Source organism: Dendropsophus ebraccatus, chromosome 10 (genome assembly GCF_027789765.1).
Source record: "Dendropsophus ebraccatus isolate aDenEbr1 chromosome 10, aDenEbr1.pat, whole genome shotgun sequence".
NCBI classification, from domain to species: Eukaryota; Metazoa; Chordata; class Amphibia; order Anura; family Hylidae; genus Dendropsophus; species Dendropsophus ebraccatus.
In genome coordinates, this window is record NC_091463.1 from 57,459,846 (window position 1) to 57,531,934 (window position 72,089).

Below are 72,089 nucleotides of genomic sequence, written 5' to 3' on the forward strand. Positions count from 1 at the left end.
ATAATTCAGCTGTGTTAGCTGCAGTAAGTGGTTGACACCTTTTTATAGTTAGTATAGCTGTTTGTAAACAGCTGATCCGGGACGGTTCTTACTGGGAGTAGTCAAAGTGTTGGGTGGGTGACTACTCCCCATGTTCCAGGCCACAGTTTGTCCAGCCTATATAGAGCCAGCTAGTCAGCTGAATGGGGGGGTGTGGCTGCTACACAAGGAAAAGTGTTTGTCTGCTGAGCTGCACACAGAAGGTACTTGTGTCTCCTGCAAAGTTTTGTGTTTGTTTGCTATAGTGCTAGTAAGGGAACTAACACTGTTTAGGTAGTGCTCAGACGAGCAGGTTTTTATTTGACTGTTTATGTTATTTTGTACCTGTTTCCATTGCACCTCCACTGCTGGCAATAAAACTACGGAGGTTATAGCATTTAGATTGCAAACTTGTCTGTGTCTCTTCATGAACGGACTTTGCCCCAGATCCCAGGACTGAAAACTTTACATATGGTGGAGGATGCAGGGCACTTCTTAAAGAGGCAGTACTCTTAAAGAGACAATACCTAAAACAGACAAAGAGAAGTTGCAACTATGGAGGAACTAATAAAGCAGCTTGTGCAAGCCAATATCAGCCTCCAGCATGCCCATACCTCACAGCGAGAAGCTAATGCCTTACAGCGACAGGTGCACGAGGAGACTGTAAAAGCCCAGGCTGAGACAAATCGCCTATTGATGGAAGCTCACCAAGCCACGGTGAAGGAACAGCACCGGGTGAATCATTCTCTACAGCAGCAGCTTCAGGCTTTGGCAGATAGGCCAGAGGGGGCGCTAGGTGGGCAGTCTACGCCCCGGCAGCTGGTGCAAAATGCATTAAGGAAAATGTCCAAAGAGGACGACGTGGAGGCATATCTGGGCACCTTTGAGAGGATTGCAGAGAGAGAGAGACTTCCTGTGGACCAGTGGGCCGATATTCTGGCACCCTTCCTAACCGGAGAACCTCAGAAGGCCTACTTCGATCTAAGGGTTCAAGATGCTAAGGAATACTCAAAGCTAAAGTGTGAAATCCTAGCCCGGCTGGGGGTTACCATAGCGGTGCGAGCCCAAAGAGTCTACAACTGGGAGTTTGATCCTACCAAGCCAGCTAGGTCGCAGATGTACGACCTTTTTCATCTCACTAATAAATGGTTGCAGCCAGAGGATCTCACACCAGCCCAAGTCGTGGAAAGAGTCGTCTGTGACCGCTTCATCCGCTCTTTACCCATTGGGCTCCAGCGCTGTGTGGGGTATACGGACCCCAAAAATGTGGACGAGCTGGTGTCCGTTGTGGAGCGATACAGCGCAACCGAGGAATTCCTACAGGTGTTGCATCCCCGTGAGAACAAACCGAAACCGACACTTGGTAAGACTGTTCCATTTATAAAAGGGGAGAGACTGTATCCTGAGGGGAGGAGGGCCCGATTTGATGACAGGGGTGAACGGTTACCCAGACCAAAAGGGGACTCTTTAAGGAGAGCCCAGAGCCCCATAGTCTGTTGGCGCTGTCAAGGTCTTGGACATGTGGCGGCACAATGTCCGATGGCAGGGGAGCCAATGGAGTGTGGCCTGGGAAGACGTTCATCATTGTTTGCCAAACCTTCCTACTCTGCTCAGGCAGACTCTGGGAGAGACAGACGTGAGTGTTCCGTCAAGGTTGGGGAAAACTCTGTGCAGGCCTTATTGGACTCAGGGAGTATGGTGACCCTGGTAAAAGCCAGTCTCGTGGACCCAGACAAACTCCAGACACACCGAATGGGTGTTGTCTGTATTCATGGTGACACTAAAGACTATCCCACCGCCATACTTACAGTAGAGACTCCTTGTGGCTCAGTGCAACATGAAGTGGCCATTGTTGCGGGCTTGCCACACAGTGTCATCCTTGGCTGTGATTTTCCTCTGTTTTGGGATATGTGGGGGAATAAACAAAGTACCATGTATGATGATGTACAGGTTGTAAATGATGGGTCTGAAAATACTGAGGCTGTAGCTCTGGTGGAAGGGGAGTCAGATATATTTCCTTTAGCAGTCCTGGTTGGGGATCCAGAAGAAACGCCCCCTGAACTAGAGCTCTCTTCTTTGCCCGTGTCAAAAGGAAACTTTGGTACAGAGCAAATAAGGGACCCTAACTTGGTTAATGCTTGGAAGAGTGTAAAGGTTATTAATGGTAGACCCCAAGAGCCAGGAACAGCATTAGTCTATCCTCATTTTGCTGTAAATAATGATTTATTGTACCGGGTGAAAAAAACATCAACAGAGGTGGTTGAGCAGCTGGTTGTACCCCGGTCCCATGTACGCCTGGTTTTAGAATTGGCTCATTCGCATGTGCTGGGTGGGCACTTAGGTGTCGACAAAACCAAAGAGCGAGTAGAGCGGAACTTTTTCTGGCCGGGTATTTATAAAGCGGTAGAAGAATTTTGCCAATCCTGTCCAGAGTGCCAAATTAGTGCCCCAAAACCTCATTTCCGGAGCCCTCTAATACCCCTACCGATAATCGAAGTTCCGTTTGAACGGATCGGTATGGATTTGGTTGGGCCCCTTCCTAAATCAGCCAGAGGTCACCAGCATATTTTAGTGGTCGTGGACTATGCTACCCGCTACCCAGAGACAATTCCTCTTAGGAATACCTCATCTAAAGTGATAGCAAAAGAGCTGTTTTACATGTTTACCAGAACAGGGATCCCAAAAGAGATCCTAACTGACCAGGGCACACCGTTCATGTCCAAAGTGACCAAAGAGCTATGTTGTCTTCTAAAAATTAAACATTTGCGAACCTCTGTGTACCATCCCCAGACAGATGGACTTGTAGAACGATTCAATAAAACCTTGAAGTCCATGCTTAAAAAGGTGGTGGATAAGGATGGGAAGGACTGGGACCGCCTATTACCTTACCTGATGTTCTCAATACGGGAAGTTCCACAGGCATCCACTGGCTTCTCCCCATTCGAGCTTCTATATGGCCGACATCCCAGAGGTCTACTGGACATAGCAAAAGAGACCTGGGAGCAAGAAAATACACCATACCGAAGTGTAATCGAACACATAGCCGAGATGCAAGATAGAATGGCGGCAGTCATGCCAATCGTCAGGGAGAACCTGCAGCAAGCCCAGGAAACAGGGGCGGGCTGGGCCGGGGGGCAGGAGGGCATGTGCCCCCCGGGCCGGTCTTCCCCACCAATGAGTGGGCCGCGACCCGCGGCCGACTCTCTGCAGTAGTTGAGACTGAAAGAATAGCGCGGCCGGCCGCCGCGCTATTCCCTCAGTCTCTTCCGGGCCGCCTGATCCCCCCCAGTAGCCGCAGACGTGCCGCGCGCAGGCACGTCTGCAGGCACCTACATCAGGTCCCCAGCGGTGACGTCACTTCCCTGACGCGCCGCTGAGGACCTGAGAGCGGAGAGAGGAGCCGCCGCGCTGCAGCAGCAGGGAGAAGCTGCTGCAGACTGAAGATCCGGGCCGAGGAGAGGTGAGTTGTTTTTCTTTTTTTTTAAACCCATTAACATGTGGCCACACCGGGGGGGGGTCTAATCTATGAGGGGGGGTGCACAAGGGGGCTATTCTATGAGGGGGGATGCACAGGGGGGCTATTCTATGAAGGGGGATGCACAGGGGGCTATTCTATGAGGAGGGTGCACAGGGGGCTATTCTATGAAGGGGGATGCTCAGGGGGGCTATTCTATGAGGGGGGATGCACAGGGGGGCTATTCTATATTGGGGGGATGCACAGGGGGGCTATTCTATGAAGGGGGATGCGCAGGGGGGCTATTCTATGAGGGGGGATGCACAGGGGGGCTATTCTATGAGGGGGGATGCACAGGGGGGCTATTCTACATTGGGGGGATGCACAGGGGGGCTATTCTATGAAGGGGGATGCACAGGGGGCTATTCTATGAGGGGGGATGCACAGGGGGGCTATTCTATGAGGGGGGATGCACAGGGGGGCTATTCCATGAGGGGGGATGCACAGGGGGGCTATTCTATATTGGGGGGATGCACAGGGGGGCTATTCTATGAGGGGGGATGCACAGGGGGGCTATTCTATGAAGGGGGATGCACAGGGGGCTATTCTATGAGGGGGGATGCACAGGGGGCTATTCTATGAGGGGGGATGCACAGGGGGCTATTCTATGAGGGGGGATGCACAGGGGGGCTATTCTATGAAGGGGGATGCACAGGGGGCTATTCTATGAGGGGGGATGCACAGGGGGCTATTCTATGAGGGGGGATGCACAGGGGGGCTATTCTATGTAGGGGGATGCACAGGGGGCTATTCTATGAGGGGGGATGTACAGGGGGCTATTCTATGAAGGGGGATGCGCAGGGCGGCTATTCTATGAGGGGGGATGCACAGGGGGGCTATTCTATGAGGGGGGATGCACAGGGGGGCTATTCTATATGGGGGGGTGCATGGGGGCTATTCTATATGGGGGGGTGCATGGGGGCTATTCTATATGGGAGGATCCACAGGGGGGCTATTCTATGAAGGGGGATGCACAGGGGGCTATTCTATGAGGGGGGATGCACAGGGGGCTATTCTATGAGGGGGGATGCACAGGGGGGCTATTCTATGAAGGGGGATGCACAGGGGGGCTATTCTATGAGGGGGGATGCACAGGGGGCTATTCTATGAAGGGGGATGCGCAGGGCGGCTATTCTATGAGGGGGGATGCACAGGGGGGCTATTCTATATTGGGGGGATGCACAGGGGGGCTATTCTATGAAGGGGAATGCGCAGGGGGGCTATTCTATGAGGGGGGATGCACAGGGGGGCTATTCTATGAAGGGGGATGCACAGGGGGGCTATTCTATGAGGGGGGATGCACAGGGGGCTATTCTATGAAGGGGGATGCGCAGGGCGGCTATTCTATGAGGGGGGATGCACAGGGGGGCTATTCTATATTGGGGGGATGCACAGGGGGCTATTTTATGAAGGGGGGTGCGCAGGGGGGCTATTCTATGAGGGGGGATGCACAGGGGGGCTATTCTATGAAGGGGGATGCACAGGGGGGCTATTCTATGAGGGGGGATGCACAGGGGGCTATTCTATGAAGGGGGATGCGCAGGGCGGCTATTCTATGAGGGGGGATGCACAGGGGGGCTATTCTATATTGGGGGATGCACAGGGGGGCTATTTTATGAAGGGGGATGCGCATGGGGGGCTATTCTATGAGGGGGGATGCACAGGGGGGCTATTCTATGAAGGGGGATGCACAGGGGGGCTATTCTATGAGGGGGGATGCACAGGGGGCTATTCTATGAAGGGGGATGCGCAGGGCGGCTATTCTATGAGGGGGGATGCACAGGGGGGCTATTCTATATTGGGGGGATGCACAGGGGGGCTATTCTATGAAGGGGGATGCGCAGGGGGGCTATTCTATGAAGGGGGATGCACAGGGGGCTATTCTATGAGGGGGGGTGCACAAGGGGGCTATTCTATGTGGGGGGATGCACAGGGGGGCTATTCTATGAAGGGGGATGCACAGGGGGCTATTCTATGAGGGGGGATGCACAGGGGGCTATTCTATGAAGGGGGATGCGCAGGGGGGCTATTCTATGAGGGGGGATGCACAGGGGGGCTATTCTATATTGGGGGGATGCACAGGGGGGCTATTCTATGAAGGGGGATGCGCAGGGGGGCTATTCTATGAGGGGGGATGCACAGGGGGGCTATTCTATATTGGGGGGATGCACAGGGGGGCTATTCTATGAAGGGGGATGCACAGGGGGCTATTCTATGAGGGGGGATGCACAGGGGGGCTATTCTATGAGGGGGGATGCACAGGGGGGCTATTCTATGAGGGGGGGATGCACAGGGGGAGCTATTCTATGAGGGGGGATGCACAGGGGGAGCTATTCTATAAGGGGGGATGCACAGGGGGGCTATTCTATAAAGGAGAATGCACAGGGGGGCTATTCTATGAAGGGGGATGCACAGGGGGCTATTCTATATGGGGGGGTGCATGGGGGCTATTCTATATGGGGGGTGCATGGGGGCTATTCTATATGGGAGGATGCACAGGGGGGTTATTCTATATTGGGGGAATGCACAGGGGGAGCTATTCTATAAGGGGGGGATGCACAGGGGGAGCTATTCTATGAGGGGGGATGCACAGGGGGAGCTATTCTATAAGGGGGGATGCACATGGGGAGCTATTCTATAAGGGAGAATGCACAGGGGGGCTATTTTATATGGGGGGATACACAGGGGGAGCTATTCTATATTGGGGGGATGCACAGGGGGGCTATTCTATGAAGGGGGATGCACAGGGGGGCTATTCTATGAAGGGGGATGCACAGGGGGGCTATTCTATATTGGGGGGATGCACAGGGGGGCTATTCTATGAAGGGGGGTGCACAGGGGGCTATTCTATGAGGGGGGATGCTCAGGAGGCTATTCTATGAGGGGGGATGGACAAGGAGGCTATTCTATATGGGGGGGGGTGCATGGGGGGCTATTCTATGAGGGGGGATGCACAGGGGGCTATTCTATGAGGGGGGATGCACAGGGGGATATTCTATTAGGGGGATGCACAGGGGAGCTATTCTATAAAGGAGAATGCACAGGGGGGGTATTCTATTAGGGGGGGATGCACAGGGGGCTATTCTATGAGGGGGGGATGCACAGGGGGAGCTATTCTATAAGGGGGGGTGCACAGTGGGGCTATTCTATGAGGGGGGGATGCACAGGGGGGCTATTCTAGGAAGGGGGATGCACAGGGGGCTATTCTATGAGGGGGGGATGCACAGGGGGAGCTATTCTATAAGGGAGAATGCACAGGGGGGCTATTCTATATGGGGGGATGCACAGGGGGAGCTATTCTATATTGGGGGGATGCACGGGGGGGCTATTCTATAAGGGGGGATGCACAGGGGGGCTATTCTATAAGGGAGAATGCACAGGGGGGCTATTCTATATGGGGGGATGCACAGGGGGAGCTATTCTATGAAGGGGGATGCACAGGGGGGCTATTCTATGAGGGGGGATGCACAGGGGGCTATTCTATGAAGGGGAATGCACAGGGGGCTATTCTATGAGGGGGGATGCACAGGGGGAGCTATTCTATATGGGGGGATGCACAGGGGGGCTATTCTATGAGGGGGGGGATGCACAGGGGGAGCTATTCTATGAGGGGGGATGCACAGGGGGAGCTATTCTATGAGGGGGATGCACAGGGGGCTATTCTATGAGGGGGTGCACAGGGGGCTATTCTATATGGGAGGATGCACAGGGGGGCTATTCTATATTGGGGGGGATGCACAGGGGGGCTATTCTATGAGGGGGGATGCACAGGGGGAGCTATTCTATAAGGGGGATGCACAGGGGGAGCTATTCTATAAAGGAGAACGCACAGGGGGGCTATTCTATGAAGGGGGATGCACAGGGGGCTATTCTATGAGGGGGGATGCACAGGGGGCTATTCTACGAGGGGGGTTGCACAAGGGGGCTATTCTAAATGGGGAGGATGCACAGGGGGGCTATTCTATATGGGGAGATGCACAGGGGGGGGGCTATTCTAAATGGGGGGATGCACAGGGGGGGGCTATCCTATATGGGGGATGCACAGGTGGGCTTTTCTTTATGGAGAGATGTGCAGCGGGGGGGGGGGGGGCTATTCTATATGGAGAGATGTGCAGCGGGGGGCTATTCTATATGGAGGGATGTATTGATGAGGATGTTGCTGGAGCAAGAAGCCTAAAATGTCTGTCTGACAGATCCCGTGGAGAGGAGTCATGGCCAGAGAAGCCTTCATGATGGCCGGAGCCGGATGGAGAAGAAAAGGAAAAGTGGACGTCTCTTCATGCAGAGAAGACGCCTACTGTGAGTCACTGAATGTAACTGCACTATAATAACTTATAAGGTCTTATAACTTATCAGGGGTGTCAAACTATGTCCCTCCAGATGTTGCAAAACTACAATTCCCGTCATGGTTTATCTGTCCAGTCATGATGGGATTTGTAGTGTTGTAACAACTGGAGGGACGGAGTTTGACAACTGTGTTCTATTGTCAGTGTTCTTATACCTGAGATAGATAGGAGATAGATAGGAGATAGATAGGCGATAGATAGATAGATAGATAGATAGATAGATAGATAGATAGGAGATAGATAGATAGATAGATAGATAGATGATAGGAGATAGATAGATAGATAGGAGATAGATAGGAGATAGATAGGAGATAGATAGATAGATAGATAGATAGATAGGAGATAGATAGATAGATAGATAGGAGATAGATAGATAGATAGATAATGGATAGATAGATAGATAGATAGAAAACTTGTATATAGGAGCAGCACTACCAGATGTCCCGAAGTGGGTGCCAGCGGGTGGCCGAGACCAAGGCTTCAACTTGAATATATGTAGAAATCCCCACAGCACTCCGGATTGGCAAAAACAAACGTGGTTTATTGCATGGTGAAACAGCACAAAATAGTCAGAAGCGACGTTTCGACGACCTCCGTCGTCTTTTTCAAGCGTGACTCTATACAAAACAGCAGATCCTTTATACAGGTGTGTAAATTAGTGCAACACAGTGATAGGTGCAAAAAGTGCACGTGACTCAGGTTTGACAAGCAAACAAATAAAGTTTTAAAATACAATATAAGTGAAAAAAAATTACATAAGATTGTATACAAGTGCTCAAGTGTAATAAAAAAACCGCTTGAACAAGGCGGTGAGGTATCACAAAAGCTAATAGTTAAAAATATTGTTCATGTAGTATCTTTGTAGCGGCTTCGGCTCACCACCGGTAGAGAGAAGAATCTGAACCTTGGCACTTCTGCGCATGCGTGCGCTAACTGCTTAATAGATAAAACCCATCATGACAGATACTCCGATGGAGATAGAAGTTGCGAAGGTAGGAATGGATAACGGTACTATAAACAGCCTACTGCATAACAGTGACATCACCCCGGACCGTCACGGCACCCGGTACCGCCACCACTGCATTCCTGGCTGATGGTTCCCGCATTTCTCATTACCGACCTGTAATGTGAACAGTCATCACACTTCTACATACAAGACGATCCTACCGGTACTAGGGACGGTAATAGGAGAGCTGCATCACCCCGGACTGTTTACTTTGTCCGGTACCGCGTCCTCCTTACGTCCTGTGGCCCCTCCGGGCCCCTTTCCCTTAGATCGCTTGTTGTTCGTAGAGTTCGTGATGTAAGAACTGGGTGTGAATAGTGACTGAAGATCATCCATCCAGGTTAATGCTGATGTTAGTTGCTGCCTCGGTTCATCCTTCCTCGGTTGGTGGTGAGTCTGTCCGCTACCTTCCAATATATTATGATCTGTAAAACAGAAAAAATGAATAAATAGAGAATCCACTGTAAACAGTTATCACCTTGAAAAATGTAATAAGGAACACAGTGGGAGAAAGAAGAAGACGACACCCCCTACTTTAACATATGCCGTGCGGTCTTATATTCTACATTAAGTCCCGATGGGCTTAAAGCATTAGTTTTAAATATCCATTCTAATTCACGTCTATGTAAAGCCAGCTGTCTATCGCCTCCTCTCACAGGTAAATGAACCTTGTCCACAACCATACACTTTAAATCAATTTCCTGGTGTCCCATCTCCGTGAAATGTTTGGACACAGGAAGGTCCATTTTTTGTTTCCTAATACTATACCTGTGTTGGGTAAATCTGACTCTAAATTCACCCGTGGTCTCACCCACATAAATCTTGTTACACGGGCACCATAGGATATAAATGACATGGTCAGATCTACAGGATAAGTAATGTTTGATTTTGTATTCTCTTTTAGTTATAGGGTGAACGAAGCTGGATCCCTTCTCCATATGTCTGCACGTTACACATCCCAGACATGGGAAGCATCCCACGTTCCGTGTCCCTAGGTAAGTTTGTGTGTCTGTCTTTCTTTGTGTTACATCTGTAATGACCAGTTTGTCACGTAAATTCGCTCCCCGCCTGTATGATAGTAGAGGGGGAGTCTGGAACTCCAAAATTTCAGGAAAACTATCTTTGATGATAGGCCAATGTTTATTAATTATATGTGCTATCCTTGGAGAAAAATGAGTGTAGGTCGACACAAATGGCATACGTGTAAGTGTATTATTCTTACCCCTACTTCTCAACAAGTCATCTCGATCCATGGATTTTACACTAGTGACACATTCATCAAGTATTCGTTTAGGGTAACCCCTTGCTCTAAACTGTTTATCCATCTGATCTAGTGCCTGATCTAAGTCATCTGTGTTGTCCACTATTCTCCTAGCTCTGATCATTTGGCTCCTAGGGAGCGATCGAATCATTCTCCCTGGATGACAGCTGTTATACTGTAAAATAGTGTTGCAATCAGTGGGTTTGACAAATATATTAGATGTAAGCCTGTTGTCATGCAATGTCACTTGGACATCCAAAAAATTCATGGTATGTTCATCTCTGTGACATGTGAACTTGATGGTCTCGTCAATGTCATTCAGGACAGAGGTGAACTCATCCAGCTCCCTGTGGTCACCTGTCCAGATGACAAATATGTCGTCTATGTAGCGCCACCAGACCAGCACATGCTGGAACTGGTGGGCTACATAGATCTTGTTCTCTTCCAGAGATGACATGACCAAATTGGCGAAAGTGGGGGCTACATTAGCCCCCATCGCTACGCCACGTCTCTGTAGGTAGATTTTACCATCGAAGCAAAAATAGTTGTTAGTGAGGCTCAATTCTAACAATCTCATAATGAAATCCTGTTCTTTAGGCGTCAGTTCAAGATTTATCAGTGCTTTCCTGATGATCTCAAGACCCATGTCTATTCTAATAGAGGTGTATAAGCTAACCACATCATAAGATACCAAAATTGCCCCATTAGGTACATACAAGTCTTTAATGTGATTCAGAAAATGTGTAGAATCTCTCAAATAGGATTTAGAGTCTTCTACCAACGGTCTAAGGATCCGGTCCAAATATATTGAAATGTGGCTCAGTATGGAGTCCCTGCCGGAGACAATTGGTCTTCCCGGCGGGTTCTCCATACTTTTATGGATTTTTGGCAATAAATATAGTATGGGTAACCTAGGATGTGAGACTGTAAGATACTCATATGTTTTTTCATCAATAATATCTTGTACCAGGGCTTCCTGTAGTACTTTTTCTATGGAGGCTGCTATTTTGAATTTAGGATCACCAGATAATTCAGTATACACAGCTGTGTCTTGTAACTGGCGTTGTGCCTCCTGAACATAGTTATCCCTGTTCATGACCACAATCGCTCCGCCTTTGTCGGCCGGCTTGATGACGATATTGTGGTCATGAACAAGGGATTTAAGAGCTTCGATGTCCGACTGGGTCATGTTAGGATATAACACATCTCCTGTCTCAACACTGCTTTGTAACCTCTTAACATCCCTTTTAACTAGATCGCAAAATGTGACAATGCCGGCTGGAGTGTCAGGTGGAGAAAAGTTACTGTCAGTACGTAAGTTTAATTTTTTTATACTCAATGTTTTCATTGTAGATGTATTATCATTCGTGACACTATTACATTTAAACCAAGTTCTTAATGATAGTTTACGAGTAAATTGTGTAATATCTAGATCTAGACCGAACCAGTCCACTGGCTGGCTCGGACAGAAACTCAGTCCTTTACTTAAAATGTCTATCTGTGAGGCAGTAAGAATAGTGTCAGAAATATTCACCACACTCACTTGTCTCTTTGTTTGTTGGTCATCCTGGTTGTGGTTGTCCGACTCCCCTTCCGTGTCTTTTTTACGTGATCTGTGTCTCCTCCTACCTCCTCGTCGGGTTTTTTTGCAGGAGTATTGGTTCTTCCTAAAAAAACTTCATTTTCGGAATCTTGTCCTGGTGTCTGTACAGATTTCACAATGTCTTTCTTTTTTATTTTCCTCAGACTGTATCCGTTGTCTTCTCCTGTGTTCCATGTGTAGATTTTTCCATCGGCATAGTCTTGCATGTCCCGGAACCATTTATGTTTTTTTTGTTCCTGTAGTTCTTTTTTATGTTTGTCAAGAAAAACGCATTGTTTGTTCAGAAAGCGTTCACATTCATCATTTGGTAGACAGTCTTTTAGTGCTTGTTCAGTTGTTTGTATCTTGTCTTGTATAGTTTTTAATTGTTTCTGCATACTTTTAATCTGTAATAAAATGAGATCAAGTGCATATTTATTGGACAAAAGTTCATAAGTTTGTCTGGATTCTGTATCCTCCAGAGGCATATTCGGTTTAAGGCGTGCACGCATGCCTCGCGGTATGCGTTGATTAGTGTGGTATTTACCGAGTGCACCAATGTGCAGTTGTAGATTCAGTCTTTTCTTAGTTAGAAACTCAAAGTTCCTCTGCAGGTCCAACACGGATGGTGTATCCAAATAGGTGGTATCCTCCTCTATCTCCCCTATGATCTTCACCGCATCTCCAAGTGTAAAAACCGGTGCATATGCTGCATTGCGGTCAATGGTTGACGTAGATTCAGAAAAAACTTCCATTTCAAAAAAATAAATAATGTGTGCCAGCTCACCGGTCAAACATAGAAAACTTGTATATAGGAGCAGCACTACCAGATGTCCCGAAGTGGGTGCCAGCGGGTGGCCGAGACCAAGGCTTCAACTTGAATATATGTAGAAATCCCCACAGCACTCCGGATTGGCAAAAACAAACGTGGTTTATTGCATGGTGAAACAGCACAAAATAGTCAGAAGCGACGTTTCGACGACCTCCGTCGTCTTTTTCAAGCGTGACTCTATACAAAACAGCAGATCCTTTATACAGGTGTGTAAATTAGTGCAACACAGTGATAGGTGCAAAAAGTGCACGTGACTCAGGTTTGACAAGCAAACAAATAAAGTTTTAAAATACAATATAAGTGAAAAAAAATTACATAAGATTGTATACAAGTGCTCAAGTGTAATAAAAAAAACCGCTTGAACAAGGCGGTGAGGTATCACAAAAGCTAATAGTTAAAAATATTGTTCATGTAGTATCTTTGTAGCGGCTTCGGCTCACCACCGGTAGAGAGAAGAATCTGAACCTTGGCACTTCTGCGCATGCGTGCGCTAACTGCTTAATAGATAAAACCCATCATGACAGATACTCCGATGGAGATAGAAGTTGCGAAGGTAGGAATGGATAACGGTACTATAAACAGCCTACTGCATAACAGTGACATCACCCCGGACCGTCACGGCACCCGGTACCGCCACCACTGCATTCCTGGCTGATGGTTCCCGCATTTCTCATTACCGACCTGTAATGTGAACAGTCATCACACTTCTACATACAAGACGATCCTACCGGTACTAGGGACGGTAATAGGAGAGCTGCATCACCCCGGACTGTTTACTTTGTCCGGTACCGCGTCCTCCTTACGTCCTGTGGCCCCTCCGGGCCCCTTTCCCTTAGATCGCTTGTTGTTCGTAGAGTTCGTGATGTAAGAACTGGGTGTGAATAGTGACTGAAGATCATCCATCCAGGTTAATGCTGATGTTAGTTGCTGCCTCGGTTCATCCTTCCTCGGTTGGTGGTGAGTCTGTCCGCTACCTTCCAATATATTATGATCTGTAAAACAGAAAAAATGAATAAATAGAGAATCCACTGTAAACAGTTATCACCTTGAAAAATGTAATAAGGAACACAGTGGGAGAAAGAAGAAGACGACACCCCCTACTTTAACATATGCCGTGCGGTCTTATATTCTACATTAAGTCCCGATGGGCTTTACAGATCATAATATATTGGAAGGTAGCGGACAGACTCACCACCAACCGAGGAAGGATGAACCGAGGCAGCAACTAACATCAGCATTAACCTGGATGGATGATCTTCAGTCACTATTCACACCCAGTTCTTACATCACGAACTCTACGAACAACAAGCGATCTAAGGGAAAGGGGCCCGGAGGGGCCACAGGACGTAAGGAGGACGCGGTACCGGACAAAGTAAACAGTCCGGGGTGATGCAGCTCTCCTATTACCGTCCCTAGTACCGGTAGGATCGTCTTGTATGTAGAAGTGTGATGACTGTTCACATTACAGGTCGGTAATGAGAAATGCGGGAACCATCAGCCAGGAATGCAGTGGTGGCGGTACCGGGTGCCGTGACGGTCCGGGGTGATGTCACTGTTATGCAGTAGGCTGTTTATAGTACCGTTATCCATTCCTACCTTCGCAACTTCTATCTCCATCGGAGTATCTGTCATGATGGGTTTTATCTATTAAGCAGTTAGCGCACGCATGCGCAGAAGTGCCAAGGTTCAGATTCTTCTCTCTACCGGTGGTGAGCCGAAGCCGCTACAAAGATACTACATGAACAATATTTTTAACTATTAGCTTTTGTGATACCTCACCGCCTTGTTCAAGCGGTTTTTTTATTACACTTGAGCACTTGTATACAATCTTATGTAATTTTTTTTCACTTATATTGTATTTTAAAACTTTATTTGTTTGCTTGTCAAACCTGAGTCACGTGCACTTTTTGCACCTATCACTGTGTTGCACTAATTTACACACCTGTATAAAGGATCTGCTGTTTTGTATAGAGTCACGCTTGAAAAAGACGACGGAGGTCGTCGAAACGTCGCTTCTGACTATTTTGTGCTGTTTCACCATGCAATAAACCACGTTTGTTTTTGCCAATCCGGAGTGCTGTGGGGATTTCTACATATATTCAAGTTGAAGCCTTGGTCTCGGCCACCCGCTGGCACCCACTTCGGGACATCTGGTAGTGCTGCTCCTATATACAAGTTTTCTATGTTTGACCGGTGAGCTGGCACACATTATTTATTTTTTTGAAATGGAAGTTTTTTCTGAATCTACGTCAACCATTGACCGCAATGCAGCATATGCACCGGTTTTTACACTTGGAGATGCGGTGAAGATCATAGGGGAGATAGAGGAGGATACCACCTATTTGGATACACCATCCGTGTTGGACCTGCAGAGGAACTTTGAGTTTCTAACTAAGAAAAGACTGAATCTACAACTGCACATTGGTGCACTCGGTAAATACCACACTAATCAACGCATACCGCGAGGCATGCGTGCACGCCTTAAACCGAATATGCCTCTGGAGGATACAGAATCCAGACAAACTTATGAACTTTTGTCCAATAAATATGCACTTGATCTCATTTTATTACAGATTAAAAGTATGCAGAAACAATTAAAAACTATACAAGACAAGATACAAACAACTGAACAAGCACTAAAAGACTGTCTACCAAATGATGAATGTGAACGCTTTCTGAACAAACAATGCGTTTTTCTTGACAAACATAAAAAAGAACTACAGGAACAAAAAAAACATAAATGGTTCCGGGACATGCAAGACTATGCCGATGGAAAAATCTACACATGGAACACAGGAGAAGACAACGGATACAGTCTGAGGAAAATAAAAAAGAAAGACATTGTGAAATCTGTACAGACACCAGGACAAGATTCCGAAAATGAAGTTTTTTTAGGAAGAACCAATACTCCTGCAAAAAAACCCGACGAGGAGGTAGGAGGAGACACAGATCACGTAAAAAAGACACGGAAGGGGAGTCGGACAACCACAACCAGGATGACCAACAAACAAAGAGACAAGTGAGTGTGGTGAATATTTCTGACACTATTCTTACTGCCTCACAGATAGACATTTTAAGTAAAGGACTGAGTTTCTGTCCGAGCCAGCCAGTGGACTGGTTCGGTCTAGATCTAGATATTACACAATTTACTCGTAAACTATCATTAAGAACTTGGTTTAAATGTAATAGTGTCACGAATGATAATACATCTACAATGAAAACATTGAGTATAAAAAAATTAAACTTACGTACTGACAGTAACTTTTCTCCACCTGACACTCCAGCCGGCATTGTCACATTTTGCGATCTAGTTAAAAGGGATGTTAAGAGGTTACAAAGCAGTGTTGAGACAGGAGATGTGTTATATCCTAACATGACCCAGTCGGACATCGAAGCTCTTAAATCCCTTGTTCATGACCACAATATCGTCATCAAGCCGGCCGACAAAGGCGGAGCGATTGTGGTCATGAACAGGGATAACTATGTTCAGGAGGCACAACGCCAGTTACAAGACACAGCTGTGTATACTGAATTATCTGGTGATCCTAAATTCAAAATAGCAGCCTCCATAGAAAAAGTACTACAGGAAGCCCTGGTACAAGATATTATTGATGAAAAAACATATGAGTATCTTACAGTCTCACATCCTAGGTTACCCATACTATATTTATTGCCAAAAATCCATAAAAGTATGGAGAACCCGCCGGGAAGACCAATTGTCTCCGGCAGGGACTCCATACTGAGCCACATTTCAATATATTTGGACCGGATCCTTAGACCGTTGGTAGAAGACTCTAAATCCTATTTGAGAGATTCTACACATTTTCTGAATCACATTAAAGACTTGTATGTACCTAATGGGGCAATTTTGGTATCTTATGATGTGGTTAGCTTATACACCTCTATTAGAATAGACATGGGTCTTGAGATCATCAGGAAAGCACTGATAAATCTTGAACTGACGCCTAAAGAACAGGATTTCATTATGAGATTGTTAGAATTGAGCCTCACTAACAACTATTTTTGCTTCGATGGTAAAATCTACCTACAGAGACGTGGCGTAGCGATGGGGGCTAATGTAGCCCCCACTTTCGCCAATTTGGTCATGTCATCTCTGGAAGAGAACAAGATCTATGTAGCCCACCAGTTCCAGCATGTGCTGGTCTGGTGGCGCTACATAGACGACATATTTGTCATCTGGACAGGTGACCACAGGGAGCTGGATGAGTTCACCTCTGTCCTGAATGACATTGACGAGACCATCAAGTTCACATGTCACAGAGATGAACATACCATGAATTTTTTGGATGTCCAAGTGACATTGCATGACAACAGGCTTACATCTAATATATTTGTCAAACCCACTGATTGCAACACTATTTTACAGTATAACAGCTGTCATCCAGGGAGAATGATTCGATCGCTCCCTAGGAGCCAAATGATCAGAGCTAGGAGAATAGTGGACAATACAGATGACTTAGATCAGGCACTAGATCAGATGGATAAACAGTTTAGAGCAAGGGGTTACCCTAAACGAATACTTGATGAATGTGTCACTAGTGTAAAATCCATGGATCGAGATGACTTGTTGAGAAGTAGGGGTAAGAATAATACACTTACACGTATGCCATTTGTGTCGACCTACACTCATTTTTCTCCAAGGATAGCACATATAATTAATAAACATTGGCCTATCATCAAAGATAGTTTTCCTGAAATTTTGGAGTTCCAGACTCCCCCTCTACTATCATACAGGCGGGGAGCGAATTTACGTGACAAACTGGTCATTACAGATGTAACACAAAGAAAGACAGACACACAAACTTACCTAGGGACACGGAACGTGGGATGCTTCCCATGTCTGGGATGTGTAACGTGCAGACATATGGAGAAGGGATCCAGCTTCGTTCACCCTATAACTAAAAGAGAATACAAAATCAAACATTACTTATCCTGTAGATCTGACCATGTCATTTATATCCTATGGTGCCCGTGTAACAAGATTTATGTGGGTGAGACCACGGGTGAATTTAGAGTCAGATTTACCCAACACAGGTATAGTATTAGGAAACAAAAAATGGACCTTCCTGTGTCCAAACATTTCACGGAGATGGGACACCAGGAAATTGATTTAAAGTGTATGGTTGTGGACAAGGTTCATTTACCTGTGAGAGGAGGCGATAGACAGCTGGCTTTACATAGACGTGAATTAGAATGGATATTTAAAACTAATGCTTTAAGCCCATCGGGACTTAATGTAGAATATAAGACCGCACGGCATATGTTAAAGTAGGGGGTGTCGTCTTCTTCTTTCTCCCACTGTGTTCCTTATTACATTTTTCAAGGTGATAACTGTTTACAGTGGATTCTCTATTTATTCATTTTTTCTGTTTTACAGATCATAATATATTGGAAGGTAGCGGACAGACTCACCACCAACCGAGGAAGGATGAACCGAGGCAGCAACTAACATCAGCATTAACCTGGATGGATGATCTTCAGTCACTATTCACACCCAGTTCTTACATCACGAACTCTACGAACAACAAGCGATCTAAGGGAAAGGGGCCCGGAGGGGCCACAGGACGTAAGGAGGACGCGGTACCGGACAAAGTAAACAGTCCGGGGTGATGCAGCTCTCCTATTACCGTCCCTAGTACCGGTAGGATCGTCTTGTATGTAGAAGTGTGATGACTGTTCACATTACAGGTCGGTAATGAGAAATGCGGGAACCATCAGCCAGGAATGCAGTGGTGGCGGTACCGGGTGCCGTGACGGTCCGGGGTGATGTCACTGTTATGCAGTAGGCTGTTTATAGTACCGTTATCCATTCCTACCTTCGCAACTTCTATCTCCATCGGAGTATCTGTCATGATGGGTTTTATCTATTAAGCAGTTAGCGCACGCATGCGCAGAAGTGCCAAGGTTCAGATTCTTCTCTCTACCGGTGGTGAGCCGAAGCCGCTACAAAGATACTACATGAACAATATTTTTAACTATTAGCTTTTGTGATACCTCACCGCCTTGTTCAAGCGGTTTTTTTATTACACTTGAGCACTTGTATACAATCTTATGTAATTTTTTTTTCACTTATATTGTATTTTAAAACTTTATTTGTTTGCTTGTCAAACCTGAGTCACGTGCACTTTTTGCACCTATCACTGTGTTGCACTAATTTACACACCTGTATAAAGGATCTGCTGTTTTGTATAGAGTCACGCTTGAAAAAGACGACGGAGGTCGTCGAAACGTCGCTTCTGACTATTTTGTGCTGTTTCACCATGCAATAAACCACGTTTGTTTTTGCCAATCCGGAGTGCTGTGGGGATTTCTACATAGATAGATAGATAGATAGATAGATAGATAGATAGATAGATATCCAGTAGGAAATAGCTATCTAGCAGTTCATTATGTATCTTTGATTACACATGAGATCACAACCAGCCGACACATTTTAATAATGAGAACCTTCTATGGGGATGATCCTGGTATTTGTACAGTGGATGTTAGTTAGTAATGGCGGTGGTGGTGAAGGGGTTGTGATATTTGTTTCTTTTATACTGGTATTATTGGTCTTGTTATACTGGATCTCAGTTATGGTGTGGTGGTATTAGTTAGTATGGGGTGGTAATGGTTGTGGTCACAGTGACAATATATGTTTCTTATATACTGGTGTATTGGAATTGGTCAGTAACGGTATATTTCTTCTATCCCCTATTAGTTCTGTTCTGGGGTCACATCCACACACTGATCCCCCACAGAACTCTGTATACTGATCTCTCACAAAGCCTCCAGTATACAATACACCAGGAATCCTCCAAGTACAACAGCTGCAAACACTACAACTCCCAGCATTTACTTACAGTCTGCAGCCCTCAGGATATGCTGGGAGTTGTAGTACATCCTCTGATAACAGCTGGTGCTGCAGAGATTCAGGGCTGATGGTTTTAACATGATAAGAGAACCAAAAGGGCATTACAGCACTGATAACAGGGTCACCGGGTACACAGCATGGTACCTTAAGGGTGCATTCACACAGACAGATTTAGCTGACAGATTTTTGAAGCCAAAGCCAGGAATGGAGTTGAAAAGAGGAGAAATCTCAGTTTTTCCTTTATTACCTGTTCTCTGCTTATAGTCTGTTCCTGGCTTTGGCTTCAAACATCGGTCAGATAAATCTCTCTGTTTAAAGGCATCCTAAGGTACTATGCTGTGCACCTGGAGCTAGGTTCCCTTTAATCCAATAGATGTATATCACAAGGGCTATTCGTGGCTGGGAACACTGGCCACAATACTATAATCCTGTGGCGCATGTGTAATCTTCCTTTCCCGCACTTATTTGGGGAGGGTAATACCAGGTAAGGGCCAGGGTGGTGGATGGGCCGCTAGCCTGCCAGTCAAGGGCCAGTGCCGTGTGCTTGCCCCCCAGGCTAAAATCTGCCAGCCAGCCCCTGCCAGGAAATACAGGCCAGGGTTTATAATAGGTCAGCAAGGGTCAGAACCTTTCAGCCAGGTGACCGGGTGTTGGTGCTAGTACCAACAATAGAGAGTAAATTTCTGGCAAAATGGCAAGGTCCCTATGAAATCCGAGAGAGGGTGGGCGAGGTAAACTACAAGGTATACCAGCCAGGAAAAAGAAAACCTTACCAAATCTATCATGTTAACCTAATCAAACCCTGGAAAGATCGAGAAAGTCTTATGGCCATAAGTAAGCCTACAGGCCTATCAAGCTCAGAGCCACCGGCTGTTCGTGTCTCAGAATCCTTGTCTGATATCCAGAAGAAAGAGGTTAGGCAGTTCTTACAAAAGAACAGACGAATCTTCTCTGAAATGCCGGGCCGAACTTCGGTCATAAAACACGACATAATTACGGAACCAGGTCAGAAAGTAAGGATGAAACCGTATCGAGTGCCAGAAGCCCAAAGACAAGCGATTTCAGAAGAGGTGAGAAATATGTTAGCTTTAGGGGTAATTGAGAGGTCGCAAAGTGGTTGGTCCAGCCCCATAGTGATCATCCCCAAACCGGATGGCAGCTTACGCTTCTGTAATGATTTTCGCAAATTAAATGAAATCTCAAAATTTGATGCCTATCCTATGCCCCGGGTCGATTAACTTATTGAGAGATTAGGGCCTGCCAGATATATAACCACACTGGATCTTACCAAGGGCTACTGGCAAGTGCCACTCACAGACGAGGCCAAGGAGAAAACAGCATTTTCAACGCCAGAAGGACACTTTCATTATGTTGTTCTTCCTTTTGGTCTACATGGCGCGCCAGCGACCTTCCAGAGATTGATGGACCTCATACTAAGGCCCCATAAGGAATATTCAGCCGCCTATCTGGACGATGTGGTCATCTATAGTTCAGACTGGGAGACTCATCTAGCAAAAGTGCAAGCTGTCTTGGACTCGATATGGGAGGCGGGCTTAACAGCAAATCCCAAGAAATGTGCGATAGGGCTAGAGGAGGCTCGCTACCTTGGATATGATATTGGAAGAGGTGTCATCAAACCACAAATTGATAAGATAGAGGCCATTAAGAACTGGCCTCAACCAGTCTCCAAAAAGCAAGTCAGAGCCTTCTTGGGAATAGCTGGATACTACAGGAGGTTTGTTCCAGGTTTTGCCACAATAGCCGCCCCTCTCACTGACCTCACAAAAGGGACAAAATCTACTATGGTAAAGTGGAGCCAAGAAGCAGAACAAGCCTTCCAGAAACTGAAGGAAGTACTCTGTAAGAGACCAATCTTAGCTGCTCCTAACTTCAGGAAAGAATTTGTGGTTCAGGCTGATGCCTCTGAAGTGGGCATAGGAGCTGTCCTGTCCCAGCTGAGTAATGGGGAAGAACATCCCATAGTGTATCTTAGCAGGAAGTTGTCGGCAGCTGAAAAAAACTATTCCATAGTGGAAAGAGAATGCCTGGCGCTAAAGTGGGCCATTGAGTCACTCCGTTACTACTTAGTAGGGAGACAGTTCAGGGTAGTGACAGACCATTCCCCTCTAAAATGGATGGCCCAAAATAAAGGGAAAAATGCGAGAGTAACCAGATGGTTTCTGGCATTGCAAGACTTTAAATTTTGTGTTGAACATCGCCCCGGTTCCCAACAAGCCAATGCAGACGCACTGTCGCGGGTCCACTGCCTCAGGGCACTAGGTGCTCCTCCCCACAGGTCTGAGCAGAGGGGGAGGATATGTAAGACAGCAGCTGGGAAGGTATATAATGGGATATATATTCCAGCTAGGTTCTCTACATACATATTACCGAGGTATCGGGCCTTGGTAAAGTAAGAACCGATAATTCAGCTGTGTTAGCTGCAGTAAGTGGTTGACACCTTTTTATAGTTAGTATAGCTGTTTGTAAACAGCTGATCCGGGACGGTTCTTACTGGGAGTAGTCAAAGTGTTGGGTGGGTGACTACTCCCCATGTTCCAGGCCACAGTTTGTCCAGCCTATATAGAGCCAGCTAGTCAGCTGAATGGGGGGGTGTGGCTGCTACACAAGGAAAAGTGTTTGTCTGCTGAGCTGCACACAGAAGGTACTTGTGTCTCCTGCAAAGTTTTGTGTTTGTTTGCTATAGTGCTAGTAAGGGAACTAACACTGTTTAGGTAGTGCTCAGACGAGCAGGTTTTTATTTGACTGTTTATGTTATTTTGTACCTGTTTCCATTGCACCTCCACTGCTGGCAATAAAACTACGGAGGTTATAGCATTTAGATTGCAAACTTGTCTGTGTCTCTTCATGAACGGACTTTGCCCCAGATCCCAGGACTGAAAACTTTACAATATATATATATATATATATATATATATATATATATATATTTATTTATTTTCAAAAGATCTATTCCATAAACAAAGCTTTAGAAGATGCAACATTTCTGCTCCAGTGTGGAGCACTGGCCTTTCTCAAACATAAGTGAAGTGAGCTGACATGTGATATATAGCATAGTGACATCATAATCATTTGCATATCATGAATACAAATACATGTGTTATATACCAAGAGGATTTGATTCCAGTCTTCATCCTGCTTGCACCCTGCCTATATACTGCAGGCGGTGCACCTCTCATGTGGACATTATTAAATTATTTAGAGTTATGGTGCGTTTACACAGGCAGATTTATCTGACCAATTTTGGAAGCCAAAGTCAGGAATGGACTTGAAAAGACAGGGAATCTCAGTCTTTCCTTTATGACCTGCACCCTGTTTATAGTCTGTTATTGGCTTTGGCTTAAAAAATCTGTCAGATAAATCTCTCTGTGTAAACGCACCATTATTTACATTCATTACTTTTTATTTTATTTTTTTAGTTATCATGAAAAACACAGCACCTCCTGTGTTCTGTTTTTTTTTTTTCCCAGAGAGTCCAAACACAGGAAGTCCTTTGTATCCCAGGTCATCTACATTCTCACAGAGAAGGCAGTCATGGGATTGACGGACACATTGAGCCATGACTCTCTGTACTGAGCGGAGTTCCTGGGTTTAGTCTGTTTTTTTCAAACAGCACAAGACTAAAAAGCTTCTGAAGACTGGACCTTGATTTCAGATTTGTTTTACAGCAAGATAACTAAAAAAAAAAATAATGAATGTACGTTGCAAACTTGCTTTATATTCAAATTTTGAAAGTTATGAGAACAGATACGCTTTAACCTCTTGAGGACATATGCCGTACCCGTACGTCATATGTCCACAAGAGGTGTTCAGAGGGTGGCCACGCCGCGACCCCGCTCTGAACTATCTGGGTCGATCGCCGCTCCCGCTCCTTAACACCGTTAGATGCAGCTGTCAAACATGACAGCTGCATCTAACAGTGTTATTTGCAGTCCATCCCTGGTGTCTAGTGGCCCATTCCCCCCCCCCCCCCCCCCCCCCCCGCGCGATGCGATCGCGGAGGGGGGATCCCTTGGTCTTACCGGGCCGGGCCTCAGTGTCGGAATGACGCTGATCCTGGCTCGGTATTCTATTGCATTGGCCTGCAGCAGGCTAAAGCAATAGAGCACCAATCTGATGGATCGGTGCTGTGTTATACAGCTACACTGATCTCCATGAGAGATCAGTGTAGTTGTTTTAGAAGTCCCCCAGGGGAACTTCAAATTACTGTGAAAGTGGGAAAAAAAGTGTTTTCATTAATAAAAAAAACCCTCCCCTAATAAAAGTCAGAATCACCCGCCTTTTCCTATTTTATAAATAAAAATAAATAAATAAATAAACATGTTTGGTATTGCCGCGTGCGTAATCGTGCAAACTATTCATTTATTACATTCCTGATCTCGCACGGTAAACAGCATAAGCGAAAAGAAGCGCCAAAGTGCAAAAATTGTGCATTTTTTGCCGTATCAAATCCAGAAACATTGCAATGAAACGCGATCAAAAAGTTGCATATACGCAATCAAGGTACCGATAGAAAGTACACATCATGGCTCAAAAAAATGACACCTTATTCAGCCCCATAGACCAAAGGATAAAAGCGTTATAAGCATGGTAATAGAGCAATTTTGAGTAACGTTTTTTTTCTGTAGAATGCTTTATTTTTTTAAAAGCCATCAAGTAATATAAAAGTTATGCAGGTTGCATATCATAAAAACGGGGGGAAAAAAACAAAGAAAAAGAATTGCATATTTATTTTTTTTTCAATTTCAGCGCGCATATCATTTTTTTCTGGTTTCGCAGCATATTGTATGCAAAAATTAAGTCTGCCATTGCAAAGTGCAATTAGTGACGCAAAAAATAAGGGCTCATGTGGGTTTCTAGGTGGAAAAATGCAAGTGCTATGGCCTTTTAAACACAAGGAGGAAAAAACGAAAACGCAAAAACGAAAATTGTCTTCGTTCTTAAGAGGTTAAGCGGCTTAGAGCATGGAGAGGATGACAGTCCAGGGATAGCTTGAATTTGATCACCCAACACACAGATCAAAAGTGGTGCAAGGAAAAGATGAAAAACTTGTCCACAGTTTGAAAATTTAAAGCAGTTATTGATTTTATATGAACACCTTCTCCATCCCCAAAACCAGCAATCCACTTCACTTTTTCAGTGTCCGGCTCTAAGTAATGGAACCACACATTTTAGTACTTTACTGAATACTCTTTTACCTTTTCACTGCTGCCGGTTCTCTGATTTGCTTTCTTCTATTCCCCTAGCAGCAAGCATTAGCAGGAGTTAGCATCATACCCTGATAAAGGGTTAGCTATTCAAAGTTATCATGTGCCTGTAAAGGTCTTTTATATATAACATCCTGCCATTTACTTTAATGTATCCACTTGTCTGTCTTCATCACTGTCCTTTATTTTATGCCTTCATTGAGACCAAACAAGCACCTTGTGTATACTTTATACACAGCATCTTCCCAGTAGGGGAATTTTACTGCCCTCTAGTATCTATTTTACCAAGTGTTGAAATACTAAGAAATAAATCATTTCTATTAATTATGATGAATATTAGTCCACTGTCAATAAGGAGATGTCTTGCTCTTCTTTCCAGCGAAACAAGACAACCATGTACAGATCAGCATGGCGACTGCTGCTCCACCACCAGTACAGTAATAAGCCCAGCCAATCTTGCAGGTTCCTAGTACAAGATAAGAAAAAAATGTTACTTTCTGTCCTGAATATAAGAAAACAAAAATCCAATCCATGGAGGTTGTCACCGTGCAGGAACTCCGGGGCTGCTCTTCTTCTCCTCCTGGACTGCTGGTAGTTTAATGTGTATTGGGGTGCACTTAGGGGATGCCAGTGTATTGAGGGTGACCCGAGCTCCTTCTTAGTGACATTCTCCCTCTCCAGGTGGCCAGCGCGTCTCCTATGCAGTTGAGTGCACCGGCCGCCTGGAGAGGGAGGAAATTACTGTGCATGGTTTAGAGCGGGGATTCACGTCATTATGATGCTTCTGAAAGCCTTGATGTCTGAACACCTCAATAACTGTGACAGTTATCACCCATGATTTTGTTCCAATACCGAACAGTATTCGAGTACCAAACAAAACTTTAGTGGTAAATTAAGTTAGAATACTGAAGTGTTCGAACACCAAGTTATTACTATATTGTATTCATTGTATGGACCATACACATGAGTACAAGATGCTGGAAAGCTGGGTGACCTCCACCCTACTGACTACAAGATGCTGGGAAAGCTGGGTGACCCCCATGATACTGAGTATAAGATGCGTGGAAAGCTGGGTAACCTCCATCATACTGACTAAGATGCTGGGAAAACTGGGTGACCTCCATCATACTGACTACAAGATGCTGGGAAAGCTGGGTAACCTCCATCATACTGACTGCAAAATGCTGGGAAAGCTGGGTGACCTCCATCATACAGAGTATAAGATGCCGGGAAATCTGGGTGACCTCCATCATACTGACTACAAGATGTTGGAAAAGCTGGGTAACCTCCATCATACTGACTGCAAAATGCTGGGAAAGCTGGGTGACCTCAATCATACAGAGTAAAAGATGCTGGGAAATCTGGGTGACCTCCATCATACTGACTACAAGATGCTGGAAATCTTGGTGACCTCCATCATACTGACTACAAGATGCTGGGAAAGCTGGGTGACCTTCATCATACTGAGTATAAGATGCTAGGAAAGCTGGGTGACCTCCATCATACTGACTACAAGATGCTGGGAAGCTGGGTGACCTCCATGACACTGACTACAAGATGCTGGGAAAGCTGTGTGACTTCCATCATACCGAGTATAAGATGCTGGGAAAGCTGGTTGACCTCCATTATAGTGACTACAAGATGCTGGGAAAGCTGGGTGATTAAGTGAATATAACACCCAAGGTCGGCACAGGGCTTGCCTGACGGTGGGGGGGCTGTGGTGGCGAGGTAGGGTAAGGAGGGCGCTCTGCTGAGTGATGTCTGGCAGAGAAAGATATGGTGTTTGGCTGATGGGTCATATGCAAGGTCAGAGGGGATGTCTGGGGTGCACTATGCACCACTCTTTACTGTACGGCCTGTACGACCCTTTGATAGATCCCCCTGAGCTAGTGACTACTTTCAGTCCATTTCCTGCACATATACAGTATGTGTTTTATATCGTGGTGTACTGAAATTACAAGCACAAATATGTTTGGGAAATTACTGTAGATGTAGATGTTCCAGTGCATCTAAAATTACAAAAATGAGACAGCTTTGCAAACAGTTGTCTCCAGCTCCTATGCCAGTCTATGTTTCTATACTACAGGTATCCCCAACCAATGGGTTGGTAACCACATGCACATGAACCACTGCTGTGTGGCTGACAAACTGATACTAACAACATTGCAGATGTATCGTAACCACAAAACAATGGTGATATGGGTGATCTAATAATCAACAATAGAGGGAATTTATCAAAGTCTCTATCTAGTGCAAAACAGCAAAAGGTAGCAAATTTTGGTGCAAGCCCCAGATTTTTTGCAACTATTTGCCATTCTTTGATGCACTTGCTAAGTTTTGTGTTAAGGGGCTATGACCGCAGCATTCATACTGACAGCTGAGCTCCCGTGATCCTGGTGTGGGAGACCTGGGCTACTAGGCTGCCGCCATGAAAAGGCGCATAGCTGCCTAGTGTATATGTATGGGTGGTCATTAAGGGGTTAAGAATAACAGTAGATGAGTAGAAAATCTGTAGTTCAAGCAGACCTAAATGTGGGGTCTCCCGTTAATAGTGTATTTGTATTAAAAATCATGTGATGTTGAGGGTTTAGCACAATTCTTGGGTACTAGGGAGTACAGAGCAGATATCATTACCACCTTGGTGTTTAGCAGCGTCATTATACCAGCTGACATTACAACAAAGTGATTTTACCGCATAGTAAATTAGTAAGTATCTAAAGATGTGTTTTACAGATAACTTAGGGAAGCGGGCGAGACCAGAAGCAGTATAAGTGTGGAATTACATTAGTACATCATCCCTAAGGGGCTATTTACAAGGTCCAGCGTGTTCCCAGCTTATGCAGATGAGGTTTCATGTGTTTCAGGGGACAGGAATAATGTACCTGCCTGGTAACAAAACCATTCATTTTTAATGGTGTGCAATTGTCTTCTGCTTCACCTGTGATTCTGTTTTGATGCTTGCATATATTATAGCATTTGAACTGCTTATTCTGCATGTGGGAACTGTCTGGTAACATAACAATCCCTGAGAAAAGGAATTTTATTCATTTCTATACTTCTATGTGCAGATAGAGAAGTGTTGGTACAATCCCATTTTTGAAGCTTAAAGTAATCACTGACTTTGAATTAACGGGTTTGTCTCATGGCAAGAACCCTTTTTACAACAGGGCATGCCATATATTAAAGGGTCCTTGTCACATTAAAATTTTAGAAAAATGAAAAGACGGGAAAGAAGCAGTTAGCTAAGTGACGGTGGTGGTCTGAACACCCAGACTGCGACCAAGCAAAATTTTTGCCATGTCTCTAGGATATGTCAAACATTTTGAGTGACAGTGCCCATTTAAAAGATAGAAGAAAGTACAAGTGCAATGCAGAATCACCAATAGGAGATGGTCTACATAACCCTCCAATTATTGTACTTACATGGCTTTTTTATGTATATTTGTTACAAATATTTGCAAAAACTATTTTTTTTTTTTGCTTCTACACTACTTGAGGTTATTATTTTCAAAACTCTTTAGGGTAGAAACCAATTTGCTTTGACTCTTGAAATGGCAGCTGATTTATGAAATGAAACAAATTGTTTCAAAATCTCACTCTAGCTCAGAATATACTTTGAAACTAACATGGAAATTACTTATGAAGAAAAGGCACCATTTTGACAAATTTGGTGATGCAGGTACACATGACCTACTAATCATAAAACAGCATGCAAAATTACTTCAAATACATAAGAAATGATAAATCTCCCCATAATTAGAGATGATTGAACCTCGAGCATGCTCGAGTCCATCCGAACCCGATTGTTCGGCATTTGATTAGCGGTGGCTGCTGAGGTTGGATAAAGCCCTAAGGCTATGTGGAAAACATGGATATAGTCATTGGCTGTATCCATGTTTTCCAGACAACCTTAGAGCTTCATCCAACTTCAGCAGCCACCGCTAATCAAATGCCGAACAATCGGGTTCAGATGAACTCGAGCATGCTCGAGGTTCAATCATCTCTACCCATAATCTTTACAAATCAGTGGAGGATGTTAGCTTAGGGCCGGGACAAAGGGTAGGCCAGGGTAGGCGATGGCCTAGGGCGCCATCTAGTGGTAAGTTACAGGGGGCGCAATTTCAATTTCTTTAAAAAAATAAAAAGAAATCATTGACCTGCCAGGACCTGCAGGACCTGCCAGGACCTACAGAGGCTCCTCCCCCCTCCTCACCATGTGACCTCTTCTCTGTCTGACTGCTGAGTTCACTGACTCTCATCATTCTTTAGGTGCTGGGAGAGGGAGGTCACCTAGGTCACAGGGCTGCCCCATATCCCTGCACTGCTCCTCTATACACAGCACTTCCCATAGGCTATTGTTCCACAGTCTGTGGGTCACCAGCTGCTCCAAAACTACAACAGTCACAGCATGATAGGAGTTGTAGTCCTGCCACAGCTCGGGAGCCACAGGTTGGTGAACACATATTCTGTTTATTGTGTACAGGCTAATCCCCCTGACACCAGTGATTTACAGTCAGGGGGTACAGTATTCATGGTCCTGTTACAGTCAGGGGGTACAGTATTCATGGTCCTGTTACAGTCAGGGGGTACAGTATACATGGTAATGTTACAGTCAGGGGGTACAGTATACATGGTCCTGTTACAGTCAGGGGGTACAGTATTCATGGTCCTGTTACAGTCAGGGGGTACAGCATACATGGTCCTGTTACAGTCAGGAGGTACAGCATACATGGTCCTGTTACAGTCAGGGGGTACAGCATACATGGTCCTGTTACAGTCAAGGGGTACAGTATACATGATGCTGTTACAGTCAGGGGGTACAGTATTCATGGTCCTGTTACAGTCAGGGGGTACAGTATACATGATGCTGTTACAGTCAGGGGGTACAGTATACATGTCCTGTTATATTCAGGGGGTACAGTATACATGGTCCTGTTACAGTCAGGGGGTGCAGTATACATGGCCCTGTTACAGTCAGGGGGTGCAGTATACATGGCCCTGTTACAGTCAGGGGGTACAGTATACACGGTAATGTTACAGTCAGCGGGTACAGTATACATTGTCCTGTTACATTCAGGGGGTACAGTATTTATGGTCCTGTTACAGTCAGGGGGTATAGTATACATGATCCTGTTACAGTCAGGGGGTACAGTATGCATGATCCTGTAACAGTCAGGGAGTACAGTATACATGGTCCTGTAACAGTCAGGGAGTACAGTATACATGGTCCTGTTACAGTCAGGGGGTACAGTATACATGGTCCTTTTACAGTCAGGGGGTACAGTATACATGGTCCTTTTACAGTCAGGGGGTAGAGCATACATGGTCATGTTACAGTCAGGGGGTACATTATACATGGTCCTGTTACAGTCAAGGGGAACAGTATACATAGTCCTGTTACAGGCAGGGGGTACAGTATTCATGGTCCTGTTACATTCAGGTGGTACAGTATACATGGTCCTGTTACAGTCAGGGGGTACAGTATACATGGTCCTGTTACAGTCAGGGGGTACAGTATACATGGTCCTGTTATATTCAGGGGGTACAGTATACATGGTCCTGTTACAGTCAGGGGGTATAGTATACATGGTCCTGTTACAGTCAGGGGGTACAGTATACATGGTCCTGTTCTATTCAGGGGGTACAGTATTCATGGTCCTGTTACAGTCAGGGGGTACACTATACACGGTCCTGTTACAGTCAGGGGGTACACTATACATGGTCCTGTTACAGTCAGGGGGTACAGTATACATGATGCTGTTACAGTCAGGGGGTACAGTATACATGTCCTGTTATATTCAGGGGGTACAGTATACATGGTCCTGTTACAGTCAGGGGGTGCAGTATACATGGCCCTGTTACAGTCAGCGGGTACAGTATACATTGTCCTGTTACATTCAGGGGGTACAGTATTCATGGTCCTGTTACAGTCAGGGGGTACAGTATACATGATCTTGTTACAGTCAGGGGGTACAGTATACATGATCCTGTTACAGTCAGGGGGTACAGTATACACGGTCCTGTTATATTCAGGGGGTACAGTATACATGGTCCTGTTACAGTCAGGGGGTACAGTATACATGGTCCTGTTACAGTCAGGGGGTACAGTATACATGTCCTATTACAGTCAGGGGTTACAGTATTCATGGTCCTGTTACAGTCAGGGGGTACAGTATACATGGTCCTGTTACAGTCAGTGGGTACAGCATACATGGTCCTGTTACAGTCAGGGGGTACAGTATACATGGTCCTGTTACAGTCAGGGGGTACATTATTCATGTCCTGTTTTATTCAGGGGGTACAGTATACATGGTCCTGTTACATTCAGAGGGTATAGTATACATTGTCCTGTTATATTCAGGGGGTACAGCATACATGGTCCTGTTACAGTCAGGGGGTGCAGTATACATGGCCCTGGTACAGTCAGGGGGTACAGTATTCATGGTCCTGTTACAGTCAGGGGGTACAGCATACATGGTCCTGTTACATTCAGGGGTACAGTATACATGGTCCTGTTATATTTAGAGGGTACAATATACATACTGGACTCTCCCATATAGTCTGAAGTAGTAATACTCTGCAGAGCCTGTGATGACCAAGTATCAGCCCCCACATACAGGGGAGGGCGCCATTTGCCTTCTCTGCCTAGGGCACCAAAACTCCTTGTCCCAGCTCTGGTTAGCTTTATTAAAAACAATCCTTTTTTTTTACCCCAAAAAGACATGTAGTGAAGCAGTGTGTTGAGAGCTTGTAACAGCTGGTTCTTTCAGCAGGGTGTCCAGAGCTTGTAACAATTGGATCTTGATGATTTATAAATAAGCATTGGACAATCCTATACTTGACCTCTTGGCACCATCTGCCGAGTTACAAGTGAATGTACGGAGAAGAAGATGTCAGCCACTGGCAGAAAAAAAATTGTTTTCCAAAAACTGAAGCGAATTTTACTAATGTATGCCTTGAAGCTTGTACCTTAGGATAGCTGCTTTTAATCTAAGATCTGTCCTGGGGTCCGTGCGGCAGGTGATTCAGTTATTGTCCTAAAAAAACTACTTTTAAACTTGCAGCAATGTATCAAACTGGCAAGGCCTACAGTGCCTGTGCCCTAGGCCTGCGATGCCACCCCTTCTTCCTAATTCCTAATGATAAGGAGGGCCAGGAGGAGGGATGCAGAGGCGGTGCAGGCCTAGAGCATGGGTACTCTAGGCCACACCAATTTGACACAAGGCTGTAAATTCAAAAGTTGTTTTTTTAGAACAATAACTGCATCACCTGCTAAATGGACCCAAGACAGATCTTGGATTAAAAGCAGCTACCTGACAGTACAAGCAGTTTAGGAGGGGGGATGTGGGTACAGAGTCGCTTTAAATGGGTTATCCAGCCTACAAAAACATGGCTACTTTTCTCCCTCTCTTGTCTCCAGTTCAGGTGTAGTTTGCAATTAAGCTCCATTTACTTCAATGGAAATGAGTTTGAAATCCCACCCAATCTGAAGACAAGAGAGAGGGAAAAGTGGCCATGTTTTTGTAGCGCTGGATAACCCCTTTAAACTCTGTCCTACCAATTGTTACCAGAAGAGTCAAAATGTCAGGGACAGATAGGCCTAATCAGGCTACTATACCTATTGTAATTAGATACCAAAGGTTTCCTTTTTATCCTCCTTCCTCTTATGTCATCAACATGAATATTCTCATTCTGTCTCTGACATCTAAGGTGTTTGATACAGATACATAGTGCATGAATGCTACTTTCTCAAGAATTTGTTACATACTCATTACACTCCAGGGCAGGGGGTCAATCATAGGTCTGAGCGGACAATTATTATGTTAACCACACTTGTTTTATCTTTTATAAGTAAATATTAACACAGCTATCCATTACTAGGGTTTACCAGAATATCTTACAATTTTTAATAGTCAATATACTGGTGTAAGGAAATTTCAATTGTGTGAAGATGCTATTTAACTAATCAGGTAACTCATTCAATTAGTCTCTAGCACCACCAAAGAGTACAAAATGTCACCCATATAACATAACCAGATATGCATGTTTGCTATATAGAAGAAGATAAGATTTTACTCTTTAAGGTTGCCCCTTTAAGGACCCCATTATGGTCCTCCAACACTGCAAGAAAATCATCTTTAAAATAACATTTGGAAGGATGAGATGTCAGGGAAGTCATAAAGATATTTGTGTATTTTAAAGAGAATAAATGTATCATTCAATTTATTTGACAGGGTGAACGTTGAGCCTACTGCTAAGAGATCATAGACGTACATCTGATGATGAAAGGTTTTCAAGGAATTTAATGAATATGTGTGAACTATTCTTGAGACGGAAATCCAAGGACCTTGATACAGAGGTCTAGGACATGAATATAAGAGAAAGAATGAGAATACTCATTTTGTATGTATAAGAGAAAAGGGAGTTTAAGGATACTTTTTAGTCCAATTATAATGTCTACATTGGTTGTATTAAAGGGAAACTGACAGCATGGATATGCATATATCGGTGCTGTCAGTTTCCAGTGGCCTATGACACAAGTATCACATGCTTATCTTTAGTGCTGCTCTGTGACCTAGAGTCTTCCTAAAACACTATCCTTATTTTGGGCTAACGGTGTCACAAAGGTGGGTCCCTGACCATGCATCCGCCCCATTCTAGAGCAGGAGAGGTTTTCTTTGGGGATTTGCTATGGCTTTAGACAGTTCCTTTGGACAGAGGTGGCAACAGAGAGCACTGTGTCAGACTGGAACAAATACACCACTTTCTTCAGGACATACAGTAGCTGATGGGTTGAGGTTTTTTTTAAATAACAGTAATTTACAAATCACAATGCTTTTATTAAACAGCACTATAGTTAATTTATATATGTTTTACTGGCTAATGTGCATATATAAACCTATATTATACCTGGTAATAGAGCTTGAGAAGGACAGAGTTGTTACGCGGGTAGAAACATTGCTTCACTAGAGAAAATAAAGGATCGTTTCTCATGAAGACATTGATGTCCTCCACCAAACTATCAGGGTATATTGATGTCAAAGAGCATGGTGCCTTGCTTAAGATTTCCTCTATTTTTCAGCCTTTAATTGGGCAAGGTCATTTAGAAAAAATTTTGATATATAATAGGGACATGTCATATGTTTTAGTTGGTCGGGGTCTCACTGCTGAGACCGTACGCTGCCCCCACATAAGACCCCAACCAATCAAAACTTTTTATATGCCCCTTATAATGAATTGTAAATAGTTGTTTGTTTGTTTGTTTGTTTGTTTGTTTGTTTGTTTTTTTAAGAGCATTGGTGAAATTTCCATATACCTTGCAACATATTTATACAACAAAGGGGGGCTGATAAATATAAAGAAAATAAAGTTATACTCTTTCCATCGGTGACTATGCATCTATGACATAGGATCCAAGCCCATAGGTAGAAGTGGAATATTTTATACATTTGTTCCGTGTTATTTAAAATATTGATTGACATTGGGGTTTGAATGCACACTTAGGGCCCTATTCCACCGGACGATTATCGTTTGCATAATCGTTAACGATTAATGATCTCAAACGACCGCTATTGCGAAAGACCTGAAAACATTCACTCATTTCCATGGAACGATAATCGTTACTTACTACGACCAAACGATGTCTTATTCAATGCGAACGATTTGCGAACGTTTTGCGAATGAGCAACGATAAAAATAGGTCCAGGTCTTATAAAGCGATCAAGGATTTCTCGTTCGGTCGTTAATCGTTAACTGCATTTCAACCAAACGATTATCGTTTAGATTCGAACGATTTAACGATAATCTGAATGATAATCGTCCGGGGGAATAGGGCCCTTAGGTTATACTCTTAACAACTTAGGATAATGCAATGAATAAGTTAACAACCTTTCAAATGAAAGTAACTATATTGTGTAACCAGCATTGTGCATATAGAAAGACTGATGTATCGATTTCAATCCCTCCTGGCCCTGATGAGTTTTACGCAGATGCACATCTAGTGCCTCTCTTACACACTCTACCAGGCCACAGTCCATGATTGTGAGTCACTTGTTACCTAATCGGAACTGACTGGATGCATTGCCACACGCCTGCTGGATTTCAGGGCTGTTCCACCCCAGTGGATAGAGGGCACATCCGGAGCTAATGAGGAGTCCTACAGAGATTCACACAGAGACAAAAAGGACATGTCTGTTTACTCAGCGGGAGCCACACAGCAATCTGCACTATTCATTACAACCAATTTGCACTGTTCTATTTATGCAGAATATTCTTATCAGTAGCTTGTATACTGGTTTAGGAAATATGAAATCACAAGAAATTACAAAAAAAATACAGGAATATACATAAATGGGAATTGTGGCGTTCTATGCCAGGTAGATGCTTGTTCTAAACTTGGTGCTTGTTTGTGCATTGAATAGTTACAGCATGAACATATATCGATGAGAACTGTGGGTTACAGATCTAGTGCTGGATAAAGGTTTATTGTTTTGCATAGCATTGATCAGTATTATCAATGATCGGCATTTAGGGGTTAATGACAGGCATAGCAGACTGCCACGCTAATGTCCCACACACACTTATGCCCGGCTCCTGGGACACTAATGTGTGTGTGGCTTCTCACATTGAAGAGGCCTCGCACACATTAAAGCCCCTTCACAGCAGGAACGTATATATACGTTTCTACTGCACGGAGCATCCGTAGTATAAATGTATATATGTATTATGAATATGAAGGGGTTAAAGCGGCACTATTAGCAGGTTCTGCCCAGAGAACCTGCTGATATGCTGAGTACCTTATGAGTTGATTGCTGTAAATAACGTTCCTCTCCCCCTCCCCCCGCATTCTTTATTAATTCCCTAATTGCCCTTATCTCCTGCCTAAGAGCATTTGGGGTGTCACCCTTCGCCCCCTAGCACCACCGGGTCTCACCCAGTCCGCCCCCTCTCATCCCGCCCACTATGCATATTCATATATGCATAGTGGGCTCTATGTACCACGGCTGTGCAGGGAAGATGTCCCATCTGGGACGGGCTGCTTCCCGGGCATGCGCAATTCATCCGGGCCACCGCAAGTCCTCCCAGAGGTCACTCAATACGTAAGTATAAGTCTATGTTTGTCTGTGATTGTGTGTGAATTGAAGTGATTTTTTTTTTGCAAATTGTATGAATAAGAAGGAGTTGTAGAGTGTGCCTGTTGAGAGAGTGTGGCTGATGGGAGTGTGCATGGTGGGAGTGTGCATGGTGTGGATGATTAGAGTGTGAATGATGGGAGTGAGCATTGGGTGCATGATGGGTACACAATGCTTACTCCCATCATCCACACTCTTATCATCCACAGCATGCACACTTTCACCATCCACACCATGCACACTCCCATCATTCACACCATGCACACTCCCATCATCCACAGTCTCTCAACAGGCACACAGTACAACTCACTCTCATTCATACATTTTGCAAAAAAAAAAAAACAATCACTTTAATTCAAACACATTCACAGACAAACATATACTTATATCTTAAGTTACCTCCGGGAGGATTGGCAGTGCGGCCAATTGGAGGAGCGGCCAATTTTTTGGCTTTTTTTTCCCCTTGTTTTTAAAAGGCTATAGCGCTTGCGTTTTTTTCCCCTACAGACCAATATGGGCCCTTATTTTTTGCAACAGCAATTGTACTTTTCAATGGCTTACTTAATTGTTCCATAATTTGCTGCAAAACTAAAAAAAAATTATTCGCGCAGTAAAATTGGGGAAAGAAGCAATTTTTTTTCCTTGGGACTGGGGGGGAAGGGTGTTAATCTTCACACCGTTCACCTTTGGTAAAACATTGAACACTGTGGAAGTTTAACTGCAGCTTTGAGTATAATACAGATTGTAAAATAACTAATTTAGGGTGCCCTCACATGCAACGTTGGCATTTATTTTTTTCATGTGTTTGCATTTTTTTTCTGGTATTTTTTACTCTATGTGTGAATGATCTTTTTTTATGGTTTAGGCGTTTATGTGTGCTGAACGTTTTTTCCTCTGCCATCATAAGACATCACTTGGACCACAAAAGGTGCAAAGACGCCAGCAATGGCGTTTTTGAGACAACCAAGACAAACCCATTGAATTCTATGGGAGAAAAATGCCACAGTTTGCCGAAAAAATGCCACACACAAAGCATGCTGCCACAGGGTCTCAAAAACACCAGAGGAGAGAAAAACGTCCCCCCAAAAAGGCAGATCATAAACTTTCATTTACTTTAGCTAACATCTGGTCACTGACATTTTTCCCCCAAAAAAAATCGTCATGGCATTTTTATTGATATTTTTTCAAGATTTATGGCACTCAGTGTGAAGCTAGCTTAAGGAGGACAAATTTCCTATGTGTTTTATACCTTGTGTTGACCGTTTTTTTGGACAGCCGTTATTTTAAAACAATGTTGTACAAATAACAAATTTTAATTTAAAATGTTGGCCATTGTTTTCCTTTAAATGATGGCTGTCCAATAAAAATGGACGTCATTTTGAAAGTGTGTGAACATAGCCTATAAGTGAAAAAAAAAAACAAATAAATAAATAAACCTCCAAAACGGTCATTACAGTTTGAACTACTGACTTCAGAAAATTTTATTTTGCAAATTCATTCAGAATATCTTCTGTCTGGCACTAGTGTTAACCTATGCTAAATATATTTCTCTTTAGAATTGCATTTATTTAAAGCCATCAAAGCCTGCATAATGATGCCTCGGCCGCTGCAGGATGACTGCTATTTTAATGAGTGACATTCAGACAGATTATAACTGTGAGACCTAAACTACAAGGTTGTTTGCCTGTAATGTTCGGTTATTATCAACTGTACTTGCAACATCTAAGAAGAAGGAAAGACTGCTGTGAACTTCTCTGTAGAGAATGCCTCTACCAAGGATTCCTCCTGCTGCTTCTTTAACACCCTTTAAATTCCAAAATCTAAAAAGGATATGCAACATAATAAGGATAAGGCCACATTAACACAAACCCCTCCAAAATGAAAGATTGCTTTTTTTTTTTTTTTTCAATTATTTTTTCCCTGTTTTGCAGCATATCTTATGGAATAATTAAGACCGCCACTGCAAAGTACAATTGGTTTTACAAAAAAATTAGGGCTTATGTGGGCTTACATGTGAAGGTGGAAAGAATGCAAGCGCCATGGCCTTTTAAACACATAGAGGTAGAAACAAAAGGGAAAAATAAAAAATTGCCTCTGTTATGGGAGTTACTTTCTACTTGATTTCAGATAAGCATGTGCTGATGTCACCACAGGCAGGACTGTCAATCATCAGACAGGAGGCGTGCTTGCAGCATGGGGAGCATTGGATTTAAAAAGACAAATCCTTGACTGAGAGCTGCTGTATAATGCACCAATGACTCCAGGTGCTTTACTTACATACAGCTGAAGCAGCAAACAAAGTTTAAAGAGGTTATCTGGTGGTAGAAAACTTTTTTATATGTTGCTGACCTATTAGAAAAGATAGCAAACATCTTGGGGGAGATTTATCAAACATGGTGTAAAGTGAAACTGGCTCAGTTGCCCCTAGCAACCAATCAGATTCCACCTTTCATTTTCTAAAGAGTCTGTGAGGAATGAAAAGTGGAATCTGATTGGTTGCTAGGGGAAACTGAGGCAGTTTCTCTTTATACCATGTTTGATAAATCTCCCCCTTATGCTTCCCTTTCCCCTGTGTAGGTGTAATATACAATTTAAACTTTTTTCAGTGATTTAATCTGCTTTATGAATAAAATACTAGATTATTAGGGAAATTCTAACTAAATGCTGTTTTACTGTTAAAAGGGAACCTGTCAGCAGCTATTTCAAAATTAACCTCCTTACAGTGTGATGTAGGCCATTTAATACTCATTATGTGTGTCTTAGAGACAAGCGAATTTACAGTAATACTGAAGTAAATCGCTTCATTATCTTGGAAATCCGCTCACCAGCCTGCTACCTTTTAGCTCACTGACGCTCTGTGCCGCTGCTCCCCTGGTGCCTGGAAAAGCTGGACCCAGTCCTAGGAAGCTTCTCCCAGTTTCCCAGGACTGGGTCCAGCTTTTCCCAGCACCAGGAATGGCACAAAGCGGCAGTCAGTTAAAAGGCAGCAGGCGGATTTCCGAGATAACAAAGCAATTCAATACAGTATTATTAATAATTTAGTCACCTCTAATGTGTATGATATATTTCTGAGTAATATTCTTTAGATATTAAAAGGGTTTTCCGATGGTAGCTTCACAATATTTGTATGTTGCTGCCCTATTAGAGAACATAACAGACATCTTATTTTTACCTCTCCACCCTTCCTCGGTGCCCTGCTGCAATGTCTCTAGTGTTCCCTGCTTACTGCAGCACTACCACTTCTGAAAAGGACTCGGAGACTCGGCAATGACAGCACGCTCAGCCTATCACAGACTGCGATGGGACAGCTCCATGGCCAGTGATTGGCCCAGAAGTAGGGGGGCTTCAGTCGACAAGGGACACCCAGGGAACATGAAGATGGAAAAACATGAGACGTTTTTTATGCTTTCTGATAGGGCAGCAACATATAAAAAGTTTCCTATCACCAGAGTACCCCTTTAAAGGGGTTATCCAGTGTGGGGGCACTTTTTTTGGGAGACCGGGGAGGAGGTGGCTGAAATAAAAGACGTCCACTCACCTCCCCGGTTCCAGTGACCCCGGCGGGTCACTCATCACGGCGCTCCGGTACCCGGTTCCCGGCCGCTTCGTGGTGTCTGACGCCGCCCGAGACGCTACGTCTCAGGGCCGCTCAGCCACTCAGTGAAGGAGGCGGGATCCGTTTGAAGTCCGCTCGGATCCCGCCTCCTTCACCGAGTGGCTGAGCGGCCCTGAGACGTAGCGTCTCGGGCGGCGTCAGACACCAGGAAGTGGCTGGGAATCGGGTACCGGAGCGCCGTGATGCGTGAACCGCCGCTGGAACCGGGGAGGTGAGTGGACGTCTTTTATTTCAGCCACCTCCTCCCGGTCCCCCCCAGAAAGTGCCCCCATGCTGGAGAACCCCTTTAATATCTGAAAAATATTCCTCAGAGGCATCTCACACATGTATAGAATGAGTATTAAATGGCCTATATCGCACTGCCAGCGGCTTCATTTTTAAAAAGTTGCTGACAGGTTCCCTTTAACAGTAAAACAGAATTTAGTTAGATTCTTCATTATCCTGTATTTCAACCATAAAGCAGATTAAATCATTGGAAAAAAATATATATCTAATGCAGAAAAGTTCTATTGATAGCCGAATTAAGTTATTCAAGACACCTCGCTTTTCTCTGGCCTGTTTTAAAATGTACAGTACACCTACACAGTGACAAAGGATTATCCGAATACAGAAAGACTCTAGGCTCATGCCAAGAAGTTTGAGAGACAGCATTGTTCCCAGACCTGTTTCCTAAATGACCCAGTTTAGCTGTAGCTTATTGAATTTCCAATGTTTTCATACTGTCATACATGTCATATCGTTGTTGACTGAAATAAACATAGCAAAGTTACAGACGTATAAGTGGTCAAGGACAGTTTCTGTTAAAAGGTGTTTTTCCTGATACAATGTTTTAAATTCTACCATTCCCACAGTACAAATCTATAGAGAGAAATAATAACATCCAATAGTGGAAGCTTACTAAAGGCAAATTTATTATGGGTTCAATATCAGCTGTAAATATCCAAAGAGTAGGAAGTTCCCTCTAGTAGGTGGCAGAATTTTTTTACTGTATATGCAGTTTTTACCTTGCGCCTTCCACATGCTAATAATATCACAACTTCATGGAGTGACCAATGGCTAATTGACTTTGCTCGTAATATTTAAAAAAGAAACTGCCAATGGCAAGAGAATGTTTGAGTGGTTTGTCCACATATGGCTACCACACATAAAAACGCAGTCTACAGGCCATGCAGATCACCCCATCACATGCTTCCTATTAATCCAGACATGTCCCTAATAGAAAAGTCCGAAATTGTGTAGGTTACCCTCACACTGACCAATCGAGGCATTGCCACCAAAGAACCTCAGAAGGGGTCCAGTGGTGGTCTTCATAGATCAGACTTGTCTTTCCAGCACATCCTACAGATGCTTGATAGAGACCTCGAGAATTTAGACACAACCTGGAACTGTTAACCATGTTCCTGGACAATGCCGGAAAAATTTTTGCAGTGTGAGGCCATGTTCATACTATTTAAAGAGGATGTACCATCAGACCTCATATATTGTGATATACATTCTAATCTGTCGGCGCTGACAAGTAGAAGAGGCTGGTGTGGAGCATTTCTCTTTATCCTGCCCGGTCGCGTTAAATTCCCGTCCAAACGGATATTCAAATGATCCGGTGTGAAGAACAGGAGGCGGGCCCAGGGTGTGCTATTCCCTTCATGTCCTTCCCCCACCCTTGACTTGAGCCGCTGACTCTCATTACACTCGACCCAGTACTGCCTCTTATGTTAATTTGGCAGGTCCTACAGTATGCAGTACAGCCCTGCCTCCTGTTTGCGTCCCAGCCACTCTGTCATCATGCCGGGATGTAGGACCTGCCGTACGTTAATACGTATGTTAATACGGCAGGTCCTACATCCTGCTGCAGCTCCATGCGCGCCCACATCAGAACTCTTCACTGCACACTTCTGATCAGCCGCAAAAAACTGACATGTTAGTTCTTTGCGGCGCTGCTAGCCCGGCCGGAGTGTATACTATGTATATACTATGTGTATACGCTCCGGCCGGGATGCCATAGAAGATAAGGCAGCATGTCTTTTTATACACAGTACCACCGCTGTTGCCAATTGCAATAACGGCCGTACATTTACGAAAAGATACACTGTGGGAACATAGCCTGACAGTGTACATTATGCTGCAGAAAGAGACCAATGATATTAGAAAATACAGTTGCAATGAACGTGTATATTCTAGAACCATATTTAGATAGGTAGCAGAAGAATAAGATCCCCGTAAAGTGCAGAACCCAAATTTACCAAGCCAAACAATGTTCAGATCATTACAGTACCTCTGCTGACTTTCCCTTCTTCCCTTATTGTATCCTGTATCTCTTCCCCATTTAAGTGACACACACACTGTCCACATAACGTAAGAGAAAATGGGATTAATCAGACCTGGCAAGCTCCTTCCATTGCTCTGTAGTCTAGTTGGGACGCCCGAGTGCCCATTGTAGGCACGCTCATTATTAGACAATTGTTACTTACTTTGCTTAAAGGAGAAGTCTGGCGGGGCAACTTCAGGCAGGGGGTAGGAATAACGTAATAAAGAACTTTATGAACTTTAAGAATATTTACCACTTCCCATGCCTGTGCTGCATCACGTCCTGCTTCAGGGGCACCTACCAGCACTCCTCAGCTCTCTTTTCCTTCATGTTATGACCCGGTTGATAGATGCCCTGCTCAGCCAGTCAGTGACTATGGCGGCACCCTGCTGCAGTCACTGATTGGCTGATGGGGCACCCATCAGCCGAGTCAGGCATTTTCCATGGCCTGGTTGTGACATCATCAGAACTCAAGGAGAAAATGCCTTTCAGCTGGGGTCCTAGACTTTTTGGCATGGCGAGTTTTAAAATAATAAAAATGCTGGACTTCGCCTTTAATGTATCCCACGCCTTTAACATGTGCCATTGGCATGAGATAACCAAAATCTTTCACTTCATCTGTCAGTCTGTCAGTCTGTCTGATCATCAATAAACTGAGTATATGCACAGCCTGGACAAGTATAAATCTTGGCATTTACAAATAGCAATTAAAAGAGAATTACAACATCGATATAGTTACTTACCTCCAATAAATTGCATAGCTCCTTGAAATCTACCAGTCATCCTGGAGATGAGATCACCAATACAACATCCAAGCACCGCAGCCAGAGATGCTAGTAGGAGTAAAGCGCAGCCAATGCCAGTCACAAGAGTACAGATCTGCCAGGATAGACTAGGGATGGCACTAAAGCTGGCATATCTTCCACATTCTTCAACCATCACTACGTTCCTCTCATCTGTTTGTGCAGGGTAAGTACACCGACGGAAAGTGCTAAAAGATACTGGTTTCCCCATTTGGAAGCCATACAACCAATAAGGCATAAAGAAACTGGTGCAGCTGGCGGCAGCTGATAGGAATGACAGAAGGGCCCAAAGGGCACCAAGTAATGTCAGACTGCTTGCCATCACTTACAGCTGTATTTTCCTGTTTCTTCTTGCTAGTTTGAATATCGAACTCCTAGAACAAGGGTTGGCATTGTTAGAGAACTTGATCTGCAATCATTTGTCTTTGCTTGTTCCCAATGTTACGCAATAATCTTCTGCTCTGAGCACTGATGCTTTTTTTTTTTTGCTTCTTCGCCTTAATGTTAGTTCTCAAAACATTTGCACACAGCAGAGGACTCATCCTAGGGCACAAGAGCCTTTATTCTTCATATCAGTTGTAGATGCTCCGGTAGGATATCGTCTTCCCACCACTCTCCCATAAACTCTTTTATTGTAGCCACTAAAAGGCTCTTCCTGTTGAGGGGAAACATAAGGACAATGGGTTAAATTACTGCTTAGTCCCACAAGGGAGCATTAACTGCAGGTGCAGAGTCTATGGGATCAGCCAGACTGATATACTGTATACTCTTTCCTACTTAATACTCCAATGGGAGTCACTGTGTATTATTTGGCTTGCAAGACGTAACTATTTACTGCCGGGAAATATCTTATTTCTATTGCAATAATTAAGCTGGAACAGCATATAAGTGACAGAAGTCCTCGCGTGATCTGTACCTGGCACCATTATTCTCCTATGTGTGTCTTACATTCTGTTTCTGCATTGTGCACTTTTAAATTAAAAGAATTTTAAAAGTAAGGAAATCCTTTCAGAATAACAAGGGTAAGAAATTATTAGTACAGATGCGATATAAAGCAGTGGCTCACCAGCTGTTGCTAAACCAACTTTCTTAGGGCCCTATTACACTGGACGATTATCGTGCGAAAAATCGTTAAATCGTTTGAATTTAAATGATAATCGTTCTGTGTAATTGCAGGCAACGATCGTAAAATCGTTCATATGTCGTTGATCATTGATTTAGATCTGAACCTAAATTTATCGTTAATCTTTCGCTAATCGTTCGCTCAAGCTCCCCGTTTTTTTCACTAATCGTTCAGTGTAATTGCACATTGTTCATTGTTTTTCTGGAATCAGAAGGAATAAACGATCATAGTAACGATCGCAATAACGTTCATAGTAACGATCGTAACTAACGATTATCGTTCTGTGTAATATGGTGAACGATTTCATGTTAACAATAAACAATCTCGTTTGTGATCGTTTAGCGTTAGTCGTTAATCGTTAAAAATCACTCAGTGTAATAGGACCCTTAGTGTGCCCTGACAGCCCTTTGGGTTAATATGGGCCTTCTGGTGATAGAGTCACAGTGCTACCCATTAGGGTATGTTCACACTGAGCAAATTGGGTGGAATTCTGCGGCGGAACTCTCTGCCGCGCAATCCCGCCTGCTTCTGTGTCAGATGGCGTCTCTATGGCAGGGCTCGCGTGCCTCTGCTCTCCTCCGCTCAAAAAATAGACATGTCAAATCTTTGAGCGGAGAGCGCTTAGTGTGAACATACCCTAATGCCTCAACTTTTTTATCTACCCATTATGCTATATAACAATGTCACCAATCATGGTTTTCCTGTATTTTAGGTGTATTTTTACTAAAAAGTAACATATCTTTTTTTTCTTGACATTTTTACTAAAGAAAACAAAAAAAAAATACAAAAAGGGAAAAAAAACGAATGCTGCAAAGTTTGTATTTTAACTACTGGAAAATGTGGGCATGTGCTGTACACAATCAGATGAACAGATTTTAAGTTTTCCTTACCACCTTCATGTCATGAAAACATAAAAAATACAAAAATAGAATAGAATAGAATGAATAGAAGTTAAACAGGACCTGAGGCCAAAACAAAAAATGAGATCATTAACTAACCTTACTTTAATAATTTTACAGCTTCATGATTTTCCTTTCCATTCCCAACATATGTAAGTTTATACTGAGACAATTCAATTAATAGTCAGATGGGTGTAAACCTAATTTTAATAATGGGAGTGAATACAAGATGATGGGATTGGTGGAAGTCTCTCCTCCCAGCTGCAGTACAGCTAACACCGACCTAAGAGCTACTTCCTTGCAGAAACAGCACCACTCCTGTCTTCAGGTTGTATGTGGTATTACAATTCAGTTCTATTCATTTCAATGAAACTGAGCTTCAAAACCCACATCCACACTGAGCATAAGAGGGGTGCTAAATGTTTTTTTAAACCTGGACGACCTTAGTATATAGAGGCTTTTCATGAGCACAGCCGGACTGCAGAGAGGTTTTGCTGAAGAACAGCACTGACCTTAGCCTTTCTCCCCTTACAGTTGTGATTTCTTGAATTAATTACCTAATTTTATATATGAGTAATACAGATGTTTTCTCAAATTTTATCTCAGGTTACCATTGTCTTATATTAAAGTAGTTTTCCAGGAAGCACCAAAATTACACAGTGAATGGGTCAGGAAGTAGTTGTATGGCCACCTTTACTACAAAGTATATCAAGCCCAGCACTACTAATTCTGTTTTTATTTACTTCATCATCAAAGGAGGTATGGGAACTGGCAGGAAACCTATTACCACGCCTGGGTCTGGCTTTAGTTGTCCTCATCAACTTAGGTGTGGTAATAGCACAGCATATTAGCACACACCCCTTACCTACAACTGCTTCTTTATCCTCAGTAACATTCGGATGTGATTATAAGACTAGCAAATTATATCCTGAGCTACATGGCTATTTAATAACCGATGTCTATGGCTGCCACTTAACTTCCATGTGTGTTTTCATTTAACCATCAATATGAGTTATTAGTTCTATTTTCATATCTGTACACAGTCATCCTCACTTTTAGTTATACTTTTGTGTGTATACATGTAGTTATCATTACTTATTATTATAGTTTCATGTGTGTACACATATAGATATCTCTTAGTGATACTTAGTTATACTTTTTATACAGACTTATATATTTATATAGTGCATATTGTGTCATCACTGTATTTTATATATCATTTTTTCCTGCACATAAAATAATATGGTGATGATATAGCTACAGTATAGATCTGTGATCTGTAATGGTGCTGAAGTTTAGGAACCTAACAGTTGATTTACCAAAAGAAAATATGATCTGACACCTTGGATAACTAGCACCAGATGTATCCAGAAGCCATTCATCTGTTCATTCTATCTGTTCCAATTAATAAAAAAAAAAACATAATTATGTGTTCAGTTATTTAGATCAAATCTGCTGCGGATCTGCTATTTGATTAGATATTAAATTACAGGAATTTACTGTATATAATAAAATCCTTTAAAGGGTAAACCCTTCTGGACTATACTGTATTTACCATTTCTAGTAAGTCCCTGTTATTTTGGTTATGTAGCTTTAGGGATCAAAATTCACTACTGATCACAAGAATATATCCAGGACTTGATATCAGCAAAGCGGAACATGTTTCAAATGTCTCAAAATACAAAAAATGCAATATAAGTATAAAAAAAATAACTAAGATTGTTATTAAATTTGGCTCCAAGCAAGACCTTCACTTAACTCAATCCTCAAAGATGCAAAACCCCACAATATCGCCGTTATTTCTTAAGGATCCAATTAAAATCTGAATATATGGGTAAACATAGAATGCGCTAATAGCAATGCTTCTATCCTTAAAAAGCAGAGCACAAGTGACTGCACAGCCGCACTCACATTTTTATGACCCAATGCGATGCTAATAAAATAACAATTATCATACCAGAAGACTTATTTTTTTTCTAAAGCTAAGAACACGACTGAGAATTCTAATGATTTGAAACTATTAAAATAAGATTTAGTTCATTGAGCAAACATTAAAGGAGCATTTAAGCCACTTGTAAAATCCATACAAATCCATTAGTGGATTTCTATTTTAACCCAATGCTCCCCATGAGTTTCTTCACTAAGGACATTGCACATTAATGCTGTAGAGACTATAATGATAACTTCATCTGCAGTGTCCTCAATATGAACAGATTATACAGAGAAATAAATAGATTTTAAATTGCCAAATTAGATTCTTTTTTCTTCTGTAAATAATATGTCACAGTCTGCTGTGTCCTTGTAAAATGCCAGACTATTTGCGCATATAATAAAGAGTTAATTTTATATCTTTGCTACAACATGTCAATCATAGCCAAAGAAAAATGAATGTGAACGAATGTTCTTACCGCACAGATGGAAGCTTCTCTGGCATCCTGTACAGTTCAGGATCTTCTGGAGAGTTTTCCCAGAGCAGGCACTTCACCTTATACAGAGGTGGAGTTTATTATGACAGCATCCAATAACCTACAAATCTGATTTTAGAAGGTGCAACTGGCTCTACTGAATATTCACCCCAGGGAATCAGCCTTCTTCACTGCAGATAATAAACAGGGGAGGAGTGATGCTGCAATAGCCATCTTGTAAATAAAGCTTAAAGGGAATGTGTCGCCTACATTTTCTTTTACTGATGAGAAGTCAGATACTAAAAGTTGTTTTTTTCTTCTAATTTGTTTCTATTTTGTGACTTTATTTTTTATATGACTTTTTTTTTACATTGTTATGGGGGCTGCCATCTTGCATGAGCTGTTTTAACTGCATTTAGTGGCATGCTTTACAGCAAGACTCATGGAGCCTGTCCCCTTGAGATGAATGTGAAACAGAGGTCATTATACAGGGAGCCAGCGTTGTCTCCTCTATCTACTGGTGTCACATGTTGCTGCAATGCTGTACAGATCACTTTGCAGCAGCCTCCTCTTATCACCACAGACACAACAGGAAGTCTCAGCTTAGCTTAGGGCTATATTACATGGCCCAATGACTAGTGTAAGCTTTACTGAGCCTAATACACAGCTCAATAATCGTGCACCAAGGGCTGTGCGGAGATAAATTGTTAGCGATGTCTATGCTTCCCTTGCCTTAAGTGTACAATAATGAACTGTATACATACTTCATCAAGCTTCCTGTGCCCCCAAGCTTCTGCCCACTACCTGCAGCCGCCAATGGAACTTCTGAGTCAGTTTCTGAAGTGACAGGCTGCTCAGCCAGTCTCTGGCCATGGCACTGTCCCCTCTCGGCCAGTGATTGGCTGAGCAGCCTGTCACTTCAGAGATCGTCTCAGAAGTTACAGTGGTGGCTGCAGGTAGTGGGCAGAAGCGAGAAGAACACCTGGAAGTGGGGACAGGTATATATAATTTTATAATTTTTTTTACACTATTACATGTAGTGACATGATTTTTAGGCAAGATTAAACAACACAATTAACCAATGATAGTTTTTATCAGCTGATCAATGTCTTTACTACACATAGCGATAATATGCCGAATTGGCCTGACTCAGCAGATTATCGCTCCCTGTAATAGGGCCCTAAGCCCTAGTGGTGAGAATGAACAGGGGACAGTACATAAGTCTGAAAGGGCAAACAGAGGTTTTGACAAAAAAAAAACTTTTCCAGTCTACACAATTGAGTGGCCACTCTACTTGTCAATCATCCCCACACTGCACGCTGACAGGCAGAGAGCTGTGACTAGTCACAGGCAGCTCCCCACCCAGATGACTAGTCGCCGCCCTTCTCTCGTCCTCACTTGGTGGAATAAAACAACTTTTTCCATGCTGCAAAGCTACCGGCGCAGATGTGGCTTGTAGCTTTGGGGAGCTGCACAGAAGAGCTATACTATGCTGCAGGGAACAATATCAGTGCCATCATGCTGATTTGTTCCCTTTAAGGCTATGTTCACACCACGTAAAAGTACGGTCGTTGTTGCCATTGGCAACAACAGCCGTACTTTTCACGTTGTGGCACACTGCCTCTGCTTCTATGGGATCCCGGCCGGAGCGTACACACATTGTATACGCTCCAGCCGGGATCCCATGCGGACCCACAAAGAACTGAAATGTCAGTTTTCTGCGGTTGCAATTCAATGAATTGCGCCCATAGGAAACCCTGTCAGTTTATACAATGAAGCAAGCGGCTCCGGCCGTGATCTGCGGGAGGTTGCTAGCTGCCACCGTTCCTGAGTTACAAGTTTTGTAAAAAGCTGGTCTATATCCAACATGGCGCTGGCCAGGAAACTACATTTCTCATCATGCAGTGCACCTCCCTGATTAGTCCATGATGTAAACGAGCTGATACCCAGAGGATATAGCAGTTCTTCAATAGAAAACCTGAAGTCTAATCATGTAGCCGCAGATAGTCAAACGCTGAGTGTTTGGGTTCGGATAACGTTACTGAACACACACTTATTGACAGATCCGCTCAACACTACTCCTCAGCAATACTCTTGGAATATTTCAGCTTACTCTTATATAATATATGTATATATATATATATATATATATATATATATATATATATATATACAGTGTGAACTCTGTCGTGTATTTTAGACAAAAAATACATTTTTCAGAGCATATTTTGGTGTGTAATAGTTGAGAAGTGGTGCATTCTTTCCAGTCTGACACAGTGCTCTCTGCTGCCACCTCGGTCCATGTCAGGAACTGTCCAGAACAGTAGCAAATCCCCATAGAAAACCTCTCCTGCTTTGGACAGTTCCTGACATGGACAGTGGTGGCAGCAGAGAGCACTGTGTCAGACTGGAAAGAGAACACCACCCTCTGCAGGACATACAGCAGTTGATAAGTACTATAAGACTGGAGATTTTTTTTTTTATAGAAGTAAATTAGTTGATATGAATTTTTTTGCTGGAGTACCGCTTTAATACTGTGGACTATTTAACTTTAAACAACTAGACGACCCCTTTTGTACAGTCAATGCAGTTTCTCCAGTGATCATCTAATCAGGTGATCACTGATTTTCTATGAAAGCCTGGGAAATGTAGTGTTACATGTCACCCATACTGTATTTACTCTGGAGGATTTCCAGGTAGGGATCCCCTCCTTCTCTATTCATTTCAACAGCTTCATTTATAATACTCTTTGGCCGCCCTTTCAGCATACAATTACATCAGATTGTCAGCAGTCTCCTTCATGTTACCAAATCCACCGTATATATCCGTATACCAGTGGATGCTAAACTGAGTGACAGGAAATGCTGGGAATTGTAGTGTATAGAAATGTCTGTGAACCACAAGTGTCCCTCCAAAAAGTTGGGCGGTATGGAGGAAGGGCTGACTGCAAAGCATTAGGGGGATGCTTGATGTCATGTGTTTTCACTCATCATCATCATCATCATAAGTTTTCCAGCAATGGCGCAGCTTTATCAATCGAAAACATTGTCTGATTTGCCCATAGCAACCAATCACAGCTCACCTTTCATATCTTAACAAGCTCTCATACAATTAAAGCTGAGCTCTGATTGGTTGCTATGGACAAGTTAGACTGTTTAAGTTGCACATGGCAACCAATCACAGTTCATCTTTTATTTTACCAGAAAAAATTGAGAAAGGAAAGCTGAGCTGTGATTGGTTGCTATGGGCCACATCAAACCATATTATTTAGTGTTCTTAGTGCGGCCTAACCATAAGCTGTTTGCTTGGTCACAAGTGTGTTAGTGATCTCTGCAGTAAAGCGCATCGCCAGTCATTAATGGGTTAATGCTTCAGATGTGTTTACCTGCAGTAACCATAGCAACCGTGCACTGTGCTGACAAGCGCTTATGTCATAAAGAAGCTTCCATAAAGCAATGCACCGCGCCATGATCAGTGCCATCTTGGATGCGCCAGAGGACATTGAGCTTTTAGACTTTACTGCCCCCTACCCTTGATTTATTTTGGAGGTTCTAGTAGGGGAAACGGGTGGTCTGCTTTAGACTACCTTATTGAGAGGTGGACCTGGATCTGTGAGGGAGAAGAGATACATCCACCGGCCATCAATAAGGTGACAGATTTTGCAGCCGGATTTCTCTCACATCAAGTTTATTATATTTATAGTATGGTATTACCCTCTAAGCCCAGGGGAGGGGCAGCTCTCCAGCCATGGCTCCCACGAGGTTTCCCCCACAGGGGGTTTTTCCTTGCCTGAGTGCTGGAGGGTGACTCTTCATGAGTCGGGGGGCTGCCATTTTCAGTGTCATGTAATTTAAATAAAATTGGGCCCCTTTGACACCTGATTACAATGTGTTGTGTCTTTATTTTGCGCTCTTTGGTGTAACTTATTATGTTTGGGAGTTGGGGATCCATCACATATTACAGAGGCATAAAGCTGGACATCTGCCTGCTACACAGATCCATCATCTGCACAATGAGCCCAAGTAGGATGGAGCAGTGGATAGTAGAACTCCTGCATGGATGTGCGTATCCCTGGGTATAAAGAGACACTCAAATCTTGAAGAAAAAACATCGCAAGGTTTATACCTACATCTGCAAGGTTTGTCAAAAGGTTCACACCAATCATGGCGTATCATAGCAATATGGACACCACCATAAATATACATCATATATACCCAACACAGTGGCTCTTGTGTGTGGGGGCAGCATCAGGGGCAAGTCAAAGTATTGCGCCCCCTCACACATACATACAGGTGATGGCTAGGTAGCTGCCCCCCCCCCCTAAAATCCAATATAAATCCCTAATATCAATATGTTCTCATGTATTATATGGTTGGACTCAGACTATGGCATTTTGGGGGTCAAAAACACTGCAACTGTGTTTGGTGTTTTTTCACAGTCTTCTATGGGGGGGATATTGTCATGTCTATATGGAAATTAGTGTTTTTTCCCCAGTTCTTCAACAGAAAACCTGGAATCACATGATAAAGAATCACATGACTTGTAGTGGGGAAAAAAACGCAGGGGATAAAACGCTAATAGCAATTTACACTACAATGAGAAAATGGCAGAAAAAGTGCCAGAAAAAACCCACCAAAAAGCAGGAAAATCTGCAACAGATTTGGTTCAGATTCTTAGTGAATTTTGTATAATTAAAAGGGGATTCAGGCAATTTTTTTTCTTTCAAATCAGCTGGAGTCAGAAAGTTATAAAGATTTGTATTTCACTTATAGTTAAAAATCTCCAGTCTTCTGGGACTTATTAGCTGCTGTATGTCCTGCAGAAAGTTGTATATTCTTTCCAGTCTAATACAGTGCTCTCTGCTGCCACTTCTGTCAATGTCAGGAACTGTCCAGAGCAAGAGAAGTTTTCTATGGGGATTTGCTACTACTCTGGACAGTTCCTGACATGGACCGAGGTGGCAGAAGCCTCTTTGACTCTTTGTACGAGGGAATAAAAGCATTTTCTATGCTATGGAAGCACAGACAAATATATTTAAGGTACCATGTGTTGTCTTGACATAACAGCATCTAACAGTGTCCGTAGTTTGGAACATGAATTACAGCTGACAGATTTTCTAAAAGAGAAGTCTTGTGACTTACCAGTCCCTGTGCCCCATAGCGATGCTCTCGTGTCTCACAGCCGCCAGAAGTAATTTTCGCCTGAGTCCGGTGTACGTCTCAGCCCTGGCTCCTCCAGCTGCAATGTCACAGAGCGGCTGATGGATTGCCTGCCCAGCCAGTCAGCGGGTGATCCATCGGCTGAGTATGTGATGTTGCAGCTGGAGGAGCTGCAGGAGGCCAGCGTCTGTCGGAAATTGTTAAGGGAGCAATACAATGGCACAGGGCCGGGTAAGTATACTTTCGTTATTGTCTTCCCACGCCCCCCGCCTGCCTAAAATTTGCTAGTTTCATGGGACTTCTCCTTTCAAGAAACTTAAGTGGTAGCTGTGCTGTTTGCATAGAGTGACTGACAAGTACTGAGTTAGCATTGCTGGTCACATACACCGCTCTGTGCAAAGTTGCTGTAGTAATGTGAAAGGTTTGGTGCTTGTTATATCTGGTGTATGTAGGCTGGGCCCCAAGTACCATATTTCCAGGTGGGCCCAAGGTACGCCAGTCCGACACTGGTTATTGCAGTCGGAGCACTGCTGCGAGCGGGTGGCCGGAGTGGCAGTCAAGGTTCTGGGGTGGCTGAGGTGGGAGATGCTGTCATGATAGACACAAGCAATGGCTGGGAAGACACAAGCAGCGGTGGGGGTGTACTCCATCACTTCAGTGGGCAGGGTTATAATTTCTAACCCAGCCCATTAAAGAGACGGAGAACAAGTGGTCCTGACACGGAGGGTGGAGGCCAGGAGCAGGGAGCGTGTCAGAATGGACGGCATTCATCTCATTTTTTGATTCCAGGGTGGGCAGCAAAAGGGTGCAGAATACCTAATTACTTGCTGTGACTAATATGTAAAGCTGTGGGTGGGCTATTAAATACTGTAAAAAAGATTTTTGGGGGAATAAGCCTTTAAGGCAGTTCTCATAGGCTATTAATGATTCCAGAAATCCAGTAATAATATTGCTCTCTGATCTGCCATAAATTGTCAAGTTGTCATGGATCCCTGAATATAAAAAGAGGCCAACTATTGCAAACGTGTTTGTGTGAGATTTCCGCAACCTGTGCTGCTCACCCTGACCAGATTTTTTTCTAACACACGCATTTGTTGTCAAACACCTCTGCCTCTGCCCATTCTCTAACATATTACTGCCTGTCCCCTCTGTGCCTATCTGTTTTTTTTTTTGTTTTGTTTTTGTCTACTGGGCCAGCTGTGGCTCACTTCACTCCCAGGGGGGTAGTAATCTAGTAGCCCCCTGAAATAAAGACCACATCTTCATAGAAATGGGTTACTTGGTGAAGACCAGGAGTCTACCTATGCCATCAGGATGCCCAAAAGCCTAATCAGTTGGGTGGCACACTGGGTGAAGAGTTGTTGCTCTTTACAACTTTTTATAAATTTATTGATGATGTACTGGTTAACAATATCATGGTGCCAGAAATGCAACCAATGGCTCCTTCCACTATGACACTTAGGTTAATGCATGCAGTTTACTGGCCTTGATCAAAGGAGTTTGCAGTTGACAAAGCCATCACATTTCCTGCCCCTTTAACAGTGGTTAGATATCATTCCTTGTCTAAAAGCACTAAATACTCTGTACTTTCTGTTCTAGGTATTGATTGTGCAGCTAATGGCTGATAATGATGATCTATTTTAGCTCTGTGCAAACAACTATTGTCATAAAGGCTAAGAAGTTTAAAGAGCTTCTTAATATTTCATAAGACTTGAGAGAGAGAGAAGAGATTTATACAGATTTTACTGTCAGTTTTAACCACCTCTTGAAGTTGGTTTTACTGAAAGATTTGCAATTTTAAAAAGGCCTCTTGTAACACTTGAAAATGTTCTATATATGTATACAGTAATCCTCTGGACTTGGTGAGATGCCAGATTAGCAGATTTTACAGACCATTTCAAATTTCAAAGTTTATTTAAATGAAGGGGAATAACTCTGTGCTGCAGAAATAGACACATTAACATGTACATTATTATGTAGTGGTGTAACAAAAAGTGAAGTTATTATCACTATGAACAGCAGTTCTTGCTTCTATTTAATGTGTAGGATTATTTTCAATTAGGGGGATTGTCTCAGCAAATAAAATCAATCCAATGATCTACTGATCGCTATATATCTGGCTTCAATAGATTAGTTGTTACTTACTTGCAGGGTATAGCAACTGCCACAGGAGGTGGTGATATAAATGACTGGCCATCCATGTAATATATAGACCAGTGTGGGGTCTGCATGAGCAAGAGACAATATTTGTTAGTGGTTCTGAACTCTGGCACAAGGGACCTTCCTCTCATACTAGTGTGTTGTCCTACTGCTAGTGTTTTCTCTTGTGCACCCGTTGCAAAGCTTTTTCTCTTAGGCTAAACAAAAGTGGTGGATGCGGTACTTTACAGTTTCCCCACTAGGTGTCAGTATTTCTTATGTGCCTATGTATTGCACAGGTGAAGGAAGCAAAAAGGTTAATTTTATTCATACCATCTGTTATGTGCTGACCACACTTTCTCTACCTATCCTCTTTGTCCTTTCTCCTGCACACACTCATCTCCACCACTCACAGGCAGGCACAAAAAGTCCCCTGTAGGAGGAGTTACTGGTGGAGGAAGTGCAATTCAGCTCTAGTTTGATTCTCAGTAAGAGAGGACACAAAGCAAACCGTTCCGGCAGAAGCTAAGCCAGGGCCTGGCTTAGGCCAGGACCCCTGTCAGAGACCAACAGTTCTGTCACTGTAACTACCACTTACAGTATGCAGTGTTAAGCCCCAACAAGAGAGAGTAGCCACCAAGGAACACCCTAGCCCATGCCAGGAACATGTCATGAAAGTGTAGGACAGACTTCTGAAGAGATAGGACAAAGTTACCAATAAAGTAAAGGTCTACATATCCTACTGCGCAGTGCAGGAAACTGGGACATCCCGGACACCTAGCTACACCCAGATAACCACAGCTGGGGCTTGTGCTGCTCTACTGGGACGAGTTCAATGATACCAGAGGGCAGTCTAAATGTGTGTACGAGTACCACTTCACTACTATAGATACTACCCAGGTTCCAGCAGAGTACAAGGCTACATTGCGTTGGGGCTCCTCTGGTAAACTCCTCTCCTCTACTCTCTACCTTCTACAAGCATTACTACTGTCAGGATCAGCAGACATGAGCCCACTGTGTCACATGCTTGTCTATCCCTAAAGGCGTTGTCTAAGAGTATCCTCTGTTCTTCACAAGATACTCCTGAGGGTGGAGCTAGACTTTCTCAGAGGAATACGCCAGGTCGCTACCTCCTGAGATAGACAAAGCACGTGACAGCTGGTCCAGACAGACCGGATGGCAAGGGTGGGACAACCCATGTTGCCAAACTGACAGCACAAACAATAATGCACAAAGGACACACCGGATAAGAGTAATGGATACAGGTGACAGATGCTGAGGACGAAGACACAGGTGCAGTTCACATGGTGCAGTTCACATAAAGCGGGTAACCAGATGCAGGAACGGTAGAAGGAGCAAACAAGGCTTGGGACAGGTTCACATTTTGGACAGAAACATGCAGGTATACTTGAAGCCACAGGGAGTGCAGGATCAAACAGTAGTAACTTCAGGGAACGAGGACACAACAGCAGTAACACAAGAACAGGACAGGAACACCGTAACAGGAACTCAGGAACCAGGGCAGAGGATACAGGAACTCTTTTGCAGAGCAAATGCACAAACACCTTAGCAAGACCAAAGGACCTTGACACTCAGGCAGGGCACATATGCAGGAAGCTTCCTTAAATGGCTAAGCCACAGGTGCAGAGTAATTAAAGGGGTATTCCCCCGAAAATTATTTTTGCATTAATACGTTGCCCACCGCTAGCTTTCCATCTTTCCAATATCAATGTATTATAAATTCTGCACAGTTTTGCTTTTATCTAGGTACATTCACCCCCACGGATTGCATAGAATCATCTAACCTCAGTCCAACCCGACACGCTCCCTGCTCCTGGCCCCCACCCTCCGAGACGGCATCACGTGTCCTCCTTCTCTTCAATGGACCGGGTTAGGCTTCTAACCCAGCCAATCTGAAGTGAAAGAGGACACCGACGGCGGTGGCTGCTGTTAGAGAGAAAGACAGTGATCAGTGCAGCTGTGAATGTCTCCCTCTCTAACAGCAGCCACCACTGTCACCCGCACCGTGTGCCCCCCCAGCCCCAGAGCTCACCCCCTGACTGTGACACCTCACTCGCGGGACCCCGGTCACCCGTGGCACCCACTCGCATCGGCGGTTACCGGCGGCACAAGCACCCACTCACCCCCCCCACCCCCCGGCTCATTAGCGCCACCGCTGTCACCCGCGGCTGCACTCACCGGCACCCTTCGCAACCCGGCACCCCTGTCACCCTGCTTACCGGGCACCCTGCATCGCTCACGCGCGCCACCCCCGTCACTTGCGGCGGGTGCAGAGCGCGGGTCACCTGCGCGCCCCCCTCGGGGCTCTTTGCAGTACCTCCCGCAGCACCTCTGTCACCCTGCTTACCGGGCTCATTCACGTCACGCGGCTCACCCATGCCGCCCTTGTCACTTGCAGCGGGCCTCGGGGCATCACCGGGAGCCTGTGACCTGTAAGCAGCAGCAGCAGAGCCCCGTCCACACTGGCAGCAGGAGAGCGTTCTGCCTGCGGTAGATCCAGCTGCTCGTCCTCTGCTGTCTCCAGGGCCGTGGCTGGTGAGGGGGCATGGCGCGCTGGGCGATGTACACATGTGGTGCCCTGTCTCTACTACTCTTCATCGCCAGTATTGTGCTGTTACTGGCTCACACCTTCATGGATACAGTGGAGGGCCAGGTCAAGAAGGTCAGTATCTTGTATAGTCAGTTTCTTATTCTGGGCTGGAGTTGGCTTCTTATATACTTGACTTTTTTTTTTATTTTTTTTTATAACTCAATGTTCCTTTAAATTAGAGGTGTCCCTTTAAATAAAGCCAGGTAATTAGAACCCCCCCCCCTTTCCTCTCACCTGCGGCCCCCAACACCTCCTACGGCTCACCCGTGCATGGCGCTCATCTCAGCTCTGCTTCCCAATTTTAGCTCAGCTACACCATCATCGCCGTCTCAGCTCTGCTACACCATCAGCGGCGTCTCAGCTCTGCTACACCATCAGCGCCGTCTCAGCTCTGCTACACCATCAGCGCCGTCTCAGCTCTGCTACACCATCAGCGCCGTCTCAGCTCTGCTACACCATCAGCGCCGGTCTTAGCTCTGCTACACCATCAGCACCGTCTCAGCTCTGCTACACCATCAGCGCCGTCTCAGCTCTGCTACACCATCAGCGACATCTCAGCTCTGCTACACCATCATCGCCGTCTCAGCTCTGCTACACCATCTCACAGTCTCAGCTCTGCTATACCATCTCACAGTCTCAGCTCTGCTAATCCATCTCACAGTCTCAGCTCTGCTATACCATCTCACAGTCTCAGCTCTGCTATACCATCTCACAGTCTCAGCTCTGCTATACCATCTCACAGTCTCAGCTCTGCTATACCATCTCACAGTCTCAGCTCTGCTATACCATCTCACAGTCTCAGCTCTGCTACACCATCTCACAGTCTCAGCTCGGACCATCTCACCACTGCTACACCATCACCATCTCAGCTCTGCTATGCCATCATCACCATCTCAGCTCTGCTACTTCACCATCATCAGGCATAAGCATTGCATGATGGGAAATGTAGTTTCCTGGCTGGCGCCATCTTGGATATAAATTGTCTTTTAGAAAAACTTGTAACTCAGGAACGGCAGCAGCTAGAAAGATGGGAGACGGCTCGAAATACTCAGGGGGACTTGGTGAGTAAGGCCAGCTAGGTTTGAAAGCATTACATTTTTTTTTGCTCTTGGGGGGAATACCCCTTTAAGGCACTGAGAGGTGTGCACGCACCCCTTCTAGTGGCTAGATCTATACTACATGCAGAGGAACATGCAGCTTGACCCAAAGACTAAAGGCGGTGATTGAACGCATGGCGGCTGGAACGCCCGACCGCTGTTACAACTACAACCACTTCTTCAACTTCTCACTAGGCACCTACCTCAAGCACTAAGTTCAGCACGAAAGTCTGTATCAAGATTATCGTCTGTACTGTACAACTGCAAAAGTCTTACAGTAAAGCTGTTCTTTTTTTGGAACAAGCACGGGACTCTGTCTATCTCTACTCGCACCTGCACTTATACAAACACCACCAAACACCTTGGGTTATTTTTCACCCTTCTGTGGGTGGCAGTACTGACAATTGGGGTGGGTCAGTTGCAACTCGAGGTTGCCTTGACAAGAGCCCAAGGGATCTATATCAATCTGGAAGGTTACCGACCATTTTGGGGAATACAGCCAGCCATATACAACAAAGCAGGTATCAACATCACATCTGTGTGATGGACTATTACTGGCGTCACAACACTAACATCACTGGCTGAGCTCACAACAAACGGAACCCCCACACTGGCCAAATCAGATTCAGATTCCAAAAGTAGAAGTCACCCATCTGTAGCCAGAGCAATGTACTAAATGTATAGAGAAATGCCTTTTTGCTGGGATCCCAATATAATAGCCCCATATAATATCCAACACCACCATAAAAACCACCATTTGTACCTTTGTATATATTAGTCTTACAGGTACCAAATAATACCACTAATACCACCATACATATTATACATCCTGACCACATATTACCACTGCCACATATTTCCACTGCCTAACAGCCTAATCTTAGCCCATACAGTTACTGTTCCTAAACAATGGTAGCAATAGCGTAAAGTAGTGTATCGTGTGGGTGCACCATTGGGGTTTAACAGACCGTGGTGGCAGTGTCATGGTCTGGGGAGCATTTTCCTGGCAAGCCCTAGGATTGTTGTCATCGTACCACAATCTTTGATTGATAGACACTATAAGGGCCTGTTAGGTGACAATCCATATCTATATTTTCAGAAGGTCTTGCCTGACCAGAGTGCCATCTATCAAAAGGACAGTGCTCCATGACATCAGAATTGGATCACTATTGAGTGGTTGGAGAAACATGACAACAAATTCTGTAACCCTATTAAAAATGTTTGGGATATGCTAGAATGGGCCTTGAGGTCTGCCCCCATCCCTCTAAAAATGTTCACAGCTACACAGCTTCTGCAGTAGACATGAGTGGAGTTGTGTATGGGAAATTTTTTTCACCTAGTGGAATCTATTCTGATGTGTCTGATGTTCTATATGATGTCTGCAAGCCATTATTGTTTAAAAAGCTAAACAAACCTGTTACTGAGTATGTTTTTCTAATGCAGTGATCTGTAGTGTATGTGCTTGCATATATGCTGAGGATAATGGAGCACACTTACCTCTTCCTTCTTACCAGTTGCTTAGCTATAGGGGTGGCAACAGTTGCCATCAAAACCAGGCCTCGACACTAGGGTTGCCCGCTGGCCCCCTCTCCCTATCCTGTCATTCTGCAGTTCTCCCAAATCGCTGTGATAATGACTGCCGGTTCAGGAAAACTGCATTGAGCAAACCTGCAGGCTGCTCTCCTTCTATTCAGTTGTATCAGCACATCGCTGCTAAATAATAATACTAATACTAGTTGCGATAATACTATCGCAACTAAATAATATACTTGCAGGAGCCAGAAAGCCCCGTCCTGCCATTTCCTGTGTAATGAGGAGCAGAGCAATTAGCTCTGCCCAGCATCCAGACCTGACCAGAGGAGGTCAGAGGAGTACAGTAGAAGCCTTGTCAGGCGAGTAATATAAGCTGTGCTTCCAAAGCTGTAGCTCTACTGGCTGCAAAACTACAACCACCATCATGTCCTGCTGACAGTTTATGATCGGAGTTGTAGTTTTGCAATAGTTAGATAGCCACAGGTTGGGAAACAATGATTATAGGACTGCACAGTACATGAAGGGGGAGGCAGCTGGCATGATACATGAAGGGGATACAGTGTACAGTACATGAAGGATGAGACTGGGGCTATACATGAGGGTAGACAGTGGCACAGTAAATGAGAGGCATACAGTGGCACGCTACATGGCACATTACATGGTAGGCTGGCATGATACATGAGTGGGATACAGTGGTATAGTACATGAGTGGAGCACTGGTACAGTACATAAAGGGAAAACAGTGACACACTACATGAAGGGCAGAGCATGGCACAGTACATAAAGGGAATATAGTAGCACAGTACATGAAGGGGCAGACAGTGTGTCCCTATCCTAAATGATGTAGTGCTGGGCGGCAACAACCACCACCACAGCACCAGTGTCTAAAAAGGGAGGGACCCAGGGGGTCCAGCAACGCCACTGCTGTCAAAGATCCCTTTCTCTGGGTCACATACTGGGGACAAAAATGTATTGTGTATGAAGCAAACATTTATACAGCACCATTAAAATTATGTGTCCAAGAGAAAATTAAACTCTTCTTATTGCTGACAGAACCGTGCACTGACTAATGTAGTGCCACCCAAAATGTTGTATTGTTCTGCATAAATTTTGTCCCAAAATGTATGGTTTTAGAGTGTGGGAAGAAACCATAAATCATTATTTATTCAAATCTTCTTGAGTCATTGTGCAATTTGTTTTTGAAATATAATTTGTTAAAGCATGCTGCTGATGGTGCTACTACTAGCCCTCTATAGAGCCACATTTCTACCCTTATCAATTACACTCCATATTTTCATTCTGTTGTGGCTGTTGCTGCAGTTACTACTTGCCCTGGTACTACGGCTACTGGCCCTACACAGTAACCCACCTCCTGCCTTGTAACTGTGCATCATGTCTATACTATTCTGCTGCTGTCACTGCAGCTACTGCTGCCGCTCCCTAAAAGGGGATCATTTTTGGGCAGCTTGTTTAGAAGCCAGTGCCTTATCTGATGCCAGTGTTCTTGTATAAGCACCATCAGACATCAGATACATTTTAGGCTGTTTTTCTAACTCATACTCGTACATACTACATATTAGTATTTGGTCCAAACAACAATTTGCCCCTGTTCTACCATAAAAAGTCACCTATAGCTGAGTTGCAACTTTTCTAATAGAACACTCTTGTCTGAATGCAGTAACAGGTGATAAATGAATACAAAATTATTGAGCCGTTTAATTATTAAACTCCAAATTTATTTTAATATTCCATTCATCCAGAATGAATGGAGTTTTCTTTTAGGCAAACCTGTAGTTGGACTAAGCTCCCACTAGGGGGAGACATATATCAAGAAATAATGTCTAGGATGCTGCCTGTAGCAAATAATATTAAAAAAAAGGTTTTGAATTCGCTTTGATTTTTGTGAAATTGTGGCAAAAATTGTGCTATTATACTGCAGTTTGTACAATTGTGAAATAGCTTCAAAAAAACAATGCAGCAATAATGCATCAAAACTACAATTATGCACACATTATGCCTAATACTAGTATGGGCTTTAATCAGTCTAAAAATATTCCAAATCGAGCATGGTGAATAGTGATGTTTAATCAATTTGGTGCACCTTTAGAATCTTGTCTAACCATGCAGCATCTATTGGTTGGTTAAGTTTACAATGCTAATATTTTATACCAAACTTTTGGTGTGTGATGCTACAAGCCACACCCCTTTGTCAAACAAGGCATAGGGGGAGATTTATCAAAGGGTGTAAAATTCAGACTGGTGCAAACTGCCCACAGCAACTAATCACAGCTCAGCTTTCAGCTCTGGTAACATGATAGAGGAGCTGTGATTAGTTGCTCAGCCCAGTTTGCACCAGTCTAAATTTTACACCCTTTGATAAATCTCCCCCAATAATGTTTAAACACAAAACTGTGGTGCATGGCAGGTACACCAGTGCAAATCAAGCCAGAGTTCTGGAGTATCTGATCATTTATCTGATCTGTCCCAGGAAGGTTAAAGGGGTTATCCGAGTAACAAAAACAATATTCTTAACAATCCCCCTTCCCAACACCACCCTACATCTAATATACATTTATAACCTATTTTGCACCCTTTCCCTGTTTTTTTTCTCATTCTATTCGGCTTTTGATGTCTAAAATCTTCTATTGTACGTCCACCCAGACCACGCTCGGCTCCCTCTCCCCCCTCCCATTGTAGTCACAGGACATGTGATCTCCTCTTTTGGGGGCGGGTTAGCTGTCTATTGACTTGGTAACCCGAATCCGAGGAGACATTATCTGCATCATCTCCATGCACTTGTGCTGCATCCATAGACTTACATGTGTCCCTGAGCCTAGGTTTCTGTAATATGAAACACTTACAGTTCTATCTCTGCTTGCTGTCAGCGAATGCAGGCAAATGTACCTGTCTTTGTGTAACAGCTTTTTATATTGTAAGTGTTATAGATAATCTTAGAGTCTGGATGGAACTACAATGTTTTCATTTCATTCACAGAAATCTAAATCTACTCTACACCCCCCCCCCCCCCCTTCGGTAAACAGATGCCATTATGCAGCACATAGCTACACGATGCGTTTGTCAGCTCTGCTACATCATCACCTAGTATGGAATACATATTGGGGTGATGTGATGCAAAATCTGTGACAAAAACAGTCCTGTGTTTACTGTGCAATAGTTATGACAGCAGTGGGCAGGAAAGAAAGCTAAGGGGGTGTGTACGCAAATGGACCAATCAGGGAAATGTATGATGGGAAATGTAGTTTCCTATCTTGGATATAGATCGGCTTTAAGAAAAACTTGTAACTCAGGAACAGCAGCAGCTAGAAAGACAGGAGATGGCTAAAAATACTCAGGGGTACTTGGTGAGTAAGGCCAGCTAGCATTTAATTTTTTTGCTCTTAGGTGGATGACCCCTTTAAGGTGTCTGTTTGTGTCATCCTACTAAGTTCAGCAGGTGAGAAGTTCAGCAATACCTGCACATACTTTTTACAGACCATTTCACGGGTGTACTTTAGCATATAGCAAAAACATTTTCACATTTTTTTTTATTTATAAATGGTTTTAAATGGTTTTTATTCCACATCTGTTAATGAATATGTGACACAATAATAATCCAGATGAACATCTACTCAGCTCATGTGCTTTTATGTGGCATGTGTGGGAAAAGCTAGGAGAAATTCCATATACTAAAGTGCAGAGCACTGTGCCAGGTACTGCAAGACACTTACAGTTTATGTCTCCAGCTCCTGTTTACATTGCATGTAGCCGGTATTCCTCTATAAACATCCTGTGGGGATTTCCACTCACTTACTTGAGCAGATGAAATGCACATTAGGCCTTCCTCTCTGCTCCCACCTCATATAACCCCCATCATCACTACATTACTATGGTCCCTCTAAGGCCTGTTTAACTTGGATTTTAAACAGTTATACAGGGAAATTATACCTCTGATCATCTATTAGATAGAATGAAAATCGAGTTCTTATACTGTCATACAAAGCTTTAGATCACTCTGCATAGTACTCCAGTAATGATGTGATAACATACTGCTTAACATTTCACATGATTACAAATTAGGAGGTAAAGACTCAGAGGCACACAAACACATCTGCATGCATAGACTCAGAGGCACACAAACACATCTGCATGCATAGACTAAGAGGCACGCTCACACATCTGCATGCATAGACTCAGAGGCATGCTCACACATCTGCATGCATAGACTAAGAGGCACGCTCACACATCTGCATGCATAGACTCAGAGGCTCGCTCACACATCTGCATGCATAGACTCAGAGGCATGCTCACACATCTGCATGCATAGACTAAGAGGCACGCTCACACATCTGCATGCATAGACTCAGAGGCTCGCTCACACATCTGCATGCATAGACTCAGAGGCATGCTCACACATCTACATGCATAGACTAAGAGGCACGCTCACACATCTGCATGCATAGACTCAGAGGCACGCTCACACATCTGCATGCATAGACTCAGAGGCTCGCTCACACATCTGCATGCATAGACTCAGAGGCATGCTCACACATCTGCATGCATAGACTCAGAGGCACGCTCACACATCTGCATGCATAGACTCAGAGGCACGCTCACACATCTGCATGCATAGACTCAGAGGCATGCTCACACATCTGCATGCATAGACTCAGAGGCTCGCTCACACATCTGCATACATAGATTCAGGCAAGCTCACACATCTGCATGCATAGACTCAGAGGCAAGCTCACACATCTGCATGCATAGACTCAGAGGCTCGCTCACACATCTGCATGCATAGACTCAGAGGCATGCTCACACATCTGCATGCATAGACTCAGAGGCTCGCTCACACATCTGCATACATAGATTCAGGCAAGCTCACACATCTGCATGCATAGACTCAGAGGCAAGCTCACACATCTGCATGCATAGACTCAGAGGCTCGCTCACACATCTGCATGCATAGACTCAGAGGCATGCTCACACATCTGCATGCATAGACTCAGAGGCTCGCTCACACATCTGCATGCATAGACTCAGAGGCTCGCTCACACATCTGCATAGATGGGCCTCGTTCTGTATGAATAACAACTGGATCTGTCAAGACTTTTATATGCACATGACATAGTACAGAGATGTGCCCAACTGGAGCATACTCCAGTGCGATCTGTTGGCATTTAAATATTGGTGGTTGAAAAGGTTGGATGCTGCCCTAGGGAGTCCGGGAAACCATGGCTACATCCAATTTCTTCAGCCACCAGTATTCAAATGCAGAATGATTGCACTTAAGCAAGCCCATCTCTATTCAGAAGCTATGTAGTACAGATGTGGCCACTATACACTTCAAAACTGAGCTTTCAATTGCATCATAATAATAGAGTCTTGGTCGCCCAACCTCTGTGCCATGAGGCCTTACCCTAGAAATGGTGGGCAGCAATCTAACAGCATGTACTTGTGGCCCAAAAGGGTGAGGAACCCCTGAGTCACAAGAGCATTAGATTAAACTAAATGGGTCCACCAGGCAGCACAGTGGTTAGCCCTGTAGCCTTGTTCAAATCCCACCAAGGACAACATCTGCTAAGAGTTTGTATGTTCTCTCCATGTTTGTATGGGGGTACTCTTGCACCCAAAACATACATATAGGTCGATTTACATTGTGAGCTCTAATGGGGATAGGGACAAACATTGACGAAGTATGTAAAGTGCTGCTGAATCAGTTGGCACTATACAAATAAAAGCATTATTATTGAAACTGTCCCTGTGTAAAGGTATCTCCTAGAGATTGTGCGTGCTCAATGTTCACTCATCTCTAGTAACATTCAGTTTATAGTCAGCATAAGGCAGTGTTCACACCACAATAAAACTGTCTAAATCTCTGCTCAGACTGGTACAAGAGGAATTCATTTTATTGGCCTGAATGTGGTAAACTAGTGACTACATTTAGGTAATTTTCTGAGTGTTTATGGTTTTTGAAAAAAGCTGCAAACCATTCTTCTCGGTGTAAGCCAAACCTTGGACGCACTCGGAAAATTACCGAATGTAGTCACTAAGGGGCAGATTTATCAAAGGGCGTAAAATATAGACTGGTGTAAAGTGCCCACAGCAACCAATCACAGCTCAGCTTTCATTTTACCAGAGCTGAAAGCTGAGCTGTGATTGGTTCTTGTGGGCAGTTTACACCAGTATATTTTACACCCTTGATAAATCTCCCCCTAAGTGACTTAGACTAAACTTAGGCCACTAAAATAAATGGGGCCATCTGAACAGGAATACGTTGACATGTTGTCTTGACGGTTTTGCTACATACTTGTACTTCAGAGCTACAAATTATAATATGAACTAGCCCTAAGTGTCAACAAAACAAATTAAAAGATAGATAGATAGATAGATAGATAGATAGATAGATACAATAAAGCTCATGGACAGATAATGTACCATATAGGTTGTTGGTCACATGCGAGTTTGCTGGCATTGATTGGCTGTGCATTTTGGACACATGTAGCTGACAGTTTCCCTCAAATTCCAATATATCATGTTCCATCAACATAATGTATTACGATATGCTTATAGGGGGACATTTATGAAGTCCGGCGTTTTTAACATCGGGCTTACAAATGTCCCCACAGCTCCGGAGCTCCGATCACACAGAGCCTGTCTGTGCGAAAATCTTCAAACCTACGCCAGCTCAGAGCTGGCGTAGGTTTCAGTATTATTTTTCCACAGAAAAAATGATAAATGCAGTGCACACAGAGGCCGCACCCCCTCTGCGTGCAGCCGCACTACCGTTATGCCCCCTTTCCGCCCCACTGGCGAAGGAGGCTCAGATGGGGCAGATGCAAAAAAAAATATTCGCAAAAATACTGTTTGCAAATATTTGTACGCTGATTTCCCCCATCTGCGCCTAAAAAAGGCTTTACGCCTTTTCATACATGTCCCCCACAGTGCTTATATTAATGTTCTCAGAACAAAATAGTACCACTTTATTAAAAACTCCATTCCCCCTTTGAGTAAGTTGGTAAAGCTTCCATATGTATGTTGTTTTGGGAGGATATTGTTAGTCTTTAAAGGGCAACTCCAGTGAATTTTTTTTCTTTCAAATCAACTGGTGTTAGAAAGTTATTTTAGATTTGTAATTTACTTCTATTAAAGAAATCTTCCAGTACTAATCATTAGAGATGATCGAACAGGGTGGAGGTTCACGTTCGTACGAACCCGAACCATCGGTATTTGACTCCCGCTGCCTTCCCGTTCCGTGGGGAAGGTGGAGAAAGCCCGAGTACCGCCTGGAAAACAGGGATACAGCCTAGGTAATAGGCGGGCTGTCTCCACCTTCCCCACGGAACAGGAAGGCAGCGGGAGTTAAATGCTGATGGTTCGGGAACCTGAACCTCTGCCCTGTTCGATCATCTCTACTTATCATCTGCTGTATGTCCTGCATATCCATGTGTATGTCTATTACCTACAGTATAGCAGCTGATAAGTACTGGAAGACTTGAGATTTTTTAACAGAAGTAAATTACAATCTCTGTCAGTTTCTAATCCCAGATTATTTGAAAGAGAAAAGAAATTGCTGAAGTTGCCCTTTGAGCTTTTTGGTACATATAATCACTCTTTCCAGCCCTAATTCCTTTAGGTTTCAGTGACTGATTGTTTCAGTCTATTACCATAAAGCCATGCTTTCTCAGTATATTTCAGTACTCATTAAAAAGTCATGCGGACCTCCCATATGAGCCGCCCAATGAACACCAGTGAAGTTTTCCTTCAAACAACTGCTATAAACACTCCTTTAGACCCAAATCAATGGCTAAAATCTTTAAAACATGTTCATTTAATGTCCACGAGCTTGGATGCTCCAAAGCATGATGGCAACAGAAATAAATAAACCAGAATGATCTACAAAGTTTTTCCTGGCAATTCTAGTGTAACTAGTAAATGTGAGGCTTTTCTCTACACTTACTGATAGGTCATTGGGTTCTGGAGAAATGAATAAATGTGTGCACATGCCATGTGGATATGAATAAAGAAATACTATGTAATATATTATGGGATTTCATTATCCAAACCCTTGCGGATGAGATGGTTGTGAGATTCCCTTTTTGATCGTAATTCATTATTAACATGCATATTGATTCGAGTCATGTGTTACCGTAATAGGGAAAATGTGATATTAATGATCATTCATGTGACACTAGGCAAAGAAGACGCATTTTGTACAGTTAAAATTCAACGCTTCAGGCTGCAAATTCAGATCAAATTCTGTTAAAAGGAAAACAAGAAAAAGCTCAATGAACAGAAAAGTCTATGTCTAAATGTCTTCATGTATCTTATGGAAACAATTCTTGTCTCTTACTGAGCCATTCTGTAGCTAATTCATTGCCCTCTGGAAGATTATGTAAAGTATTATGTCTACACTGCATCTATTCTTAACTCCCTTCGTAATTGGGGGCTTAACATATACTTTGTGTCCATTGACTGTTAGCCTTCTATCATCACGTTATTTTTGTATTCAGAATTCTGTACTGATAAATCTCTGTACTAGAATTATATGATTTAGGTGTTTAAATCCACTCTATTTTCATAAACTAGAAGCTCACAACAAAACTGTGACAAATCAGTATCAGGGTTTGCAGCTAAATCCGCTGCGGATACGTGACCCGGCCCCTTTAACCCACCGCATCCCGCCACCCACAGCATACATTACCTGCTCGGCACCGCGGCTATGTGAGGCTCACGGCTCCTCTCGCTCCCCATCAGCCAATCAGTGCTGCCGTGCAAAGGGGCCGGGTCACATACTGGCAGCGGAATGAAAATTCTGCTGCGGGTATGTGACCCCATAGACCAGGGGTACTCAACAACTTTTAGTGAAGGTCCACTTACCGGGGTCTATTGTCAGGTGAAGGTCCGAGCTGAACATCAGTAGGAAACGTGTTTTGTTACTTTGTCACAAACGTTCAACTATTTATATACAGAATTGCTGCTTATTAGCGGGAAAATTTGCATTTTTTTCTCTCTCACCAGGCCTTTGATATTAGGTACAAAGGGGGTGACTGCCCTGGTAGTATATAGCCCCCCTGTTGCTCCCCCAGTAGTGTATAGCCCCCCCTGTGCGCTCTCCTTCAGTAGTATATAGCCCCCTGTTGCTCCCCCAGTAGTATATAGCCCCCCTGTGCGCTCTCCCTCTGTAGTATATAGCCCCCTGTGAGCTCCCCCCATTAGTATATAGCCTCCCCGTGCGCTCTCCCCCTGTAGAATATAGCCCCCTGTGAGCTCCCCCCAGTAGTATATAGCCCCCCTGTGCGCTCTCCCCCTGTAGTATATAGCCCCCTGTGCGCTGTCCCCCAGTAGTATATAGCCCCCTGTGAGCTCCCCCCAGTAGTATATAGCCCCCCTGTGCTCTCCCCCTGTAGTATATAGCCCCCTGTGAGCTCCCCCCAGTAGTATATAGCCCCCATGAGCTCCCCCCAAGTAGTATATAGCCCCCCTGTGAGCTCCCCCCTGTAGTATATAGCCCCCTGTGAGCTCCCCCTGTAGTATATAGCCCCCCATGCGCTGTCCCCCTGTAGTATATAGCCCCCTGTGAGCTCCCCCCAGTAGTATATAGCGCCCCTGTGCTCTCCCCCCAGTAGTATATAGCCCCCCTTGTGCTTTCCCCCTGTAGTATATAGCCCCTGTGAGGTCCCCCCTGTAGTATATAACCCCCTGTGCGCTCCCCCCAGTAGTATATAGCCCCCTCAGTAGTATATAGCCCCCTGTGAGGTCCCCCCTGTAGTATATAGCCCCCTGTGCGCTCCCCCCCAGTAGTATATAGCCCCCTGTGAGGTCCCCCCTGTAGTATATAGTCCACATGTGCGCTCTCCCCTTGTAGATGCCCCCCAGACCGAAAAAAAAAATAACAAAAACAACTCACCTAGCACCTCGTTCCCAGCTGCGGCTGTCTTCGTCTCTTCCCGTCGGTCCGGCCCCCGGCTGATACGCGCTCTGTAGGGATGTCCCGGGGATTCCCCAGCAGAGCGCGCATCAGTGACCTCAGCGTACGCCGCCGGCCTGCACTTCCGGGAAGGACAGGCCGGCAGCGTACACTGAGGTCTGTGGAGCGCGCTCTGCTGGGGAATCCCCGGGACATCCCTACAGAGCGCGTATCAGACGGGGGCCGGACCGACACTGCCCCCAGCCCCACAGGCGTACTGACATCTAAGGACAGTACGCCTATGGGGCGGGAGGCAGTGCGGTGGGGAGCGGGATGGACCGGATCCGGGGCGGTTAGGAGGTCTGACCAGGGGTCCGGACAGCTGGCCTCCGCGGTCCGGGTTCGGACCGCGGTCCGCCAGTTGAGGACCCCTGCCATAGACCTTCACTATACCAGGATCCACAGCGGATTTTGCTGCAAACTGCTGCAGATCTTGTACGTTTGAAGCTACTTTTAGGCTAGTTCATATAGTGTATAACAGCGGCCGTTTCATAGAATGGCCGCAGTCTGTGAAGTTCAGCCCGTGCGGTACTGCAGTAACGGCCAGATGAACTTCATTTCTTTTTAATTTGAATTCAGGCACATCCGGGTGTGCTTGCACTCCAATTAACCATAGGAGACAATATAAGTGCTGCTGGAGACACACTTTACATTGTCTACACTGTCAATTTTGTGCGGCCGTACGTAATCCCTGACGGAGTGTATACAGTGTGTATACACTCCGGCCGCGATTACATAGAAAACAAAGCGATCAACCACTGTCTTTAAATAACATCCGTTGCTGCAAACCTGCAACAACAGCTGTTGTTTAATGAAAACATACGTTGGGTGAACGTGGCCTTAGGCTAGTTTGCAGTGAAATCCGCTGAGAATCCCTTACTGTCATTCTGAATAGGGTTACACACTTGCAGCGAGTATATAAACGCCGCCCCCCTTAACCCACAGTGGCCTGATGCATACATTACCTGGTCCATGCTTTGGCCTTCTCCTGTGGTTCCTATCATCCTGACATCCCACTTAGCCAATTAGAGGCAGTGGCTGCGGCAGAGAGCACACTGATTGGCTGAGCGGGACATTCGGATGCCAGTAGCCACAAGAGGAGGCCAAAGCATGGACCAGGTATGCATCAGGTCATTGTGGGTTACAGGGCCGCGTTTACATACTCGCAGCAGGATGAAGATTCTGCTGCAAGCAGTGGCGTAGCGACCGCGGTCGCCACCGCACGGCCCCCCTCCCATTTCCCCTTGTGACTGCAAGCAGTTTTGCTTGCGATCACAAGAGGGAGGCTGGGACGGGCCCCCGGCTAACGTGCGGCTCCTGGCTCTGTCTACTCCCGTCCCCCGGCAGCACATACATCAGTGAGCTCTGTGCGCTGGGGAAGTACTTCCAGCGCAGGGTGCGTCGATAATAAGCGCCCCCGTGCCGGAAGTAACATCCCCGGAGCACACAGAGCTCACTGATGTATGTGCTGCCAGGGATGGGAGCGGACAGAGCCGGGAGCCGCGCATCAGCTGACAGCCAGACCCGACTGCAGGAAGAGAGAGACACAGCGGGGGAGCGAGTTGTCAGGTGAGTTGTGTTGTTTTTGGGTTTTTTTCACAGACATGGGGGACCATCTATAAGGGGGATACGTGGGGGGGGAACATCTATAAAGGGGATACAGGGGGGGGAACATCTATAAGGGGGATACATTGGGGGGAACCATCTATAAGGGGGATACATGGGTGGGCCATCTATAAGGGGGATACATTGGGGGGGCATCTATAAGGGGGATACATGGGGGGACCATCTATAAGGGGGATACGGGGGGACCATCTATAAGGGGCATACAGGGGGGGCCCATCTATAAGAGGGATCCATGAGGACCATCTATAAGGGGGATACATGGGGGACCATCTATAAGGGGGATACAGGGGGACCATCTATAAGGGGGATACATGGGGGACCATCTATAAGAGGGATCCATGAGGACCATCTATAAGGGGGATACAGGGGGGACCATCTATAAGGGGGATACATGGGGGACCATCTATAAGGGGGATACAGGGGGACCATCAATAAGGGGGATACAGGGGGGCCCATCTATAAGGGGGATACATGGGGGACCATCTATAAGGGGGATACAGGGGGGGGGCCATCTATAAGGGGGATACAGGGGGACCCATCTATAAGGGGGGATACATGGGGACCATCTATAAGGGGGATACAGGGGGGGGACCATCTATAAGGGGGATACAGGGGGGACCCATCTATAAGGGGGATACATGGGGTACCCATCTATAAGGGGGATACAGGGGGGACCATCTATAAGGGGGATACGGGGGGAACATCTATAAGGGGGATACAGGGGGGACCATCTATAAGGGGGATACATGGGGGACCATCTATAAGGGGGATACAGGGGGGACCATCTATAAGGGGGATACATGGGGGACCATCTATAAGGGGGATACAGGGGGACCATCTATAAGGGGGATACAGGGGGGGACCCATCTATAAGGGGGATACATGGGGGGCCATCTATAAGGGGGATACATGGGGGACCATCTATAAGGGGGATACAGGGGGGGGGACAATCTATAAGGGGGATACAGGGGGACCCATCTATAAGGGGGATACATGGGGGACCATCTATAAGGGGG

The 72,089-nt window shown here is 44.5% G+C and overlaps 1 protein-coding gene across 2 annotated transcripts; it reads right to left on the reverse strand.

Annotated features, from left to right (window-relative positions):
- Nucleotides 1-24,176: 24,176 nt before the first annotated feature.
- Nucleotides 24,177-47,040, reverse strand: LHFPL1 (LHFPL tetraspan subfamily member 1). Of its 2 annotated transcripts, none has more exons than XM_069986223.1 (4): nucleotides 46,945-47,040; nucleotides 42,455-43,169; nucleotides 34,716-34,814; nucleotides 24,177-25,124 (listed from the first exon to the last, which is right to left on the reverse strand). In XM_069986223.1, the coding sequence occupies exons 2-4, from the start codon at nucleotides 42,834-42,836 to the stop codon at nucleotides 25,006-25,008; spliced, it is 600 nt and encodes a 199-aa protein (XP_069842324.1). In that variant the 5' UTR covers nucleotides 42,837-43,169; nucleotides 46,945-47,040; the 3' UTR covers nucleotides 24,177-25,005. The 2 variants fall into 2 exon arrangements, with proteins under 2 accessions (XP_069842324.1, XP_069842325.1); XM_069986224.1 differs by lacking the exon at nucleotides 46,945-47,040 and adding an exon at nucleotides 44,636-44,655.
- Between the last annotated feature and the right edge of the window lie 25,049 nt (nucleotides 47,041-72,089).

What these genes read in the sequence shown, in the direction of transcription:
- LHFPL1 (XM_069986223.1), bottom strand. Translation starts at nt 42,836, where the DNA reads ATGGCAAGCAGTCTGACATTACTTGGTGCCCTTTGGGCCCTTCTGTCA. An exon ending in AGCTATGCAATTTATTGGAG is followed by an intron (nt 34,815 to 42,454) that starts GTAAGTAACTAT and finishes GAATCTCTGTAG; the next exon opens with GACTCCTCATTAGCTCCGGA. An exon ending in ATCCAGTCAGTTCCGATTAG is followed by an intron (nt 25,125 to 34,715) that starts GTAACAAGTGAC and finishes ATCTTGTACTAG; the next exon opens with GAACCTGCAAGATTGGCTGG.